General features: G+C 51.4%; 1 protein-coding gene across 1 annotated transcript; it reads left to right on the forward strand.

Moving 5' to 3' along the window:
• Positions 1 to 12,471: 12,471 nt before the first annotated feature.
• LOC140428618 (growth/differentiation factor 5-like) lies at positions 12,472 to 58,107 on the forward strand. Its single transcript, XM_072515281.1, has 2 exons — positions 12,472 to 13,481; positions 55,995 to 58,107. The coding sequence occupies exons 1-2, from the start codon at positions 13,055 to 13,057 to the stop codon at positions 56,864 to 56,866; spliced, it is 1,299 nt and encodes a 432-aa protein (XP_072371382.1). The 5' UTR covers positions 12,472 to 13,054; the 3' UTR covers positions 56,867 to 58,107.
• The last annotated feature ends 13,982 nt before the right edge of the window (positions 58,108 to 72,089 follow it).

A 72,089-nucleotide genomic window follows, 5' to 3' on the forward strand; every position in this document is an offset into this window, starting at 1 on the left:
CTCCCCTCACACTGCCTTCCCTCACACTGCCTCCCCTCACACTGCCTCCCCTCACACTGCCTTCCCTCACACTGCTTACCCTCACACTGCCTTCCCTCGCACTGCCTCCCCTCACACTGCCTCCCCTCACACTGCCTTCCCTCACACTGCCTCCCCTCATACTGCCTTCCCCTCACACTGCCTCCCCTCATACTGCCTTCCCCTCACACTGCCTTCCCCTCACACTACCTCAGCTCACACTGCCTCCCCTCACACTGCCTCCCCTCACACTGCCTCCCCTCATACTGCCTTCCCCTCACACTGCCTTCCCCTCACACTGCCTCCCCTCACACTGCCTCCCCTCACACTGCCTCCATTCACACTGCCTCCCCTCACACTGCCTTCCCCTGACACCCCCTTCCCTCACACTGCCTCCGCTCACACTGCCTCACCTCACACTGCGACCATTCACACTGCTTCCCCTCACCATGCCTCCCCTCCCACTGCCGCCCCTCACACTGTCTCCCTTCACACTGCTTCCCCTCCCACTGCCTCCCCTCCCACTACCTCCCCTCACACTGCCTCCCCTCCCACTGCCTCCCCTCACACTGCCTCCCCTCACACTGCCTTCCCTCGCACTGCCTCCCCTCACACTGCCTCCCCTCCCACTGCCTCCCCTCCCACTGCCTCCCCTCACACTGCCTCCCCTCACACTCCCTCCCCTCACACTGCCTACCCTCACACTGCCTTCCCTCGCACTGCCTCCCCTCACACTGCCTCCCCTCACACTGCCTTCCCTCACACTGCCTCCCCTCACACTGCCTCCCCTCACACTACCTCAGCTCACACTGCCTCCCCTCACACTGCCTCCCCTCACACTGCCTCCCCTCATACTGCCTTCCCCTCACACTGCCTTCCCCTCACACTGCCTCCCCTCACACTGCCTCCCCTCACACTGCCTCCATTCACACTGCCTCCCCTCACACTGCCTTCCCCTGACACCCCCTTCCCTCACACTGCCTCCCCTCACACTGCCTCACCTCACACTGCGACCATTCACACTGCTTCCCCTCACCATGCCTCCCCTCCCACTGCCGCCCCTCACACTGTCTCCCTTCACACTGCTTCCCCTCCCACTGCCTCCCCTCCCACTACCTCCACTCACACTGCCTCCCCTCCCACTGCCTCCCCTCACACTGCCTCCCCTCACACTGCCTTCCCTCTTACTGCCTCCCTTCACACTGCCTCCCCCCACACTGCCTCCCCACACAATGCCTCCCCTCACACTGCCTCCCCTCACACTGCCTTCCCTCACACTGCCTCCCCTCCCACTGCCTCCCCTCACACTGCCTCCCCTCACACTGCGTTCCCTCTTACTGCCGCCCCTCACACTGCCTCCCCTCCTCACACTGCCTCCCCTCACACTGCCTCGCCACACAATGCCTCCCCTCACACTGCCTCCCCTCACACTGCCTTCCCTCACACTGCCTCCCCTCCCACTGCCTCCCCTCACACTGCCTCCCCTCACACTGCCTTCCCTCTTACTGCCGCCCCTCACACTGCCTCCCCTCCTCACACTGCCTCCCCACACACTGCCTCCCCTCACACTGCCTTCCCTCAGACTACTTCCCCTCACAGTGCCTGCCCTCACACTACCTCAGCTCACATTGCTTCCCCTAACACTGCCTCCCCTCACACTGCCTCCCCTCACACTGCCTCCCCTCACACTGCCTCCATTCACACTGCCTCCCCTCACACTGCCTTCCCCTCACACCCCCTTCCCTCACACCGCCTCGCCTCACACTGCCTCGCCTCACACTGCCTCCATTCACACTGCTTCCCCTCATACTGCCTCCCCTCACCCTGCCTCCCCTCACACTGCCTCCATTCACACTGCCTCCCCTCACACTGCCTCCCCTCACACTGCCTCCCCTCACACCCCCTTCCCTCAAACTGCCTCCCCTCGCACTGCCTCCCCTCACACTGCCTCCCCTCACACCCCCTTCCCTCAAACTGCCTCCCCTCGCACTGCCTCCACTCACACCGCCTCCACTCACACTGCCTCCCCTCACACCCCCTTCCCTCAAACTGCCTCCCACTCGCACTGCCTCCATTCACACTGCCTCCCCTCACACTGCCTCCCCTCACACTGCCTCCCCTCACACTGCCTCCCCTCACACTGCCTCCATTCACACTACTTCCCCTCACACTGCCTTCCCCTCACACCCCCTTCCCTCACACTGCCTCCACTCGCACTGACTTCCCTCTTACTGCCTCCCCTCACACCCCCTCCCCTCAGACTGCCTCCCCTCACACTGCCTCCCCTCACACTGACTTCCCTCTTACTGCCTCCCCTCACACCCCCTCCCCTCAGACTGCCTCCCCTCACACTGCCCACCTCACACTGCCTCCCCTCAGACTGCCTCCCCTCACACTACCTCAGCTCACACTGCCTCCCCTCACACTGCCTCCCCTCACACTGCCTCCACTCACACTGCCTCCCCTCACACTGCCTCCCCTCACACTGCCTCCCCTCACACTGCCTCCCCTCACACTGCCTCCCCTCACACTGCCTCCCATCAGACTGCCTCCCCTCACACTGCCTTCCCTCGCACTGTCTCCCCTCGCACTGCCTCCCCTCCCACTGCCTCCCCTCCCACTGCCTCCCCTCAACACTGCCTCCCCTCACACTGCCTCCCTTCACACTGCCTCCCCTCACACTGCCTCCCCTCACACTGCCTTCCCTCACACTGCCTCCCCTCACACTGCCTCCCCTCACACTGCCTTCCCTCACACTGCCTCCCCTCACACTACCTCAGCTCACACTGCCTCCCCTCACACTGCCTCCCCTCAGACTGCCTCCCCTCACACTACCTCAGCTCACACTGCTTCCCCTCACACTGCCTCCCCTCACACTTCCTCCCCTCACACTGCCTCCACTCACACTGCCTCCATTCACACGGCCTCCCCTCACACTGCCTCCCCTCCCACTGTCTCCCCTCACAACCCATCCCCTCACACTGCCTCCCCTCACACTGCCTCCCCTCACACTGCCTCCCCTCACACTGCCTCCCCTCACACTGCCTCCCCTCACACTGCCTCCCATCACACTGCCTCCCCTCACACTGCCTTCCCTCGCACTGTCTCCCCTCGCACTGCCTCCCCTCCCACTGCCTCCCCTCCCACTGCCTCCCCTCAACACTGCCTCCCCTCACACTGCCTCCCTTCACACTGCCTCCCCTCACACTGCCTCCCCTCACACTGCCTTCCCTCACACTGCCTCCCCTCACACTGCCTCCCCTCACACTGCCTTCCCTCACACTGCTTACCCTCACACTGCCTTCCCTCGCACTGCCTCCCCTCACACTGCCTCCCCTCACACTGCCTTCCCTCACACTGCCTCCCCTCATACTGCCTTCCCCTCACACTGCCTCCCCTCATACTGCCTTCCCCTCACACTGCCTTCCCCTCACACTACCTCAGCTCACACTGCCTCCCCTCACACTGCCTCCCCTCACACTGCCTCCCCTCATACTGCCTTCCCCTCACACTGCCTTCCCCTCACACTGCCTCCCCTCACACTGCCTCCCCTCACACTGCCTCCATTCACACTGCCTCCCCTCACACTGCCTTCCCCTGACACCCCCTTCCCTCACACTGCCTCCGCTCACACTGCCTCACCTCACACTGCGACCATTCACACTGCTTCCCCTCACCATGCCTCCCCTCCCACTGCCGCCCCTCACACTGTCTCCCTTCACACTGCTTCCCCTCCCACTGCCTCCCCTCCCACTACCTCCCCTCACACTGCCTCCCCTCCCACTGCCTCCCCTCACACTGCCTCCCCTCACACTGCCTTCCCTCTTACTGCCTCCCTTCACACTGCCTCCCCTCACACTGCCTCCCCACACAATGCCTCCCCTCACACTGCCTCCCCTCACACTGCCTTCCCTCACACTGCCTCCCCTCCCACTGCCTCCCCTCACACTGCCTCCCCTCACACTGCGTTCCCTCTTACTGCCGCCCCTCACACTGCCTCCCCTCCTCACACTGCCTCCCCTCACACTGCCTCGCCACACAATGCCTCCCCTCACACTGCCTCCCCTCACACTGCCTTCCCTCACACTGCCTCCCCTCCCACTGCCTCCCCTCACACTGCCTCCCCTCACACTGCCTTCCCTCTTACTGCCGCCCCTCACACTGCCTCCCCTCCTCACACTGCCTCCCCACACACTGCCTCCCCTCACACTGCCTTCCCTCAGACTACTTCCCCTCACAGTGCCTGCCCTCACACTACCTCAGCTCACATTGCTTCCCCTAACACTGCCTCCCCTCACACTGCCTCCCCTCACACTGCCTCCCCTCACACTGCCTCCATTCACACTGCCTCCCCTCACACTGCCTTCCCCTCACACCCCCTTCCCTCACACCGCCTCGCCTCACACTGCCTCGCCTCACACTGCCTCCCCTCACCCTGCCTCCCCTCACACTGCCTCCATTCACGCTGCCTCCCCTCACACAGCCTTCCCCTCACACCCCCTTCCCTCAAACTGCCTCCCCTCGCACTGCCTCCCCTCACACTGCCTCCCCTCACACTGCCTCCATTCACACTGCCTCCCCGCACACTGCCTCCCCTCACACCCCCTCCCCTCACTCTGCCTCCCCTCACACTGCCTCCCCTCACACTGACTTCCCTCTTACTGCCTCCACTCGCACTGCCTCCCCACACACTGCCTTCCCTTCACACCCCCTCCCCTTACACTGCCCACCTCACACTGCCTCCCCTCAGACTGCCTCCCCTCACACTACCTCAGCTCACACTGCTTCCCCTCACACTGCCTCCCCTCACACTTCCTCCCCTCACACGGCCTCCCCTCACACTGTCTCCATTCACAACCCATCCCCTCACACTGCCTCCCCTCACACTGCCTCCCCTCACACTGCCTCCCCTCACACTGCCTCCCCTCACACTGCCTCCCCTCACACTGCCTCCCCTCACACTGCCTCCCATCACACTGCCTCCCCTCACACTGCCTCCCATCACACTGCCTCCCCTCACACTGCATCCCCTCGCACTGCCTCCCCTCACACTGCCTTCCCTCGCACTGTCTCCCCTCGCACTGCCTCCCCTCCCACTGCCTCCCCTCCCACTGCCTCCCCTCAACACTGCATCCCCTCGCACTGCCTCCCCTCACACTGCCTCCCCTCGCACTGCCTCCCCTCACACTGCCTCCCCTCACACTGCCTTCCCTCACACTGCCTCCCCTCACACTGCCTCCCCTCACACTGCCTTCCCTCACACTGCCTCCCCTCACACTGCCTCCCCTCGCACTGCCTCCCCTCACACTGCCTCCCCTCACACTGCCTTCCCTCACACTGCCTCTCCTCACACTGCCTCCCCTCACACTGCCTTCCCTCACTCTGCCTCCCATCACACTGCCTCCCCTCACACTGCATCCCCTCGCACTGCCTCCCCTCACACTGCCTTCCCTCGCACTGTCTCCCCTCGCACTGCCTCCCCTCCCACTGCCTCCCCTCCCACTGCCTCCCCTCAACACTGCATCCCCTCGCACTGCCTCCCCTCACACTGCCTCCCCTCGCACTGCCTCCCCTCACACTACCTCAGCTCACACTGCCTCCCCTCACACTGCCTCCCCTCAGACTGCCTCCCCTCACACTACCTCAGCTCACACTGCTTCCCCTCACACTGCCTCCCCTCACACTTCCTCCCCTCACACTGCCTCCCCTCCCACTGTCTCCCCTCACAACCCATCCCATCACACTGCCTCCCCTCACACTGCCTCCCCTCACACTGCCTCCCCTCACACTGCCTCCCCTCACACTGCCTCCCCTCACACTGCCTCCCCTCACACTGCCTCCCATCACACTGCCTCCCCTCACACTGCCTTCCCTCGCACTGTCTCCCCTCGCACTGCCTCCCCTCCCACTGCCTCCCCTCCCACTGCCTCCCCTCAACACTGCCTCCCCTCACACTGCCTCCCTTCACACTGCCTCCCCTCACACTGCCTCCCCTCACACTGCCTTCCCTCACACTGCCTCCCCTCACACTGCCTCCCCTCACACTGCCTTCCCTCACACTGCCTCCCCTCACACTGCCTCCCCTCACACTACCTCAGCTCACACTGCCTCCCCTCACACTGCCTCCCCTCACACTGCCTCCCCTCACACTGCCTTCCCCTCACACTGCCTCCCCTCACACTGCCTCTCCTCACACTGCCTCCATTCACACTGCCTCCCCTCACAATGCCTCCCCTCCCACTGCCGCCCCTCACACTGTCTCCCTTCACACTGCTTCCCCTCCCACTGCCTCCCCTCCCACTACCACCCCTCACACTGCCTCCCCTCCCACTGCCTCCCCTCACACTGTCTCCCCTCACACTGCCTTCCCTCTTACTGCCTCCCTTCACACTGCCTCCCCTCACACTGCCTCCCCACACAATGCCTCCCCTCACACTGCCTCCCCTCACACTGCCTTCCCTCACACTGCCTCCCCTCCCACTGCCTCCCCTCACACTGCCTCCCCTCACACTGCCTCCCCTCACACTGCCTCCCCTCACACTGCCTTCCCACACACTGCCTCCCCTCACACTGCCTCCCCTCACACTGCCTCCCCTCACACTGCCTCCCATCACACTGCCTCCCCTCACACTGCCTTCCCTCAGACTACTTCCCCTTACACTGCCTCCCCTCCTCACACTGCCTCCCCACACACTGCCTCCCCTCACACTGCCTTCCCTCAGACTACTTCCCCTTACACTGCCTCCCCTCACACTACCTCTGCTCACATTGCTGCCCCTCACGCTGCCTCCCCTCACACTGCCTCCCCTCACATTGACTTCCCCTCACACTGCCTCCCCTCACACAGCCTCCATTCACACTGCCTCCATTCACACTGCCTCCCCTCATACTGCCTCCCCTGGCACTGCCTCCCCTCACACCGCCTGCCTCGCCTCACACTGCCTCCATTCACACTGCCTCCCCTCACACTGCCTCCCCTCACGCTGCCTCCCCTCACACTGCGTCCATTCACACTGCCTTCCCCTCACACTGCCTTCCCCTCACACTGCCTCCCCTCACACTGCCTCCCCTCACACTGCCTCCCCTCACACTGCCTCCACTCACACTGCCTCCCCTCACACTGCCTCCCCTCACACTGCCTCCACTCACACTGCCTCCATTCACACTGCTTCCCCTCATACGGCCTCCCTCGCTTTGCCTCCCCTCGCACTGCCTCCCTCACACGTCCTCGCCTCACACTGCCTCCCTCACACTGCCTCCCTCACACTGCCTACCCTCACACTCCCTACCCTCGCACTGCCTCCCTCGCATTGCCTCGCCTCGCACTGCCTCTCTCACACTGCCTCCCTCACATTGCCTACCCTCACACTGCCTACCCTCGCACTGCCTTCCCCTCACACTGCCTCCCCTCGCACTGCCTCCCCTCGCACTGCCTCCTCTCACACTGCCTCCCTTCACACTGCCTCCATTCATACTGCATCCCCTTACACTGCCTCCCCTCACACTGTCTCCGTCACACTGCCTCCCCTCGCACTGCCTCCCTCACACTGCCTCCCTCACACTGCCTACCCTCACACTACCTACCCTCACACCGCCTTCCCTCACACTGCCTCCATTCACACTGGCTCCCTTCACACTGCCTCCCCTCACACTGCCTCCCCTCACACTGCCTCCCCTCACACTGACACCCCTCACACTGCCTCCCCTCACACGGCCTCGCCTCACACTGCGTCCCTCACACTGCCTCCCTCACATTGCCTCGCCTCGCACTGCCTCCCTCACACTGCCTCCCTCACATTGCCTACCCTCACACTGCCTACCCTTGCACTGCCTTCCTCTCACACTGCCTCCCCTCACACTGCCTCCCTTCACACTGCCTCCATTCATACTGCATCCCCTCACACTGCCTCCCCTCACACTGTCTCCGTCACACTGCCTCCCCTCGCACTGCCTCCCTCACACTGCCTCCCTCACACTGCCTACCCTGACACTACCTACCCTCACACCGCCTTCCCTCACACTGCCTCCATTCACACTGGCTCCCTTCACACTGCCTCCCCTCACACTGCCTCCCCTCACACTGCCTCCCCTCACACTGACTCCCCTCACACTGCCTCCCCTCACACGGCCTCGCCTCACACTGGCTCCCTTCACACTGACTCCCCTCGCACTGCCTCCCCTCACACTGCCTCCCCTCACACTGCCTCCCCTCACACTGCCTCCCCCGCTCTGCCTTACCGCACACTGTCTCCCTCACTTTGCCTTCCCTCACACTGCCACCCTCGCTTTGACTCCCCTCGCACTGCCTCCCGCACACTGCCTTCACTCACACTGCCTCCCCTCACACTGCCTCCCCTCACACTGCCTCCCTCGCTTTGCCTCCCCTCGCACTGCATCCCTCACACTGCCTCCCCTCACACTGCCTCCCTTGCTTTGCCTCCCCTCGCACTGCATCCCTCACACTGCCTCCCCTCACACTGCCTCCCTCACACTGCCTCCCTCACACTGCCTCCCCTGGCACTGCCTTCACTCACACTGCCTCCCCTCACACTGCCTCCCTCACACTGCCTTCACTCACACTGCATCCCCTCACACTGCCTCCCCTCGCACTGCCTCCCTCACACTGCCTCCCTCACACTGCCTCCATTCACACTGTCTCCCTTCACACTGCCTCCCCTCACACTGCCTCCCCTCACACTGCCTCCCCTCACACTGACTCCCCTCACACTGCCTCCCCTCACACGGCCTTGCCTCACACTGCGTCCCTCACACTGCCTACCCTCACACGGCCTCACCTCACACTGGCTCCCTTCACACTGACTCCCCTCGCACTGCCTCCCCTCACGCTGCCTCCCCCGCTCTGCCTTCCCGCACACTGCCTCCCTCACTTTGCCTTCCCTCACACTGCCTTCCCTCGCCCTGCCTCCCTCACGTTGCCTCCCCTCACACTGCCACCCTCGCTTTGCCTCCCCTCGCACTGCCTCCCTCACACTCCCTCACCTCACACTGCCTCCCCTCACACTGCCTCCCTCGCTTTGCCTCCCCTCGCACTGCCTCCCTCACACTGCCTTCACTCACACTGCCTCCCCTCACACTGCCTCCCCTCACACTGCCTCACTCGCTTTGCCTCCCCTCACACTGCATCCCTCACACTGCCTCCCCTCACACTGCCTCCCTCGCTTTGCCTCCCCTCGCACTGCATCCCTCACACTGCCTCCCCTCCACACTGCCTCCCCTCACACTGCCTCCCTCACACTGCCTCCCCTGGCACTGCCTTCACTCACTCTGCCTCCCCTCACACTGCCTCCCTCACACTGCCTTCACTCACACTGCCTCCCCTCACACTACCTCCTCTCACACTGCCTCCCTCGCTTTGCCTCCCCTCACACTTCCTCCCTCACACTGCCTCCCCTCACAATGCCTCCCCTCACACTGCCTCCCTCACACTGCCTCCCCTGGCACTGCCTTCCCTCACACTGCCTCCCCTCACACTGCCTCCCTCACACTGCCTTCACTCACACTGCCTCCCCTCACACTGCCTCCTCTCACACTGCCTCCCTCGCTTTGCCTCCCCTCACACTGCCTCCCTCACACTGCGTCCCCTGGCACTGCCTCCCCTCACACTGCCTCCCTCACACTGCCCCCTCACACTGCCTCCCCTGGCACTGCCTCCTCTCACACTGCCTCCCCTCACACTGCCTCCCTCACACTGCCTTCACTCACACTGCCTCCCCTCACACTGCCTCCTCTCACACTGCCTCCCTCGCTTTGCCTCCCCTCACACTGCCTCCCTCACACTGCGTCCCCTGGCACTGCCTCCCCTCACACTGCCTCCCTCACACTGCCCCCTCACACTGCCTCCCCTGGCACTGCCTCCTCTCACACTGCCTCCCTCACACTGCCTCCCCTGGCACTGCCTCCCCTCACACTGCCTCCCTCACAGTGCCTCCCTTCACACTGCCTCCCTCGCTTTGCCTCCCCTCACACTGCCTCCCTCACACTGCCTCCCCTCATACTGCCTCCCCTCACACTGCCTCCCTCACACTGCCTCCCCTGGCACTGCCTCCCCTCACACTCGGGCTTACTAACATTGTTAATGACCGATTAACAAAGACATTCTGGCGGCCATCTGCAACATTACTCTCTCGATAAAGTCCTCCCTTCCTCTCAAGCTTTCTCTGAAAACCTTCTCGAAGAAGGAATTTTCATTTATATCGCATCTCTACCTTAGAATATCCCAAAGCAGTTCACATCCAATGAATCACTTTTGAGTTCTAGTCACTGATGCAATGTAGGAAATGCAACAGCCAATGTGTACACAGCAAGCTCCCACAAACAGCGATGCAATAATGGCTACATCATCTCTTTTGGCTGAATCATACATTTAAAAAAATAAATCAAGAGTACCCAATTATTTATTTTCTTATTAATGAGCAATTTAGTGTGGCCAATCCACCTACACTGCACATCTTTGGGTTGTGGGGATGAGATCCATGCAGACACGGGGAGAATGTGCAAACTCCACACGGACACTGACCCAGGGCCGGGATTCGAACCCGGGTCCTCAGCGCCGTGAAGCAGCAGTGCTAACCACTGCGCCGCTGTGCCGCCCTTTGAGTCATACATTTTGACCCTGGGATCTTTCACATTCATTTGAGAAGACAGATGGGGGTCTCAATGTTAACATCTCATTAGATTAGGATCTGGAATGCACTGCCGGAGAGTGTGGGGCAGGCAAATTCAATCGTGGCTTTCAAAAAGGAATTGGATCATTGTCTGGGAGGAAGATTTACAGGGGCTATGGGGAAAAGGTGGGGACTGGCACCAGGCAAGTTGCTCTTGCAGAGAGCCACCGCGGGCATGGCAGGCTGGCTGGCATCCTCCTGTGATAAGAGCCCAGTGGTTTGTCTGTGTCCCGCCTCCATCGGGTACCCTGCCCTCAGTTGCATTGGTGATCATGGACTTCCATTGGGTTGGTCCATGGTTACACTTGGTAAGGTACTGCTGTGTTTACCATTGCCTTCTGCAATATGGCTGACCAGGAAACCCTCCCTGGAAATTACATCTGGTTACGATGTCAATTTCTTGCTGATAAACCCAGGAATGTGATTTCCAGTCACACCGAGTTTCCCACTTGCCATCAGCTGTATTTGGAAGAATTTACAGGCTGATACTCAACCTGTTTGGCCCCGTTATTTACGCACCTGCCATCAAACCCTGCAGTGCGCCTTGAAGCCAGAGACACCACTCATTCTGCCACAAAGCCGCCCTCGGCTGCCTTACCCAATTACACCTCATAGATTTTGTAGAATTTACAGTGCAGAAGGAGGCCATTTGGCCCATCGAGTCTGCACCGGCCCTTGGAAAGAGCATTCTATTTTTAAAAACGATTTAGAGTGCCCAATTCATTTTTTTCCAATTAAGGGGCAATTTAGCGTGGCCAATCCACCTACCCTGCACATCTTTGGGTTGTGGGGGCGAAACCCACACAGACACGGGGAGAATGTGCAAACTCCACACGGACAGTGACCCGGGGCCGGGATCGAACCTGGGACCTCGGCGCCGTGAGGCAGCAGTGCTAACCCACTGCGCCACCGTGCTGCCTGAAAAAAGAGTACCCTACTAGGGTGGAAGTGAGGGCTTAAGTGGGTCGGTGCATACTCGATGGGCCGAATGGTTTCCTTCTGCACCATATGTTCTATGTTCTCTGTACTTCAGCCCAGACCTGCACCCTATCCCTGTAGCACAGTGACCCCACCTAACCTTTTTGGACACTAAGGAGTAATTTAGCAAATCCAATCCACCTTAACCTGCACATCTTTGGACTGTGGGAGGAAACCGGAGCACCCGGAGGAAACCCACGCAGACACGGGGAGAACGTGCAGACTCCGCACAGACAGTGACCCAAGCCGGAATCGAACCCAGGAGCCTGGCGCTGCGAAGCAACAGTGCTAACCATGCTGCTACCGTGCCGCCACAACCCTGTCCCTCTCCCCGGTGTCCGCCCAGTCACAGCACCAAGCCCACCTGGGTGAAAGTCATCAACAGTATCTTTAACTGTGACTGCACTGGGACACCGGGTAGGACCAGAGGCTCTAACCGGGTCCCAGGGGACAGGGCAGGTACCCAGTGGAATAGCAGTGGAATAGCTGCTGGTTTGCTGGGAATTGTATGAAGCTGCCCAAAGCTGCCCTCTTCCCCAGGAACCTTCCTGGGCTGTTCCAGTGTAAAGATTCCCTTGCAACTGGGGCGGGAGGGCTCCTTATTATTGCTTTTGTTAACCAAAAATGTGAAAGGAAATTACGTCTGGTTACGATGTCAATTTCTTGCTGATAAACCCAGGAATGTGATTTCCAGTCACACCGAGTTTCTCAGTGGCTGGAGTAAGTGACAGTCTCTCTCTCTCTCTCCCCCCAGCACCACACTGCTGTCAGATCGGAGTGGAGAGGTTGAACCCAGATATATTATTTCACAGAAATATATTGCACCCAAACCGCCTTGGACAGGCCGAGTGCTCAACATCAGCAAGTAATTAAAGAGACTTCTCTTTCTCTCTCTCTCACACAGAGTGTTGTCGGAACTCTCTCGCCGATTGCTGGGAGCAGCGACTGCGGGCACCTGTCCCTGGTTGCAATATTTTTGAGTGTGAAATATTTTTATTGGAAATGATTCAAAATTTGAAAGTTTTTAAGAGAGAGGGCGCTGGGCAGGATTACGCATTCCTTGCTCCTGGAAAGAGGGATTGAGACAAGACTCGAAACATTTGCTCTGCCTGGGAAAAGAAGGACAAGGGACTCCACCAGAAGAGAAGTGGATTTTTTTTCTCCCTCTCTCACCTTCTGTCTCTCATTCCCTGGTTTCTCCTTCACTGGCTGAAAGGGTCCGGGATTAATTTGCAGTCAGCCGAGTCCACTATGGGACAGATTCCTAAAGTGCGGAGGAAAGTGTTGGAGAAATTTGTCTGGAAGTTTTGGGAGTCGGTACATTCTCAGCTTGGTGCCACCCTGCAGGAATTCGCCCCCAGTGAGCTCGGAGCATGGAATTACTGAGAAATCTCCCCCTCCTCTTCTGCTGCCTCAGCTGGATCTGCCTCCTGCCCCGTCCCCACTCGGCGGCCGTCCTCAGCCCCTCCGGGAAGAGTGATGCCCCCCTCCGCCAGGGGCTGCCCGGCCCGGGCAGATGGGGGGTGCCCGGGACTGGCAGAGCTGTGTCCGGCCTCAGGAAAGGGAATAGGAGGACTGGCGAAGGGACGGTCAAGGCCGAGAAGGCGAAGGTGCAGGGGGGAGCGGCCGGCACTCCCAGAAGGTCCAAGAAGCCGGCCAGCCCCCAGGTGACCCCTCACGACTACATGCTGTTCCTGTACAGGAGCCTGTCAGTGGCAGAGCGCAGTGGCTCCAACAGCAGCCTGCAGCCGGCGGCGGGACGGGCGAATACCATCACCAGCTTCGTGGACAGGGGAGAAGGTGAGAGGGTTAAACTGGACTGTGTACGCTGGGGGTGGGGAGGGAGGGGGGGGGGGGGGGGAACAGGACACCCAGGGACCCGCTAATCGGGGCTAATCCACAGGCTCTTTAGCTATTGGCACACACTTTCAAATTCAAACCCATCCCGGAAGATTTGTCCAGTAATTTCCCCAAATTTCCCTTTTAATCCCCGAGCTCCTCAATTTCACATTGGGACTGAGTGAAAGTTTCCTTAGGAGGGAATGGAGGGATTTGCGATTAACACAGACAGGCACACAGAGACAGACAAACACTCAGAGACACAGACACACACAGACAAACACTCAGAGACACAGACACACACAGACAGGCACACAGAGACAGACAAACACTCAGAGACACAGACACACACAGACAGGCACACAGACAGACAAACACTTAGAGACACAGACACACACAGACAGGCACGCAGAGACAGACAAACACTCAGAGACACAGACACAGACACACACTCAGAGACACACAGAGACAGACAAACACTCAGAGACACAGACACAGACACACACTCAGAGACACACAGAGACAGACAAACACTCAGAGACACAGACACAGACACACACTCAGAGACACACAGAGACAGACAAACACTCAGAGACACAGACACAGACACACACTCAGAGACACACAGAGACAGACAAACACTCAGGGACACAGTCACACACACAGACAAACACTCAGAGACACGTACACTGGCACAAGGACGCACACAGCCAAACACAAACACACACACACACAGCCACATACAAATACAGACACACACAGGGACATAGACAAATACACACACACGCAGACAAACAAACACACAGAGACTAACAGACACAGGGACACACAAACAGGCACAGAAACAAACACAGACACACAGGCACAGAGAGAAACAAACAGACAGGGACACGCACACAGACACACACATATATAGAAACACGGATGCTGTTAGCTCGGTCCCAGTTAGACCCCAGTCGCTGTCAGTGAAGCCTCTGTGGGTAAAGTGTAAATTGGGGACTGTCTAAAGCAATGAGGTGATTGGTCATTCAGGGCTGCCTCTGGGCAGTTCAGGCTGTTGATTATTGATCTCTGGGTTCCAGTTCTGATCGGGTTGTGTGGGAAAGGCATTGATAGGAACAATATCCTTCCAACAATCCCAATTTGTGAGAATACTGAGGGTGCGGGAAATGTGACAGCCGGGAGTCTTGGGGCAGCTACACCGCGGGATGTGAGCAGAGAGAAAGAGGGAAAGTTGCAGCTCCACCGGGTCATGGGCATTGAACCTGGGTTCTCCCTCCACAGACCGAGCCTGACCCGCCCACGGTTCCCAGCAACTTCTCTCTTAGACCATCAGTGATACATTCTGCTGATTTGCAACCTAACCCGTGGAGGGGATTGGGGTGGGGGTGGGGCGTGAGGAGTGGGGGAGGGGATAGGGGGGAGGGGGTGGGGGATGGGGAGGAGCGGGTGGCGGGGAGGGGGTGGGGGAGGGTACTGGGGGTGTGTGGATGGGGATTGGAGGGAGAGGGGGAGGGGTTTGGGGGGGGGGAGGGTGTGGGGACTGGGGGGGATTGGGGGAGGAGGGGGCGGAGGGGGATGGGAGGAGGGGTGGGGATTGGGGGGAGGGGATGGGGATTGGGGGAGGGGGGATTGGGGGTGTGTGGATGGGGATTGGAGGGAGGGGGACAGCGGGAGGGGAAGGGATGGGGATTGGGGTGTGTGGATGGGGATTGGAGGGAGAGGGGGGATGGGGAGCAGGGGATTGGGGGGGGAGGGGATGGGGATTGGGGGTGTGTGGATGGGGATTGGAGGGAGGGGGATTGGGGGAGAGGATAGGGAGGAGGAGATTGGGGGGAGGGGATGGGGATTGGGGGAGGGGGGATTGGGGGTGTGTGGATGGGGAATGGAGGGAGGGGGAGAGGGGGAGGGGAGGGGGAGAGGGATGGGGAGGAGGGGGTGGGGATTGGGGGGAGGGGGCAGAGGGGATGGGGATTGGGGCGATTGGGAGTGTGTGGATGGGGATTGGAGGGAGGGGGAGTGGGGGTGGGGAGGGGAGGGGGATTGGGGTGTGTGGATGGGGATTGGAGGGAGGTGGTGGGGGGATTGGGGAGGGGATGGGAATGGGGATTGAGGAGTGTGGATGGGGATTGGAGGGGGGAGGAGGGGATTGGGGGGGTAAGGATGGGGATTGGGGAGAGGGGATGGGGGATGGGGATTGGGGGTGTGTGGATGGGGATTGAGGGTGTGTGGATGGGGATAGGGAGGGATTTTGGGGGGGTGGGGTGATGTCTGTCGCACTAATTCCAGGTTGGAGGTGATTTATTAACCCTGGTATCCAACTCCACGCCTGCCTCGAGTCTCGACCCAGTGACAGAGATTGAAGGCTTGTGGTGACTCTTCCAACCCCATTAGCACTGCCTCCTGGTGGAAGGAACCCCGAATGGGTCATGTTGCAGCAACAAATTCCATGTCCCTGTTTCCTAAAACCTCCCTGACCAACCTGTTCACCAGCTGTGGCCGAAAAGACCGAATTTGGTGTGGTTTGCATGTCAAACCTTCTTGGAAAGGGGACCGGGGACGTGTTAGCGGCGCTGTATAAATGCAGGTTGGTCGGTGCCTGAAACGATGTGGCCGAGTTTCTGAGGGGTCCCTGGGGGGGGTGGGGGGGGCGTGGTTACATTCACCCCAGTCTGCCTAGTGTCTTACTGGGTGTAATAGCTCCCCCTTCCCAATAACAAAGCCACCCAGTTGCCAGGGCCATTGGGTCAGTCAGTCAGTCCCAGGGCCCAAGGCCACTGGACAGATTCACACTCTGCTCTCTCCCCTCTGCAAATTCTTGAACTGATCATTTGGGGAATGCAGGTTATTGGCTTCGCAGTCAAGGGGGAAGAGCCCCTGCTGTCTCAGCTGCGTCTGTGAAAACTGAAAGGAACCCCAGAGGTTAGAGAGAGGCTTTCCTCGCGGGAAATGTTCTTAATCAGGCTGGAGTTGCTTTCTCGCGGGCATTAGTCTAAATCCACCCAGACTGACCTATCCTGCCATTTCCACATGTTCTCTATCGACTTAAAAATCCCCCCAGGGTGAGGTGTGACTGTGCAATAAACTGTGTCTCTCTATGCCACGACCAAGGGAGAGCTGAAAACGCTCGGGAATAGCATCAGGGGATTCTTCAAGCCCACCACTTGGCCCATCCTGACTGTGCTAGCTCCCCGAGTGAGCAACTCAACCAGTGCTCTTCCCTCACCTTCCCCCCCACCCATCACCCTGCACAGATTCCGTTTCTGATGACAATTTAATTCCATCTTAAATGCCTCAGTTGGATCTCCCTAACCAAATTTCCAAAAATAGTAGTATATTTAAAAAAATATATATGTTAAATTATATTTGAAAGCCAGCCTGCAAGCTATATGTACATATATCTGCTCTGCTATGTGGTTTTTGCTTTGACTTTCAGTGGTTATTTTTGAGGGTCGGGGAAGCAGGGAGGTGGACCTCACTGGGGGGGGGGATGTGAGGGACAGGGATTCTCTGTCAGGGTGCCTTACCCTGTGGGTGAGAAGCAGGGATGTAGGTGGGAGAGAATTAAGGAAGAGGTGGGGTGAGGGTCAGCATGGTAGTGGGATGAGGGTGGAGCAAGGAAGGGAGTGAGGTGCTGAAGAGAAAGGGAATGGGAGAGAGTGGGGGGGTGGGGTGGTAGGGAGGGTGAGAATCCCTGTGAGAGTGGGGGGTGAAGGTCAGGGTAGAGGTCAGGGTGCAGATGGGTTCCGGGTCGGCGTGAGGATCAGGTGAGGGTCAGGCTAGGGGTGGGTGTGAGGGCCAGAATGGAAGTAGGCATCAGAGTGAGGTAGGGGTGGGGATAGGGACCAGGGTGAGTGTGGGAGCCAGCACGGACTGAGGGTCAGGGTACAGTTAAGGTGGGCATCGGGGGACATGTTAGGGGTGAGAATCAGGGTGGGGTTAAATTGAGGGTGGGGATGGGGTCAGGGTAGGGGTGCGGATCAGGATAAGGGTGAGGGTCTGCGTAGGGGTGAGGGTCAGGGTGAGGGTGGGCATCAGGATGGGGTAAGGGTCTGGGTGGGGGGTGGTCAGGGTGGGGTGAGGCTCAGGGTGGGCATCAGGGTGGGGGTAAGGGTCTGGGTGAGGGTGGGGGGGTTGGTCAAGGTGGGGGTGAGGGTCATGGTTGGTGTCAGGGTTGGGCTGCGGATCAGGGTTAGGGTGGGGGTGAAGTTGGGGGACAGGGTAGGGGTTGGGGGTCAGGGTGTGGGTGGGCATCAGGGTGGGGTCAGGGCCATGGTGGGGGGGGAGGTTAGGGTAGGGTGAGGGTCAGGGTGGCCATCAGGCTGGGGGTAAGGGTCTGGATGGGGGTGGTCAGGGTGGGGGTTAGTGTGGGGGCAGGGGGCAAGGTGAAGATGTTTTTGAGCATAATGGTGTGGGTGAAAAGGGGGTGGGTGAGAATGGGGAATGCCATGAGTGGGTGGAGATGTGGGTGGGGCTGGAGGTGATGTGAGGATGGGGAGTGTGAGTGAGGGTGATGCTGTGGTAAGGCGGGGGGGGGGTAGGATTGTGGATGGGGGTGGGCCTGGCATGGGTGAGAGTGAGGTTGGGGGTAGGGCTGGGGAAATGGCAGAATGAGCTGAAAATGTAAAGCTTCCTTTGGCAAACTAAGGAACTCGCTTTCTCACTCTCTCTTTCTCACTCTCTCTTTCTCACTCTCTTTCTCACTCTCCTTCCATTTGTCCACTTGTTTGCATCCTTTCCTAACCCTCACTGTCTTCTGATAACAAAAGGTAGGGGAATGGACAAGGAGATGGATGGAGCGTGAAGGGTCCTATTTCCATGATAACCCTTTGGCTTGTTTAGGCATTAGTACCGGTGCCTGATCAGGTCACCAGGCACCACATGGTTTGAATGGAGATGTGGGCTGGATCAAACCCAATATTGGACATCTCAGGTCACTGACCGGGAAACACGCTGTATCTCTCTCTCCTGCTATAAGATGCTCCTAAAACCTACCTCTTTGATCAAGCTTTTGGCCACCTTATCTCCGGATGTGGCTCAGTGTTAATTTTGTCTAGCAATGCTCCTGTTAAGAGCTTTGGGGCATATAATTATATTAAAGATGTGCAAAAATGCCAGTTCTTTTCTGTTGTTGAATATCATCCCACACTAGGGTCAGAAATCCATGTCATAGGAATTTGGTTGGCCCTGTGAATACTTTGGCCCTGTGAATAAATGGTCTCCGTTTTTGGTATTGCCGGTCCAATCATAGGCAAGGCCACTGGGTTTTGGTGTAAAACTAGGCCACATCAGGAATGTCACCTCCAAAACACCAGCAGGAATCTGGAATCTTGTGTTAGGGATTTAAAGCTTGTAGGGTCAGATTAGAGGTCAAAGAAAAGAGCCAGCGAGGTTTGGGTATTTTCCTTGGGCTATTTCTTTTTTTTAAGTGTAAATTTAGAGTGCCCAATTATTTTTTCCAATTAAGGGGCAATTTAGCGTGGCCAATCCACCTACACCTACACCCCCACAACCACGCAGACACGGCGGTGGGCGGTGGGGGGGGGGGGGGGGCTATCTCACTCGGCCTGGGCACAGCAGGGGGCAGTGGAGAGTGATCGCACCGCCAGATAGCAAAGGTGGCGAGTGAGGGCACACTCCACATGCTTGCTCTTTGGCCCTTTCTGTTCGGCCCACACGCTGAGGAATGGCCATTTGGGGTGCAGGGCGGAGAGCTGCTGATGTGTCGGAAACCCCACCCCAGCACAGGCCGGCTTCCTCCGAGGGAGCAGAGGGGACGTCAAAAACATTTGCAAACTGGAACTAAAATGAATATTAAGAAAAGAAGCGACTAAAAATATTACCCTGAGCCACACTTTTCAACCAAATGTACCTTCAAGTGAACTATTGTGGGGTGTCTGGGCTTTCTCTCCTTCAAAGCTGAGCTTTTGTGCATTATGATAAATCTGCACATTCTCATTTAATCTTCAACATATTATTCACCATTGAGGCCACCTTTCTAACGACTGGAGTGCTGTGAATTCCTCATGTACTCAATGCATTTAACATTTTTCTTCAGTGCTTTTCCTGTCCAACATTCTCCTCTTCTTTCCTGAACATACCTACTTACCTTGGAGCACAGCTCCCTGAGTGTCTGCAACCGTCTGTGTGTATGTATATGTGCATGTGCGTCCATGTGTCGCACACTCATATATACACATACTCTGTGTGTGTATTTGTGTGTGTGTATTTGTGAGTGTGTATGAGTGAGTGTACAAGCGTGTCTGTGCATGTGAGGGGGTGTATCTATGTGTGTGAGTTTGTATGTGTGTATCTGTGTGTATGCATGTGTGAGTGTGCAAGTCTGTGTGCATGTGAGGGAGTGTGTGTATGTGAGAGAGGGAGTGTGTGTGGGTATGAGAGGGAGCGCGTGTGAGAGGGAGTGTGTGTTTGTGTGTGAATGTCTGCAAGTCTGTCTGCATGTGAGAGTGTCTGTGCATGTGAGTTCACATGTGTGTATGTGAAAAATTCTAAAACCATACAGTACTTTGGTCACCCCCCTGCACCTTACTTATTCTCAACTGTTTAGATAAAATATCCCAATTAACCTTGGCGGTTGTATATAACCAAATGCAAATAATAACACAGGAAACCTCAGAAAAAACCTGTCGTAACCTCTGTATGGACACTAACTGATTTGCTGTGTATTCTATTTACAATTGTAAATATCAAGGCATAATGAAGTCAAGGGTGTGCAGTTCACCCACCTTTTAGTCCATCAGGATCTGTTTCAATGCTAGTGATATCACTGGCCTTTCTTTCATTATTACCAAATTGTAGCTCTTTCCTTATCAAAAGGAAATGCGTCAGGAGGATAACGTTTCAATTGCTGGTAAAATGCCTTGTCGTCTGCATCACCCGTCCTAAAAGAGGCAGCTGCGGAGATAACAGATGTGCCGGCTATGATTTTCCAAAATTCCCTAGATTCTCGAAAGGTCCCAGCAGATTGGAAGTTTGCAGATGTTAACCTGCCATTCAGGAAAGGAGGGGGAGAAAAGAAGGAACGATAGGCCAGTTAGCCCGACATCAGCCTTCGAGAAAATGCTGCAACCTATTCTTCAGCAATTCTTAACAATGCACTTAGAAAGGCATAGTGCGGACAACGTTTTATGAAAGGGAAATGGTGTTTGACATATTTATTGGCGTTTATTATGAGGATGTAACCAGTAGAGTAGATAGAAGGGAAACCTGTAGATGTACTATACTTATTTAATAAGATGCCACACTAATGTTTAATATGGAATATAAGGGCTCATCGAGTTGTGGTAACATATTAGCACGAGTAGAGGATTGGTTAATGGACAGGGAGCGAAGAATAGGGCATTTTCCAGTTGGCAGGTTGTAACTAGGGGAGTGCGGCAAGCATCAAGGCTGAGGCCTCAGTTATTTACAGTCCATATTAATGACTTAGATGAAGGGACTGAAGATAATATATCCAAGTTTGCTGATGATACAAAGTTAGGTGAGAATGTAAGTTTTTCTTTTCCTTTTTAAAAAAAAAAAGTGCCCAATTCTTTTTTTTCCCAATTAAGGGCCAATCCACCTACCCTGCACATCTTTGGGTTGCGGGGGTGAGACCCACGCAGACACGGGGAGAATGTGTAAACTCCACACGGACAGTGACCTGGGACCGGGATCGAACCCGTGTCCTCGGCGCCGGGAGGGCGGTGAGAATGTAAGTTGTGACACATAGAGGCTGCAATGCGGTGTAGACAGGTGAGTCGGCAGCAAGGTGGCAGATGGAGTATAATGTGGGGAAGTGTGAGGTACTATAACCAGAAAAGCAGAATCATTAAAAAAAAATAAACTTGTACAGGTTCGTTTTCAGAGGGGATCGAGTGTACTTGTACAAGAAGCACAGAAAGTTAACATGCAGGCACAAGCGATTAGGAAAGTAAGTGGTGTGCTGGCCTTTATTGCTTTGGAGTACAAGAATGATATAGTGTTGCTACCATTGTACACGTTTGGTGAGACCACACTGGAGTGCTCTGCCAGTTTCGGCTCCATATTCAAGGGAGGATATACTCGCATCAGAGGTGATACAGCGAAGGTTCACTAGATTGGTTCCTGGGGTGAGGGGGTTGTCCTATGATGAGAGGCGGAGTCCATTATGCCTATAATCGCTGACGTTCAGAGGAATGAGAGGCAATCTCATTCAAACATAAAAGATTTTGAAGGGGCTTGTTTCCCATAGCCGGGGAATCGAGAACATGGGTGCATAATCTCAGGATAAGAGGCTGACTATTTAGGACTGGGATGAGAAGAAAGCTCTTCACTGAAAGAGTTATGAATCGTTGGAATTCTCTACCCCAGGGAGTTATGGGTGCTCCCATCATTTAGGAGAGACAGATTTTTGATCTCTTACATGGGGGGAGGGTGGAGCGTGGAGTTGAAGTCAAAGGTCAGCCATGATGGTATTGAACGGCAGAGCTGGTTCGAGCGGCTGCACGACCTACTTCAGTTCCTATTCCGTCTGTTCTTACGCATTGTTTCCCCTCTCTGTCTGGTTGGCACTGTGCATTCGCTGCAAACCTGCCCTTAGACGTCTGTCGCTGTTGTGCTCCATCACGGCCACTAGAAGGAGCTCACGATCCTTCACCTGCTTCATAGACACAGAAGGATGCGATGATGCAGTTCATAGGGTGCATCCATCATGGATTAGCCATTTAGCACTGGACGCTCTCCGCTCCGTACCGGCGACCCAGGAAGAAGATTTTCCAAGCCTGGCCTTCTGGAAACTGAGCAAGTTTCGCCCGACTCAAGCCGTCCTCCAGGAGCTCAGTTTAGAAAGTGTTCTGAATGTGGAAGACCGGCAGGCGCCCCAGGGCGGTGGCCCCACCTCTCACAGCTGAGACATCACCGCAAAGCAGTACTGGCGCATCGGTATCCGTCTGCAAATGAAGGAATAAAGAAGTAGAGAATGAGGAACGACTGATAAACCCAGCCACAATTCAGAGGAAATTTGTTCCGTCATTCATTCGATTTCCCGGGGGAAATCCTGCAAAATTTCTCCCTGAGCCCAGCGACAGTCAAACAAAACAACTAAATGTCTATCTAAACCCCAACTGATATTATGCAGACCTGGCTATTTGCTTTGGATGGATAGATTCTGGCCGGATTTATCACCCCCCCCCCGGGTTTCCCAAGGGCTTTCGGTGGTTTTAATGGGAAATCCCATTGACGTGCGACGGGAATATAGAATCCCGCCACCAGTGAACTGCGCACCATCGAGAAACACATGGGGGGCATTGGAAAGTCCCGCCCCACATCGCCCTGGTCCCAAGACGGACGTGAACCAGCATTGCTTCATCATTTGCTTATCTTAGCCCAGAGCTCTTCATTATTCTATGCACAATAAGACCATCAGAGATAGGAGCAGAATTGGGCCCATCGAGTCTGCTCCATCATTCAATCATGGCTTATTTGTTTCTCATCCCCATTCTCCTGCCTTCTCCCCATAACCCCTGATCCCCTTGTTTTTTTGTTTTTGTTTAAATTTTAGAGTACCCAATTCATTTTTTCAAAATTAAGGGGCAATTTAGCGTGGCCAATCCACCTACTCCTGCACATTTTATTTTTGGGTTGTGGGGGCGAAACCCACGCAGACACGGGGAGAAAGTGCAAACTCCACACAGCCAGTGACCCAGAGTCGGGATCGAACTGGGACCTCGGCGCCGTGAGGCTACAGTGCTAACCACTAGCGCCACCGTGCTGCCCCTGATCCCCTTGTTAATGTATTAATGTATACTAATGTACATTAAACTCTCAACTCCCTTTGACTGTTTTTCAGAATAATGTTGTGATGCGTTGAATTTTACAGAGGTGCTGTGGTGCGGTGGATAGTGTCTCTGCCTCTGAGTCAGCAGCTCCGGGTTTGAGTCCCACCCCAGGGCTTAATGGCTCAGGAAGGTGTGTTCATAACACGGACAAACAGGATGGGCATCAACCTGCAATATCCTCCCAGCACCCACTAATGGCAGGCGGTAAGAGTGGGAGAGATTCCTGGTCAGCCACGCGATGGAAAGAATTTTGAAGCCTCCATCCTCACTATCCATAACTCCTGAATACAACATGTGTGTAAAAGTGTATGTTGCCACAGCAACATGGAGTGATGGGTAGACATCACCACCACATAAGAACATAAGAACTAGGAGCAGGAGTAGGCCATCTGGCCCCTCGAGCCTGCTCCACCATTCAATGAGATCATGGCTGATCTTTCGTGGACTCAGCTCCACTTTCCGGCCCGAACACCATAACCCTTAATCCCTTTATTCTTCAAAAAACTATCTATCTTTATCTTAAAAACATTTAATGAAGGAGCCGCTACTGCTTCACTGGGCAAGGAATTCCATAGATTCACAACCCTTTGGGTGAAGATGTTCCTCCTAAACTCAGTCCTAAATCTACTTCCCCATTTTGAGGCTATGCCCCCTAGTTCTGCTTTCACCCGCCAGTGGAAACAACCTGCCCGCATCTATCCTAGCTATTCCCTTCATAATTTTATATGTTTCTATAAGATCCTCCCCGCATCCTTCTAAATTCCAACGAGTACAGTCCCAGTCTACTCAACCTCTCCTCGTAATCCAACCCCTTCAGCTCTGGGATTAACCTAGTGAATCTCCTCTGCACACCCTCCAGCACCAGTGCGTCCTTTCTCAAGTAAGGAGACCAAAACTGAACACAATACTCCAGGTGTGGCCTCACTAACACCTTATACAATTGTAGCATAACCTCCCTAGTTTTAAGCTCCATCCCTCTATCAATAAAGGACAAAACTCCATTTGCCTTCTTAATCATCTGCAAAACAACTTTTTGCGGCTCATGCACTAGGATGCCCAGGTCCCTCTGCACAGCAGCATGTTTTCATATTTGATCATTTAAATAATAATCCCTTTTGCTGTTATTCCTACCAAAATGAATAACCTCACATTTGTCAACATTGTATTCCATCTGCCAGACCCTAGCCCATTCACTTAGCCTATCCAAATGCCTCTGCAGACTTCCAGTATTCTCTACACTTCTTGCTTTACCAGTCATCTTTGTGTCGTCTGCAAACGTGGACACATTGCACTTGGTCCCCAACTCCAAATAATCTATGTAAATTGTGAACAATTGTGGGCCCAACACTGATCCCTGAGGGACACCACTAGCTACTGATTGCCAGCCAGAGAAATACCCATTCATCGCCACTCTTTGCTTTCTATTAATTAACCAATCCTCTATCCATGCTACTACTTTACCCTTAACGCCAGCGATATTTATCTTATGCAGCAACCTTTTGTGTGGCACCTTGTCAAAAGCTTTCTGGAAATCCAGATATACTATATCCAATGGCTCCCTGTTATCTACCGCACTGGTAATGTCCTCATAAGATTGCACTAAATTAGTTAGGCACGACCTGCCCTTTATGAACCCATGCTGCGTCTGTCCAATGGGACAATTTCGATCCAGATGCCTCGCTATTTCTTCCTTGATGATAGATTCCAGCATCTTCCCTACTACTGAAGTTAAGCTAACTGGCCTATAATTACCCGCTTTCTGCCTACCTCCTTTTTTAAACAGTGGTGTCACGTTTTCTAATTTGCAATCCTCTAGTCTCCCACTAACCTTTGCCACTTCATATGCTTTTTCCTTCAATTTGATACCCTTCCTTATTTCCTTAGATATCCAAGGTTGATTTTCCCTCTTTCTACCGTCCTTCCTTTTTGTTGGTATAAACCTTTGCTGAGCACTGTGAAAAATCACTTGGAAGGTTCTCCACTGTTCCTCAACTGTTTCACCATAAAGTCTTTGCTCCCAGTCTATCTTAGGCAGCTCTTTTCTCATCCCATTCTAATCTCCTTTGTTTAAGCGCAAAACACTAGTGTTTGATTTTACCTTCTCACCCTCCATCTGTATTTTAAATTCCACCATTGTGATCACTCCTTCCGAGAGGATCCCTAACTGTGAGATCGTTAATCAATCCTGTCTCATTACACAGGACCAGATCTAGGACTGCTTGTTCCCTCGTAGGTTCCATTACATACTGTTCTAGGAAACTATCACGGATACAGTCTATAAACACCTTCTCAAGGTTGCCTTCACTGACCTGGTTAAACCAATCGACATATAGATTACAATCCCCCATGATAACTGCTGTACCATTTCTATATGCATCAGTTATTTCTTTGTTTATTACCTGCCCCACCATAATGTTACTATTTGGTGGCCTATAGACTACTCCTATCAGTGACTTTTTCGCCTTACTATTCCTGATTTCCACCCAAATGGATTCAACCTTATCCTCCATAGCACCGATGTCAACCCTCACTACTGCCTGGATGTCATCCTTAAATAACAGAGCTACACCACCTCCCTTACCATCCACTCTATCCTTCCGAATAGTTTGATACACTTGGATATTTAACTCCCAGTCATGACCATCCTTTAACCATGTTTCAGTAGTGGCCACAAAATCATAGTCATTCACAATGATTTGTGCCATCAACTCATTTACCTTATTCCGAATAATACGAGCATTCAGATAAAGTACCCTTATGTCGGCTTTTATACCTCCGTTTTGAATCTTAACACCTCGACCAGTAACCTCTCCTAAGTTATTTTTCCTTTCAACTTTTCTTCTAATTTTCTTTATGGTTGAACCCATATCTTAATCTAATAACCTGCTGCTTCACTTTCACTTCCCGTTTTATTCCTTTTAGTATTACTGGGCCTATTCACTGAGCTCTCCTCAGTCACTGTACCCTGTACTGTGGCCCTTTTTGATTTTTGAGTATGCCTTCTCTGCCTTACACTTTCCCCCTGACCGCCTTTTGTTTCTGTCCCGGTTTTACTTCCCTCCAACTCCCTGCATCGGTTCCCATCCCCCTGCCACATTAGTTTAGACCCTCCCCAACCACGCTGAATACCCTGTTCCAGTGGCCCTCCAATATCTTGCTCTGTCTCCATAACACTATCATTCCAATTCATCTCCACTCTTTGTCCATAGGGTGCTCCCTCAGAGCTGTCAATGCTTCATGTGTACAGTGAGAGGGTGAGAGTTACCGAGTTCACATTGCTGAATGTGTCTGTCTGATGGGTTTTCATACATATACACTTCCCAGTTTAAGTAATCAAGGGGTCAGAAACAGAGGTCATTTGTGGTTGCCATTAACTCTAGTAAGTAAGCAAGTAACAAACTGGGGCTGTGGTTAGTAACTGGGTTAGCTCTAACTACCACACCCTATCTTAACATTGCACAGCTGAACGTGACGCCAGACAGGAAGAGCTGCACCTCCAACACCATCAGCACCATTAATGGCACTATGAACAGCTTGCAGGTTCTCTGTTTGATCATCTTTTCAGGACGCTGGTACATTTTTGGGGTTTCCTTTTGCTTTCCCCAGTGCTCAGCTGTGGGCGGATAGCTCCGAAAAGCTGGTGAATGATCCTGCGATAGAAGAAGGCCACTCAACCCATCAACCCTGTGCTGGTTCCTTTGACGGGCCACATAGTTAGTGCGGCTCCCTTGCTCTTTCCCAGCGACCTTGGGCAATATTTTTCTCTTTCAAGTATTCAGCAATTCATTCTCTTTCGAAAGCTACGATTGGATCGGCATCTGTCACCCGAGCAGGCTTTCCATTTCCAAATGACTGAACAGTCATTCCAGAGAAGTCGTTTTCCTTGGACCACCTCTGGGTCCTTTGCCAGGGGTTCGCTAGCTATGACCCTTCTGCCATGGGAACCTGAGCTCCCAATGTTGATCTGTCCAAAGAAAGGTGTGATGGGGAACATTAGAATGACGTTGGTTCCTCTGACCTCAGTCAGAGCTTGATTATTGGGATGGTGCATCAGGGGATTTACCTGATTGTGTTTGACAGCCTCTTTGCTTGGCACTGACTGTATTTTAAATGCTGCGAACAATGATTTATTTTACAAAGCCATGGATGTAGATTGGAATAATAATGAATGGCTAGATTGAATAATGAGGTTACCATGGTTCAGACAGCTTCTCGAAGGTTCCTCCTCATGGTTTATGAATCATTTGAACCCAAGGATAAATTGACAGCTCCATTACTCACTCTCCCCCATCCAGAATGCTTTGTATATTTATATTTTGGCACAAAGCTGGGACTCATTTGCTTCTTCAGGAAATGCATTCATCTTTTCTTTTGTGTAATGTTCCTTAAAAAATAAAAAATAAAATCCTTGTCGATCGATGATCGACCTGGTGAAATAGGGATGGATCTGTAAAACCCCATGCGCCCAGTTCAGGAAAGGCTTCCTCACTGTCAGATATTGCTCTGAACCCTACACATTTACTTTAATGCACGGAATTACTATTTTTTAATTCATCCATGGGATGTGGGCGTCGCTGGCTAGTCCAGCATTCATTGCCCATCCCGAATTGCCCTTGAGAAGGTGGTGGTGAATTGCCCTCTTGAACCCTTGCAGTCCATTGTGGGAAGGTACATCCACAGTGCTGTTGGGGAGGGAGTGCCAGGGGTTTTACCCAGTGCTGGTGAAGGAAAGGTGATATCTCTCCAAGTCAGGATGGTGTGTGACTTGGAGGGGAACTTCCAGGTGGTGAGGTTCCCATGAGTCTGCTGTTTTTGTCCTTCTAGGAGATAGTGGGCGTGGGTTTGGAGGGTTCTGCCTAAGAAGGCTTGGTGAGTCCCTGAAGTGCATCTTGTAAATGGTACACACAGTTGTTACTGTGCGTCGATGGGGGAGGGAGTGAATGTTTGTAGATGGGATGCCAATCAAGGTGGTGATTTTTCCTGGATGGTGTTGAGCTTCTTGAGTGTTGCTGGAGCTGCTCTCATCCACGAAAGTGGAGAGTATTCCATTACTCATCTGACTTGTGCCTTGTAGATGGTGGACAGGCTTTGGAGGGCCAGGAGGTGAGTTATTTGCCACAGGATTCAAGCCTCTGACCTGCTCTAGTCGCCACAGTATTAATATGGCAAATCCAGTTCAGTTTCTGATCCATGGTAATCCCCAGGATGTTGAATGTGGGGTTACAGCGATGGTAATACCATTGAAAGTCAAAGGGTGGGGGTTAGATTCTCTTTTAGTGGAGATAGTCATTGCCTGGCATTTGTGTGGCACAAATGTAACTTGCCACTTATCAGTCCAAGCCTGGTTATTGTCCAGGTCTTGCTGCATTTGGGCACGGACTGCTTCATTATCTGAGGAGTCGTGAATGGTGCTGAACATGGTGCAGTCATCAGCGAATATCCCCACTTCTGACCTTATGATGGAAGGGAGGTCATCGATGAAGCAGCTGAAGATAGTTGGGCCTCGGACACTACCCTGAGGAACTCCTGCAGTGGTGCCCTGGAGCTGAGATGATTGGCCTCCATCAACCACAACCATCCTCCTTTGTTCCAGGTATGATTCCAACCAGCTGTTTCTCATTTCCTCCAGTTTTGCTCATGCTCCTTGATACCACTCTCAGTCAAATGCTTTGATGTCACAGGCAGTCAGTCTCACCTCACCTCTGGAGTTTCAGCTCTTTTGTCCATGTTTGAACCAAGGCTGTAGTGAGGCCAGGAGCTGAGTGGCCCCTGAGGAACCCAAACTGAGCATCAGTGACCAAGTGATTCTATTCTTTTTAAAATAAATTTAGAGTACCCAATTATTTTTTTTCCAATTAAGGGGCAATTTAGCGCGGCCAATCCATCGACCCTGCACATCTTTGGGTTGTGGGGGCGAAACCCACGCAGACACGGGGAGAACTCCACACGGACAGTGACCCAGAGCTGGGATCGAATCTGGGACCTCGTCATCGTGAGGCAGCAATGCTACCCTCTACGCCACTGTGCTGCCTGACCAAGTGTTGCTAGTTAGCATCGTTGATGACTCCTTCCATCGCCTGATTGATGATCGAGAGTTCACCGATGGGACGACAATTGGCCAAGTTTCGTTTTTCCTGTTTTTTTGTGTACAGGACCTGGCTGGACAACCTTTCTCATTGTTGGATAGATGCCAGTGTTGTAGCTGTACTGGAAAAGTTTGGCTAAGGGCGGTGCAAGTTCTGGAGCACAAGTCTTCAGTACTATTATCGGGATATTGTCAGGGCCCAGAGCCTTTGCAGTATCCAGTGCCTCCAGCCGTTTCTTGCTATCATGTGGAGTGAATCGTGTTGGCTGATGACTGACATCTGTGATGCTGGGGACCTCCTGAGGAGACCGAGATGGATCATTCACTCGGCACTTCTGACCGATGATTGTTGCCAATCGTTCAACCTTATCTTTTGCACAGATGTGCTGGGCTCCTCCATCATTGAGGATGGGGATATTTGTGGAGCCTCCTCCTCCAGTGAGTTGTTTAATTGTCCACCACCATTTACTACTGGGTGTGGCAGGACTACAGAGCTCGGATCTGACGTGTTTGTTGTGGAATTGCTGAGCTCTGTCTATCACTTGCTGCTTATGCTGTTTGGGACACAAGTCGTCCTGTGTTGCAGCTTCTCCAGGTTGACACCTCGTTTTTCGGTAAGCCTGATGTTGCTCCTGACACGCTCTCCTGCACTCTTCATTGAACCGGGGTTGAACCCCTGGTTGGGTGGTAATGGTGGAGTGGGGGATGTGCCAGGCCATGAGGTTACAGATTGTGATTGATACAATTCTGCTGCTGCTGATGGCAGCCGAGTCTTGGGTTGCTGGATCTGTTCGAAGTCTACCCCATTTAGCACGGTGGTAGTGCCACACAGATCATTACAATGAAATGTGTCAGAAGAACTTCTTCCAACCACCCCTGTCTTCTCCGGCCAGCACAGATTCACTACTTCATTACTTCGACCAAGGGATTATTTCTTTCCTGTGACATTAGACAGTCGGCCGTTCAATTCTGGAACTCTTCACAACTAATCTCTCCTGTGTCCCTGGTTGATATTCCCTCTTTCTGGCTTTCTCAAGCCGTTTGGTCGTGGTGGGGATGGGAGGTCCTGGGAGTTTTTTGTGTACCTGCCCTAAGCAAATGTTGGATTTTCCTGAGGACGGGACAAATCCAGGGGGCCGGATTTTCAAAAGCTGGGTCAGGAACTCACGCCTGGATGAATTTTCGGTTCCAACCCAGTGCCCTGGCTGCACCAGTCTCGTGACATGACGTTCCTTATTGGCCAGGAGTCTAGTTCAGCACTCAGGAGGCAGGAGCTGCCTGTGTGGTATCAGTGGAGGAGAAAGGCAGCAACCATGTTGGGGACTGCCGCTGCCTTGCCAATTTGAGCAGGCAGTTCCTGGGAGATTCCTGGGGATGGTGAACTGCCACCTTCAAAGACATGTGTACATATCTTGTCATGTTTCTGTTCCTGAACCCCCTTTAAAATTACACCATTTAGTTCATAGTGCCTCTCCTAATTCTTCCAACCAACTGGTATCACTTCACACTTTCCTGCCTTAAATTTCATCTGCCGTATGTTGGGCCGTTTCACGAGCCTGTGTTGTCCTGAAGTCTGGAATGTGTTCTTCACTGTTTAATACATTTCAGATCTTTGTCTGATCTGCAAACTTTGAAATTATGCCCCTCTCTGTCCAGATCATGGGCGAGATTCTCCGAACCCCGCCGGGTCGGAGAATTGCCGGGGGCTGGCGTGAATCCTGCCCCCGCCGGTTGCCGAATTCTCCGGCACCGGAGATTCGGCGGGGACGGGAATCGCGCCGCGCCGGTTGGCGGCCCCCCCCCCCCCCCCCCCCCGGCGATTCTCCGGCCCGCGATGGGCCGAAGTCCCGCTGCTGGAATGCCTGTCCCGCCGGCGAGAATCAAACCACCTTTCTTACCGACGGGACAAGGCGGCGCGGGCGGGCCCCGGGATCCTGGGGGGGGAGCGCGGGGCGATCTGGCCCCGGGGGGTGCCCCCACGGTGGCCTGGCCCGCGATCGGGGCCCACCGGCCCGCGGGCGGGCCTGGGCCGTGGGGGCACTCTTTTCCTTCCGCCTTTGCCACGGTCTCCACTATGGCGGAGGCGGAAGAGACCCCCTCCACTGCGCATGCACGGGGATGCCGTGAGCGGCCGCTGATGCTCCCGCGCATGCCCCGCCCGGCAAAGTCAGTTTCGCGCCAGCTGCCGGGGCACTAAAGGCCTTTCCCGCCAGCTGACGGGGCGGAAATCAGTCCGGCGCGTGCCTAGCCCCTCACGGTTAGGGCTCGGCCGCTCAAGATGCGGAGACTTCCGCACCTTTGCCGCGGCGCGATGCCGGACTGATTTGCGCCGTTTTTGGAGAATCCCGCCCATAATCTATCAAAAGAAGCAGTGATGCTAATACCAACTCCCAGGAACACCAGCGTTAACCTCTTTCTGATCTCAAAAACAACCATTCTGCTTCCAGTCTCTTGACCAATTTTGTATCCAAGCTGCCCGTGTCTCTTTATTCCCGTGGTCTTTAACTTTGTGAACAAGTCTATTATGTGGCACTTTGTCAAATGCTTTCCATCAACTGCACCACCCTCTTCACCCATCTCCATTACTCTATCGAGGAACTCAAACAGGTTAGTCATTATTTGCCATTACCAAATCCATTCTGACTTTCATTTGTTAACCCTCACTTTACCAAAGATCAATTAATTTTGTTTCTGATTATTGCCTCCAAAAGTTTCCCGACCACTGGGTTTATGCTGAAGCCTGTAGTTGCCAGATTTATCCCTCTCCCCTGTCGTTTAAGCAGAGTGGTTAGTTTACAATCCTCTAGACCTCTGGCATCATCCCCATATCCAAGGAGGCTTGGAATATTGCGACTGCAGCTGAGCAATTTCTGCCCAGACTTCCCTCAGTGATTTAGGATGGATCCCAAGTGGACCGGGTAATGTTTCCACTTCAACACCTGCCAACACTTTCAGTAAATCTTCCTATTTTTATCCTTTCTAATATCCCGACCGCCTCATCCTTTTACTGCTAGATTGGTCTGATCCTCTTCCCTAGTGAAGACAGATGTAAAGCATTCATTCAGCAATACCCTCAACCTCCACCAGAAAATCACCTTTTTCTACTTATTCAGCGTGGGTCCTTTAATTATTTTCTTTGCATCTCATCCATAGTTACAAGCATGCTTAGAAAAACAGAACAGAACAGGGTCAGCTAATCCCTCAAACCTGCTGTCAAGTATTTAACCTATCTCTCTAAACCCACTCCTCACATCATTCCCCACCCGAATCCAGCTCCCAGTGATGGGAAGTAGGAACTTGCTGGCACATCACCTAACTCTGTGCTTCTGTGGTTTACACAGATTCTGCCTCCTGCTCCTCTGTTATCTAACTTCTCGACTGTACCAACATGTAAATGATCTATTTTCCTTCTGAGAGAATCTGACGCAAACACTGGATGCTCAGATGCAATGTTAACATGAGGCCCTGCCCGCATGGCTGAATGTTAAGAATTCCATCAAACTATGTACGAAGTCTTACAACACCAGGTTAAAGTCCAACAGGTTTGTTTCGATGTCACTAGCTTTCGGAGCGCTGCTCCTTCCTCAGGTTAAAGAAGTGTGAATTGTACCAAGCCAGGACAGTTGGTAGGATTTCGCAGGCCAGATGGTGGGGGATGAATGTAATGCGACATGAATCCCAGGTCCCGGTTGAGGCCGCACTCATGTGTGCGGAACTTGGCTATAAGTTTCTGCTCGGCGATTCTGCGTTGTCGCGGGTCCTGAAGGCCGCCTTAAGGCCGTCCTGAAGACCCGCTTGGTACAATTCACACCTCTTTAACCTGGGGTTACCCCATCTCTGGATCTGTAAAGATTTAATCACCTGCTAATGCTCGCATTCCAAGCATTGTCTGGCATCTTTGAATTTGTCTATATATATGTTTCTGGAACAGACCTCTTCATTCACCTGAGGAAGGAGCAGCGCTCCGAAAGCTAGTGACATCGAAACAAACCTGTTGGACTTTAACCTGGTGTTGTAAGACTTCGTACTGTGCTCACCCCAGTCCAACGCCGGCATCTCCACATCAAACTATGTGGGAGAGGAGCAGGGGAATTATCTCTGGTGTCCGGGGAATATTTAACCCATAATCAGCAACACTAAAGAAAGCAGGCAATCTGCTCATAATCACATTGATGTTTTGTGGGAGCTTGCTGTGCACAGATTGGATGCTGTTTTCCCTAAATTCTAATAATGACTCCACTTATATGCTTCACTGGTTTTAAAGAACTTTGAAACATATTGAGGAACAGAGGGCGAGGCCAATTAGCCAATCAATCCTATTCTGCCGCTTGAGTCCATGTACTCCCGCCAGAGCTGAATCACTTTAGGTTCCCACTATCGCTGGGAGCGGCTCCCAAAAGCGACTCACTCTCCCAGCCATGTGAACCTAGAGCATGGCGGGGACGGAGGGGATTCCATTCTGAATCCTGCTATCGTGCCGCCATTTTGAGTGGGTGACCCAATAGCGAGGACCGGCGGCTGCACCCCCCCCATCGCCACCCAATGCAAAATCCTGCCCCCACACCGACCACAGGAATTGCTGGGTCACTGTCACCCCCCCCCCCCCCACAGCACGCAAGCATGAGGGTGACCCAACCCCCCACCAGAGACATCACCACAGACCCCCACCAGAGAACGCCACCAGACCTCCCCAACCAGAGACCCCCACCACCGATCCACACTAGAGACCCCCGCCAGAGGCATCTACCAGAGGCTCCTATATCAGAGAAACCCCATATCAGAGACCCCCATAACAGAGAACCCCCCCATTTCAGTGACCCCCCGTAACAGAGAACCCACATAAGAGAGAACCCCCCTCTATATCAGATAACCTCTCATATCAGGCATCACCCCCATAACAGAGAATACCCCCCCCCCCACACACACACACATATGAGAGAACCTTGTGACATGATTTTGGTTTTCTATGAAGTTACAGCTGCTACTCTCTAGACATATGTCTGAGGCAGGAGGTGTAAGGGACAGGTAGGTGAAAAAGCAAGGATTTTTTTCACTGTTTCTGCCTGGACTGCACTTTAGCTTCCAGGCAAGGATGACTGATGTTGGTGAGGGGGGTCTCTATTAAGCGTGGGGGGGGGGGCGGGTTCTCTGTTATGGGGTGTCTGATGGGGGTATCTAATTGTGGATCTGGTGGGATTCTCTGATGGGGGCTTGGTGGGGTCTCTGATAGGGGGTCTCATGGGGGATCTGATGGGGGGGGAGTCTGATTGGGGGATGGGGAGCATTTGGGAGGAGCGGTCCCTCCAATGGACTTTGGGGCACCTACCTTAAATAACTACCCCCTTGGCCCACCACAAGGTCCACCACACCAGGGCCACGCTGGTAGAGGCCACAAATGATCCCCATTCACGTGATTCCCACGTGTGGGGACCAGAGAATCATGGAAGGCTGGAGCATAGGGCACCGGGTCATTAAGACACATTTGCATTTATTAACATGCTCCCGCTGGCGTGCAGCGTGGACCTCGTTCATCTGAGTTGGCACCGGACGTCGATCCGGATTTTGCCTTGATGTCCGATTCTCCGTCCCATCAGGGATTGCGATCCGGGTGTCCCAGGAAGGAGAATCCCGCCCATAACCTTCCAAACCTGTGACCTCTATCATCCAGAAGGACAAGAGCAGCAGATACCTGGGAACACCACCACTTGGAGTTCCCCTCCACGTCACTCACCATCCCGACTTAGAAATATATCACCGTTCCTTCACTGTCGCTGGGTCAAAATCCCACCCTAACAGCACTGTGGGTGTACCTACACCACATGGACGGCAGCAGTTGAAGAAGGCAACTCACCATCACCTTCTCAAGGGCTGGACACAGAACAATATACTTTTCACTGTACCTCAATACACGTGACAATAAATCCAATCCGATCCAAATAAATGCTGACCCACATCCCAAGAAAATAATTGAAATAAGGAAGGCGTTGAAAGGCAGCAGCAGCCATGAGGGCTGTTCAACAAACCTTTACAGGGTTATCATAAACAGGAGCAAATAATGTCATCATCTCTAAGAGCACTTACATCATGAGTAAAGCTAATGGGGAAGGAAGGATGAACTGATTGACAGGAACAAGACATTTTCCCTGTTTAAATAATAGTCAGGATTGATTTCCAGAGTGGTAGCATTCACGGCACTTTTAACAAAAACATTTGTATTCAGTCTGGAAGGGGGCAGAAACACAGCTAAATCTGAAACTCAACCCCACCTCCCCCAAGTCTTGCCCCTGCCTAGCGGGCACTGGCAGGACTGTGCAACCCCCCGAAATCGAACGCAGCCAGGGGTCAGTTGGAACACCGCAAAGAAGGCAGATTGAAAGGTCCCACGCAACGGTGATCCCCTGGTCATTTGACCAAATATTTTTATATTACCTGTCACAAAAATACCTTGTTTACAATTGTGCGTGCGTGGATTTGACTCCACATTAAGTTGGTGTTAGCCAGTATCATCGTCTAATAAAATGTGGTTGCCCCAAACTGAACCTTTGCTCTCAGGTTCTTGTCAGGCAAATGCCACTCCTGCTAACCTCAATCTTCTCATGATCTAACAGATTATATTGAGGTGGCTAAGAGGGGATTGAATGCAACGACAATGACAATTTGCATCATACAGTATCTCTGATGTAGTGAAATATACCTAGGCACTTTGGAGGACCATTATCCTACCAAAAACTAATTGATACCGGGCCATATAAGGGAACTTTAGGTCAGGTGACCAAAAGCTTCGTCAATGCGTTGAGGTTCAAGGGGTGTCAAAGGAAGAGCAAGAAGCACAGAGGTTCAGGGAGCGAATTCCAGAGCTTAGGAAGGGAAATCTAGATGAGCTTAGGGAGGGAATTCCAGATCTCAGGGAGGGAATTATAGAACTTAAGGAGGGAATTCCAGAGTTTATGGTCGGAATTCCAGATCTTGGCATCTCGGCAGTGGTAGGTGTGGTTGCCAATGTTGGAGCAACACAAATTGATATGTTGCAGAAACCAGGATTGGAGGAACACAGAGTTATTTACCGCCTTGGACTGAATGAGAGGGGGCCCTTGCTCACGCCTTTCGTGTTCTTTGCCTAACAGCATGTTGCAGTGTACCGCCTGGCATTCACAGGTGTAGATAGTGGCAGTGATGTAGGAGGGGGCTTCCTGACCTCAGGTCTCGTTGGATTGCTGCATGGCTGGTTTATTTTTTCAAGAGCGAATTTCAGGAAATTTTAGTACCTTGTGTATAATATTTATTTATATTACGTGCTGACTGTTATTTCCTGGCAATCAACCACAAATTTATCATCCGATAAACTTGGAGCAATTATGTTGCAATCATTAATCCTTTAGTGCGACACCACCGGTTAATGGCCGCAGCACTGTTGGCCCCTTCACCTGACCATCCGGCCCCGAGGGGCAGTGTAATCAAGGGTAGCATCTCAATTTCCAAGGACCTCACCTCCGAGGCAAAGCAAGGCATCAGTCACCGGCAGCGCTGCTGCCGTGGGGACTTGTGTACGAACACACAAGTTAAGCTTTCAACTTGGCCATACGAGTCAGCGTGCAGAGTTTGCATTGAGCGACTGTGAGGTGGTGTACCCAACAGTCATATTCCAGATGGAATTACGTCATCACGATTTCCAATGACTGCACGCTCATGAATTTTGTGGCTCCACGTCTGTGTTGAGCCACTGGCCCTGGCAAACATGCCTTCACCCTGCACGGGCAGAACTCCAGCCAATGATTGTAAGGCATGAGGTCACCTTTTGGTCACCGACCATCTCTTACGTGGTTCGGTGTCAAATTCTGTTTTAAAATGCACGTTGGAACATTTTATTACATTAGAAGTGCTATCTGAATGTCAGTGATTGTAATTGCATTGAACAAAATGCAATCAAATTACAGCATCCTTGCCGAATATCTGCAGTGTCCCTGTCAAAGAGATAGGTCTGAAGTAGAATTTTAAAGAAGGGGAGAGAGAGAAAGTTAGAGAGGTTGAGCGAGGGAATTCTTAATTTTGGGACCCAGCCAGCTAAAGGCATGGCCACTAACAGTGGCCTTGTGGCACTTTGGCAGTGGCACTAACAGATTTACGTACGGAATACTCAAGAAGCCAGAATCAGAAATGTGTAGGGATCTCAAAGGGTTGTGGGTTTGGAACAGTTTACAGAGATAGGGAGGGTCAAGGCCATGGAGGGATTTGAAAACAAAAACAAATATTTTAAAATCAAAGAGCTTCTTAACAGCGAGAACAATGAGGAGTCATTATATCCATCACAACCAAATATTGCCCACAATCACAGGCTCCCATGCACAGATGTAACATGCCTCTGAATTGTAAACTGCTGGCTTTGAATCTGTTGATGGTCACTTCCCAACTTACCCTCCAGGTCCTGTTATGGACCTATCCTTCCGTTTCTTCACAATCACTGATTTGAAACCCAGCTATGCCCCAACGAACACCATCACCACACTGACAGTATCGGTTCAAGTCGAGGCGGGGGAGACGGTCCATTGTGGCATTGTCCCTGGACTAGTAAACCAGAAACCCAGGGTAAGGCTCTGGGGACACGGGGTTGAATCCCGCCAGTGCAGATGGTGACATTTGAATTCAATAAAAATCTGGAATTAAAAGTCTAATGATGACCATGAAACCATTGTCGATTGTTGTAAAAACCCATCTGCTGCACTAGTATCCTTTAGGGAAGGAAATCTGCCATCCTTACCTGGTCTGGCCTACATGTGACTCCAAACCCACAGCAATGTGGTTGGCTCTTTTAAAAAAATTTTTTTTACAGTACCCAATTATTTTTTCCAATTAAGGGGCAATTTAGCGTGGCCAATCCACCTACCCAGCACATCTTTGAGTTGTGGGGGTGAAACCCATGCAGACATGGGGAGAATGTGCAAACTCCACACGGATAGTGACCCGGGGCCGGGTCCTCAGTGCCGAAGGCAGCAATGCTAACCACTGTGTCACCGTGCTGCCCTGGTGGTTGGCTCTTAACTGCCCCCTCAAGGAATATTAAGGATGGGCAATAAATGCTGGCCCAGCAATAAAAAAGAATCACCACTACCTTCTAAAATCAACCAACAGTCGACAATATAAGCGACCTTGCCAATGACACCTACATTCTGACACAAACACACAAAATGGGGAAAGCTTTATTTCATTATTAATGAAATCAAAAATGGGTTAATCTAAAAATAGACGGTGATGTCAATAGGGACTATTCCCCCCTGTAAATGCTCCTGAACACCAATGGTACATGATTTACTGATAACTCTGAGCAAGTGAATGGCACCCCCATGTTCTTAATAACTCCGCAGTCTGAGAAGCCTCACATTCCATTTTCCTTCTCTGGTTTCCAATCCCATCTTTTAAAAAGAAAATCAAAGCACTGAGGCAGAATTTCTGAGGATGTTTGCCCGATTTCCCACTGTAATTTGTCTGTCAAAGTTACAGCGAGACATTTATATATTTATCAAGCTGGTCCTCGTACTCATTCTTCATGTGTGATCCAAGGCGGTGAGTGTTAATAGGGAATTTTCCCATGGGAAAGACAGCAGTAAATTTGCTAACAACAGTCTGGAAATTACACTGAGCAATGTTATCATTTCCCCGTGCTATTTTTATGGAGGTATTAAACTGTTCCTTATAAATGGATAAGTGTTGAAATAGCAGAGAGAGGGGAATGTGATCCTGATATGTTTAGACACTAACGTTGCTCGCAAGAATCCACATTTCTGTTGTTACCCACAGCAAAGTGTCAATCAAAAGTTTGGATGTTCCTGGGACTGATGCGTTCAGACCACTCGTGTTACAGACTTCGCCATTCATCTGCAGTGGGTTAACTTACATGAGTTGGAGTAAGGGGATGAGGAATAGAATCGACCCTCATGTCCCTGAATTTGGGAACAAAAAGGAACCAGAGCAGAACCGATTGTCCACAACTGCAGTGAATCCCATTGAAAATACCATGGAGGAGACATTGGGCTCAGTTGTGGTATCATCCCCAGGACAGTTACAATTATCGCTGGTCACGCTAATGGTCCAGACCATGAGTGGACAAGTTTGGTGTCCATCACACAAATTCTGACTCCTGGGCAGCACGGTAGCACAGTGGTTAGCACTGTTGCTTCACAGCGCCAGGGTCCCAGGTTCGACTCCAAGCTTGGGCCACTGTCTGTGTGGAGTCTGCATGTTCTTCCCGTGTCTGCGTGGGTTTCCTCCGGGTGCTCCGGTTTCATAGATTATCATAGAATTTACAGTGCAGAAGGAGGCCATTCGGCCCATCGAGTCTGCACCGGCTCTTGGAAAGAGCACCCTACCCAAGGTCATCACCTCCGCCCTATCCCCATAACCCAGTAACCCCACCCAACACTAAGGGCAATTTTGGACACTAAGGGCAATTTATCATGGCCAATCCACCTAACCCGCACATCTTTGGACTGTGGGAGTAAACCGGAGCACCCGGAGGAAACCACGCACACACGGGGAGGATGTGCAGACTCCGCACAGACAGTGACCCAAGCCGGAATCGAACCTGGGACCCTGGAGCTGTGAAGCAATTGTGCTACCCACAACGCTACCGTGCTGCCCACCTCCACAAGTTCTGAAAGACGTGCTTGTTAGGTGAATTGGAAACTCTGAATTCTCCCTCTGTGTACCCAAACAGGCGCCAGAAGGTGGTGACTAGGGGATTTTGACAGTAACTTCATTGCAGTGTTAATGTAAGCCTACTTGTGACAATAAAGATTATTATGGTTTGGCAATGCCTCCATTTTAAAATACTCCACCATGTTTTGCGGTCCCACCCTGGCCTCACTCCTCTCGATCTGTGTAACCTCTTCACAACCTTCCATGTTCCTGACGCTGGCCCCTTCAGCATCCTCGATTTTAATCAGTCTATCAGGAGTGGCAATGCTTTCAGTTGCCAAGCCCCTGAGCTCGGGGATTTCCCCAATAAACCTCTCCACCAGGCAAGGTCACTTTCCAGTAAAACCCACCTCTGTGAACAAGCTTTTTAATCATCTGTCCTAATCGTTCTTTATGTGGATTAGTGTCAACTTTTCTATGATAGTTCCTGGAAGGCACCATATAACTACAAAATGTTGGAGTTATTTATTTCCTCTCTGGTCCAGCAGTGTACCACTAACACTGCAGTCAAACAGCAGACCTGTTCCTCAAGCGAACCAGCGTCTCTCCTAAAGCTACTTGCAAGTGGTCAGTCTGATGCCCTCCAACTCTCTGCATTACTCAGAATGCCAGTGAATGCTGCAGAAAGTTTCATGTTTGTAAGCTGGAGAATGAACCTAACAACCAGGCAGCAAAGAAAAAAACCCATATGATATGGAAAGAGGTTACATTTTTGTTCAGTGATATTCTTTAGCGTGTTTGCAAAGTGTTCATTTCAATCCCTAATTGCCTTTGAGAAAGTGCTGATGAATTGCCTTCCGCAACCCCTGCAGTCTGTGGGTGAGATTTTCTAGCCCTTCCTGTCAGCGGGGTCTTCCAGCCCTGCCCCGGGGCGGGCTCCCCCACTGTGGGAGATGTGAGCCATGCAAAATGGCATAGACATGGACGGGCCCGGAAAATCCTGCCGCCAACCAATGGGGTCAGGTGAGAGTACCTTTAAGAAATGGGTGTTTATAAATGGGCATGTATATAAATATCTGTAGTGAGAGTACCTTTAGGAAATGGATGTTTACTACTGCAGTGATGTCAGAGAGTGGATGGAGCTGGGCTGTCTGTCAGCTTTTTACTTTCGTTTTTGAGCAGGCTGCAGGGTGTGTTTTAGTTTCGTTTTCAGTGTTGGAGCTGAAGCCAGACCAAGCAGGTGGGCTGCTGTTCTCTCTGCCATCAAAAGACTATCTCTTGACCATTTGGTAAATTCAGAATTATAAATGTTTTCAGTAGTGACTTTAACCTGATGTGCTTCTGATAAAGGTTTTGTTTTTAAGTCGTATGGATGTTAAAAAGGAAAGCTTAAAGGTTTACTTAGTGTTGTAGTCTTTGGGGGTTGTATTTGAATTAATGGTTGCTAAGACGTTCACGGTATGTTTTAAAAAGGTTAACTTGAGTTCATAGACTAAACATTGTTTTGCTTTAAAAAATACTTTTCCACTTCTGCTCTACCACACCTGTAGAGTGGGCCGTGTGCTCCCCATACCACAATCTATTGAAAGTTGTGGGTCAGGTGAACTCCATGATACACTTTGGGGTTCTCTAATCCCTGGCCCACAACAATGGCGAGCTGCCATGGAGGCTGGAAAATATGCCGTGGTGCGGGGTAGGCACGCCCACTGTGCTGGTAGGAGGGGGTTCCTGGATTTTTACCTCTTTTCGCATCAAAAATCCTCAACGATCTCCATTGCGTGTGTTGACTGAACTGCCTGTTGCAATGTCTTGTCCTCTGTATATTTTACCCAATGCACTCCCTGTCATCTCACTCTTCCGTCCCCTGGTGGAATATCTGAGGGCTGTTGATTGGAAAGGAGATTGTGAATGAGGAAGTATAGCTAAGGCGCTGGATTAAAGAATAATTTTCTACTCTGCTTCTCCCTGTGTCCATCTAGAGAAGAAAAGGTGCTAGGTTGGAGTGTGTTACAGCAAAGCAGTGATGTTACATCTATTATGAGATCAGTAACATTGTGATTCACTCTCCCTCCAACCTTTACTTCTCTATCCATAGCCTTGCTCCCCCCACACCCCCAGGATAATTTTTTAAACGTTATTCCTTCACAGTATGTGGACATCGCCGGCTAGGCCAACATTTATCACCCAATCCTAATTGCCCTCAAGAAGGTGATGGTGCATCGCCTTCTTGAACTGCTGCAATGCCTCCTGCTGTAGGGGGTGAGGGGGAAATATTGGGGCCAACACCTCTCATTGCAATTGTGGTCACGTCCCCTCTAAACAGAATGCAAAGGAGTGGAGGTAGCTATTGGTTACGACCAGTTGCAGTCAAACCCATGTATCAATTTGTGGGCCTTAAATGGTACCAGGGTCTAGGACTTAGATAGTACGTCAAAAGGTTCATGAAACAGGGCAGCACGGTGACGCAGTGGTAGCACTACAGTCTCACGGCGCCGAGGTCTCAGGTTCGATCCCGGCTCTGGGTCACTGTCCGTGTGGAGTTTGCACATTCTCCCCACAACCCAAATGATGTGCGGGGCAGGTGGATTGGCCACGCTAAATTGCCCCTTAATTGGAAAAAATGAATTGGGTACTCTAAATTTATTTTTAAAAAGGCTCATGAAACAAATCATTACATTACATGAGAGTTGATGTGTGGAGTCAATGTAATAAAGATGTGAATGGAAGTTTGGGGCTACAAAGGATATCATGCTTCTTTATGGATATTGATCGTAAGCAAAGGAACCATTTGCATGAATGAGAGAATGTGCATTTATGTAGCACCGTCCACCATTCACTCCTCGGGGCATCAAGTACTTTACAGCAATAGATTCCAACGGAAGTGTAGTCAATGTTGCTACGTAGGAAAACATGGCACCAATCTGCACAAAGCAATGGGGTAACGAATCAGTTAACCTTTTTATGATGGTCATTGGTTGAGGATGAACATTGGGCAGGACATGAGGAAAGCTATCCTGCTCTTCTCTGAAGGCTGCCATTGGATCAGGATGGGAATAGGCAGATTGGGGGCGGGATTCTCCTGACCCCCAGCAATGTGTTTCTCGGTGGTAGGATTCTGTCCCCCCGCCGTTGTCATGGGAATTCCCATTGACGTCACCCCGCACCGCCGGGATGCCTGTGGGCAGGGGGTGTGAATCCGGCGGGAAAAGAGAATCCCAACAGTCGGAGAATTCCAGCAGGATCTCAGAAAGCAGCACTCCCTTTAACTGCAATGCATTGTGACTCCACATCACATGCTTAAAACCTTGATCAAGATTGAATCCACACTTCTACAGCTCAGAGGGAAGAATTCAAGTTGACGCTTTAACGTAGTGAGGGTGGAGTTGGTTGCAAGTGGCAGATATGTTTGGCACATTGAGTGCATTATTGAGAGGCCGGGAATCTCCGAAACGGCGGCTAACTGTCGACGCCGGCGTAAACTCCGGAGCGTTTCACGCCGGCGTTAACGGGTCCCTTGGTCCAGCGGTTCACTTACCTGAAGGGGCCAGCAGGGCGCCTGAGTGCTCCGCGCAGCTCCGACTGCCGATATGGGGCCCTGCACTTCCGGCCGCCGGTCCACACAACAAGCTGGCCCCCACAAAATAGACCCCCCCCCCCACAAATCGCCCGCACCCGCCAATCGGTGGCCCCGGATCGGAACCCTTGCCGCCTTGGCGAACCCCTCCAGGTGACGGATATCCCCCCACCCCCACGAGGGCGGCCGCAGCAGGCGCCACTCCGAGCTCCCGCCGGGTGGAACCATGTTAGAACCACGCCGGCGGGAACTCGGCCAGCTGCCAGCGGAGAATCGCCGCGGGTGCCTCTTTCAATGGCCCACGACCAGCGCCGCATTGACCGTGCTCGCGCGACTGGCGGTCATTGTCTGGTCCGCGGAGATTGCGGGTCTGATGCCCCACTCTCCGCCCCCGTGCCGAGTGCGATTTCGGCGGGGAGGCTCGAAAAATCCCGGCCATGGTTTTTTTCTCTTACCGTGCCTGACCTGGTAGGGCCTTTAAACATTCTGAGGCTGGCCCTGCACTGAATTGGCATGGGGGGGGGTGAACTGCTGCTCAACTTTCATTCATCCATCATGGAACTTTTGTCAATTAAAGAGGGCGTCTCCGCCGGAAATTGTGTCGAACAAATATTTCCAAATAGCAGCCAAATGTCTTCTCTTGTTGCCCATCCCTGCAGCCCATTCGAAGCACTGACAATGGCAATATTCAAATTGAACTGACCCTATGGTACAGTCAGCAGAAGCACAGCCAGATGTCATTGCAACAATTCTGATAACAATCCCATCACACAGGAAAATCCAATCTAGTGTGTCCAACCAGGCAGACCATCAATACAATTAACACACACAACTGTGTACCCTGCCTGCAGATGTCACCAGCACAACCAGTAAAATTGGGGTATTTAAAATAATTAAACAGAGGACCTATTTGTTCTGGTGGGGTATTCCAGAACAAGATGGGGTGTAGAACCTTAAAAGTAATGTCTGACCATCAAAGGCATCAGTTAGCATTTCCTTCGCACAAAGCTCAGTGGAAACCTGTACTTCTATGTTCTATAAGGACATTCAAATGGTCATTGGATAGACATATGGACGATAAGGGAATAGTGTAGATGGGCTTTAGAGTGGTTTCACAGGTCGGCGCAACATCGAGGGCCGAAGGGCCTGTACTGTGCTGTAATGTTCTATGTTCTATGTTCCTCCTCCAAACAGCTGTTGAAGCTTTTTTAATGCATTTGACACTTTTCTCTCTGCCAGCATTTATTGCCCATTCCTAGTTGTTCTGGAGAAGTGGTAGTGAGCTGCCTTCTTAAACCACTGCAGTCCATGTGGTGTAGGTACACCTTCTCTGCTGTTATGGAGGCAATTCCACGATTTTCACCCAGCGGCAGTCCAAGTCCGGATAGTGAATGGCTCAGAGGGAAATTTCCAAGTGGTCATGTTTCCATGTGTCTGCTGGCCTTGCCCTTCTAGATGGCGGTAGTCTTGAATTTGGAAAAGTGCTGTCCAGGGAGCATTGGCAAGTTCTTGCGGTGCATCTTGTAGATGGTACACACGACCGCGTCAATGTTGGAGGGAGTGAATGTTTGCTGAAGGGGGAGCAATCAAGCAGGGTTGCTTTGTCCTGGATGGTGCTGACCTTCTTGTGTGTTGTTGGAGCTGCACTCATCCAGGCAAGTATGGAGTATTCCATCACACCCTTGACTTGTGCCTTGTAGATGGTGAACAGGCTTTGGGGAGTCAGAAGGTGAGTTACTCACCCCAGGATTCCTAGCCTCTGACCTGCTCTTGTAGCCACAGTATTAATATAGCTGGTCCAGCTCAGGGTCTGGTCAATGGGAACCCCCAGGATGTTTTAAAATTAAAAAAAATAAAATTTAGAGTACCCAATTCATTTTTTCCGTTTAAGGGGCAATTTAGCGTGGCCAATCCACCTACCCTCGCACATCTTTGGATTGTGGGGGCGAAACCCACGCAAACACGGGGAGAATGTGCAAACTCCACATGGACAGTGACCCAGAGCCAGGATCGAACCTGGGACCTCAGTGCCGTGAGGCAGCAGTGCTAACCACTGTGCCACCGTGTTGCCCCAACCCCCGGGATGTTGATTGCTGGGAGACAATTGGAAATGACAGAACCGAGATTGATAGATTTTTTGTTGGGTAAGTGTATTAAGGGCAATGCAACCAAAGTGGGGGGAGAGAGTCAAAATACAAATCAGCCATGGTCTAACTGAAAAGCAGAAATGGCTGATGGGACTGAATGACCTTTCCTGCACTCCCGCCAAACTGCGTCAGATTGCAAAGGAACATATTATTGCATTGAGAAACTGGGGTGAAGGGTCAAGACACAGCACAAGACAACATGAAGACTGAAAACAGTCAGGGAGAAGCTGAGGAAATTAAAAAGCATTGATTAAGTTGCTGCCAAAGCTGTAGCTCAGGAGAGACAGGAGTTAAAGGAAGGACAGAAATCCACAATGTTGAGGTTCTGGGAAAGAATGTTAGGTTTCAGTGACTCATTCAACCGTAAGACAGTGAGGACGAGAGCTGAGGAAGCGAGTGGACGAGGTTGAGTTGCTGAATTGAACAAGAGAACCCGATATTGGAGATGGACGTCTGAATGGTTTCAGAATCCGTGCCCCACCACGAACACTGCCAGTGAAGGAAAGAAAAGTAATGGTACAACCACAATAAATGCCTGGTATTCCCATGGTAACAGATGTATGAGTTGTGGTTTACCACATGTGGTAAATGTCTTAATGGGGACATTTTGGGGGGAGAAGGAAAATCCAAAGAGCAGAAAACAAAAACTGGCCTGGTGTCAACACTCAGTTAATGGGCCACACAGTGCGACGTGGTCTATAATGTTCCCATGGTTTGTTCCTGTGGTTGGTGACATCTTCAGACTGTGGTATGGTCTGTCTGATTCTCTCGCACTTATCTATTACTCCAGAATGATGGAATGTGTGCAGATTGCATCAGTGCTACTTCCACAGCCAGTGGGGTAGAGGTCGCAGGTTGCGGGCCTGCCTGTGAGCTCGGGAGCTCCGGCATTAAGACCCACTCCAGGACGAGTTGGCCGCAAAAGCAGTGTTCATGACCTTGTTCAACAGATTGGTAATCAGCCTGCTAACCCCTCCAACCCTTCCCCACTATTCCCCAAAGGGAAGACATGCGCGTCTGACGATACGCAACAAACAAACACGCCAGTGGTCTCCAGCCAAGACTCTCTGATGTCGCCCCTGAGAATTGCAGCCTTGTTACCAAGGGCTGACTGCAGCTTTTTGTCAAACGAACATCAGCTTGTTTTACTAGTGAACAGAGTCTCCTCAATTAGAAGGTAAAATATAACACATCACCACAGGGAGTGCTAGCTTCCTGTAAAAATCAAACCACTGAGCATCATTTCACCTAGATGCGCAATACAGAAGTGTTTGTAAGGTTTCGTTGACCACTTTAATGATGGTTTTAAATCATAACTCTCCTCAGATTCCCTAATAACTCAGCACTGATTAATTCAAGGGAGGACAACAAGATCAAGTGACAACTTCACACTTACGATTACAGCTTATGACCTTAGAATTCCTACAGTGCAGAGGGAGACCATTTGGCCCATCGAGTCAGCACCGCCCCCCTTAAAGAGCACCCTAACCAGGCCCACCCCCACATCCTATCCCCATAACCCCACCAAACCTACATCTCCTTGGACACTAAGGTACACTTCAGCGCGGCCAATCCGCCTAACCTGCACATCTTTGGACTGTGGGAGGAAACACGGGGAGAAGGTGCAAACTCCACACAATCTCCCAAGGCCAGAATTGAACCCGGGTCTCTGTGAGGCAGCAGTGCTAACCCCTGTGCCACCGTGCCGCCCACATTTATGTTCCCAACCATTGTTGTTCAGGGAATGCTGCTTAAAGAACTTGTTGAAGCCGATGCTGAGGAAGGAGCGTTTATCAAAGCCGATACTGAACTCTTTGGGCAAATACTTTGTGACTATACTCCAGGAGACATGTTTTTTGGCAGGAGTGCTAGCCGATTAAGTGAGTGAGGGTGTAGGCCCTCCCAGAATCATAGAATCTTTAAGGAAAAGAGCAGCTCTTTCCCTGGCCTCCTTCCATGCTTATGTGATTCTATGATATACACCCAGGGAGCAATTCCCTGAGCAGTTATACACCAAGTAGAGGCAGCCATGTATGTGAGAGGGGATAAATGGGGCTTTGGTCTCACGTTCCTGCATATTTCCTGCTTATCTCTCCCTGGTAAAGATCACAGAGAAGCTGGAGGCATCAGATCTTGTACCTGGACACCCCCAGGCTGGAGAAGCTGAGAGGCAGTGAAGCCATAAAAGACCAGAAAATGGAAGTAATGTTTTGAAAAAGAATTTGGCAGGCACTCCTGGGATTTTAAACCCTAAGGCCTTTTCTAGACAGGACCCACAAAATTCCAAAGCCATTACTTGGATCAACCCATGTGTGAGCCCTCGAACTATTGAGCCCACCAAAGCTGCTCCAGCATTCTATTAGATTGTGGCCAACCTGAGGCTGAGCTCCATCCACCTGCCTTGACACCTCATCCTTTATTACTCTTGCCAAGATTTTCAGTTGTTCACCAGCCTCAGCAGCCTTCCGGAAGAGAGAGTTCCAGATTGTGGACTGGATTCTCTGCAGCCCGAGGCTGGCAGAGAGATCCACGATCGGAGAGCGAATCCAGCCTCGTCCAAAAAAACGGGATGGGTGCCAGGCGCTGATCCTCTCCGATGCTCCAGTCCCCCGCTGGCAGCGGCGTAGAGGCTCGTGCCAGTGGGAGGATGCAAATAGGCTAAATGGACCCATTTGCATCCTACTAACAGGCTGAACACCTAAATCCTCACGTCTCTGTGATTCTCCGGCCCTCTGGGCTTGGATTTACGTGGGCGTGGATTGGGGCAGGTATTTGTCAGCATAGCCCTGGAGCGGTGGACCTCGCTGTGGGCTAAAGGGGTAAGTCTTTAAGGTAGGAGCTGCCAAAGTCCATTGGAGGGTTGCCCTCCCCAGCAGTGCAAATTCTGTCCACCCCACCCCCACCAGATCCCCCCCCTCCACCGGACCCCCACCAGACCCCATCAGAGTCCCCCAGTAGAGACCCCCAGAGAAGAGGAAGTGACACCACTTAGCATTGTGAAGTGGACAGCAGTTGTCAATCATTTTTACTTGTTTTTAAAATAAATTTAGAGTACCCAATTCATTTTTTCCAGTTAAGGGGCAATTTAGCGTGGCCAATCCGCCTACCCTGCACATCTTTGGGTTGTGGGGGTGAAACCCACGCAAACACGGGGAGAATGGGCAAACTCCACATGGACAGAGACCCAGAGCCGGGATCGAACCTGGGACCTCGGCGCCGTGAGGCAGCAGTGCTAACCACTGCGCCACTGTGCTGCCCCTGCAGTTGTCAATCGTAACAAGAATGTTTCTAAACATTGTGGTCCCCAGCACCACAGATGTCAGTCTTCAAACAATTCCATTCACTCCACAGTAATAATAAGAAGGCATTGAATACTGCAAAGGCTATGGACACTGACATTATTCCGAAAATAGTCCACAAGACTTGTGTTCCAGAACTAGTTGCGCCGCTAGCCAATCTGTTCCAGAACAAATACAAAACTGGCATATACCCAGAAATGTGGAATCTTGAACAGGTGTGTCCTGCTCAAAAGAAGCAGGACAAATCCAACCCAGCCAATTACCGCCCTATCAGTCTACTCTCAATCATCAGCAAAGTGATGGAAGGAGTCATCAACAGTGCTATCAGACAGCCCTTACTCAGCAATAACCTGCTCACGGACGCTCAGTTTGGGTTCCTCCTGGACCACTCAGTTCCTGGCCTCATTACAGCCTTGGTTCAAATATGGGCAAAAGAGCTGAACTCAGGAGGTGAGAGAGACCTGCCGTTGACATCAAGACCACATTTCACCGAGCATAGAATCAAGGATCCCTAACAAAACTGGAGTCAATGGGAAAACTCCCCACTGGTTTGAATCATGCCTGGCACAAAGGAAGGGGGTTGTGGTTGTTGGAGGTCAATCATCTCAGTCCCAGGGCATTGCAACAAGAGTTCCTCAAGCTAGTATCCTCAGACTGGCCACCTTCAGCTGCTTCAGTAATGACCTTCCCACCATCATAAGGTCAGGGGGTTACCATTGACCAGCTACTGATCATGACCAGCCATAAAAACTCTGTGGCTGCAAGATCAGGTCAGAGGCTGTGAATTCTCCTCCAAGCCTGTCCATCTACAAGTCACAAGTCAGGAGTGAGATGGAATACTCTCCACTTGCCTGGATGGGTACAGTGCCAACACACTCACGAAGCTCAACAGCACCCAGGGCAAGTCAGCTCGCTTGATTGGCACCCCATTCACAAACATTCACTCCCTCCAACATTGACACAGCCGTGTGTACCATCTACAAGGTGCACTGCAGGAGCCCACCAACGCTCCATAGACAGCACTCTTCCAAACCCACGACCACTACCATCTAGAAGGGCAAGGGTAGTAGACACCTGGGAACTGTACCACCTGGAAATTCCCCTCGGAGCCATTCACCTTCCTGACTTGGGAATATATCGCCATTCCTTCAATGCCGCTGGGTCAAAATCCTGCAATTCCCTCCCTAGCAGCACAGTGGATGTACCTCGCCACATGGACTGCAGTGGTTCATTTATAAAAATAAATTTAGAATACCCAATTCTTTTTTTTTCCAATTAAGGGACAATTTAGCGCGGCCAATCTACCTACCCTGCACATATTTGGGTTGTGGGGGTGAAACCCACGCAGACACGGGAAGAATGTACAGACTCCACACGGACAGTGACCCGGGACGGAAATCGAACCCGGGTCCTCGGCTCCGTGAGGCAGCAGTGCTAACCACTGTGCCACCGTGCGACTGCAGTTGTTCCTGAAGGCGGCTCAGTACCACCTTCTCAAGGGTAATTAGGGATGGGAAATAAATGTTGGCCGAGCCAGAAGTGCCCACACCCCAAGATTGCATTAAAAATATCTTCAACAGCACTTTGGAGAAGAAATTACAGATTTCCACTAAACTTACATAGAAACTTACATAGAAAATAGAAGCAGGAGGAGGCTATCCAGCCCTTTGACCCTGCTCTACCATTCATTATGCTCATGGCTGATCATCAAGTTCAATACCCTGATCCCACCTTCCCCCCCACATCCCTTATCCTTTTAGCTGCAAGAACTATATCTCACTCAAATTGCATTTGTGTGAAGGAAGTGCTAACTGACGCACTTAATGGTCAATCCTTAATTTTAAGATCATGGGCGAGATTCTCCGACCCCCCGCTGGGTCGGAGAATCGTCGGGAGCTGGTGTGAATCCCGCCCCCGCTGGTTGCCGAATTCTCCACCACCGGATATTCGGCAGGGGCGGGAATCGCGCCGCGCCGGTTGGCAGCCCCCCCCCACCCCCGCGATTCTCCGGCCCGGATGGGCCGAAGTCCCGCCGCTAAAATGCCTGACCCGCCGGCGTGGATTAAACCACCTACCTTACCGGCGGGACAAGGCGGCGCGGGCGGGCTCCGGGGGGGGTGCGCGGGGCGATCTGGCCCCGGGGGGTGCCCCCACGGTGGCCTGGCCCGCGATCGGGTCCCACCGATCCGCGGGCGGGCCTGTGCCGTGGGGGCACTCTTTCCCTTCCGCCTTCGCCACGGTCTCCACCATGACGGAGGCGGAAGAGACTCCCTCCACTGCGCATGCGCGGGAATGCCGTCAGTGGCCGCTGACGCTCCCGCGCATGCGCCGCCCGGAGATGTCATTTCCGCGCCAGCTGGCGGGGCACCAAAAGCCTTTTCCGCCAGCTGGCGGGGCGGAAATTCGTCCGACGCCGGCCTAGCCCCTCAAGGTTGGGGCTCGGCCCCCAAAGATGCGGAGCATTCCGCACCTTTGGGGCGGCGCGATGCCCGACTGATTTGCGCCGTTTTGGGCGCCAGTCGGCGGACATCCCGCCATTTCCGGAGAATTTCGCCCCATATATCCCATCTTGTTCTGGAATCCCCCAACAGAAGAAATAGGTCCTCTCTTTAATTATTTTAAATACCTCAATTTTACTGGTTACTGAAAGTTGGCTTCGTAACAGGAAACAAAGGGAATGGTTGATGGCTGCCTTGTGAATGGAAAGCTGTTTAAAGTGGTTTTCCGCAAGTGGTGGGACCCCTGCAGTTTGTTATATATGTCAACGAATTGGACTTGAATGTGGGGGCCACGATTGGGGAAGTTTCAGACGAAACTGGCCGTGTAGTGGATGGTGTGGAGGATAGCTGTACGCTCCAAAATGATATAGATGGGTTGCTGGAAAGTGGCAGATGGAGCTGAACTCTGATAAGTGTGAGATGATAGATTTAGGGAGGTCAAGCAGTAAAAGAGAATATACAATAAATGGGAATATGCTGAAAGGGGGAGATGAAATGAGAGATCTTCGGCGGGATTCTCCGCCAGCGGGATTCTCCGTTTTGACGGCGTGGGGCTGCCCACAACGGGAACCCCCCCCCCCCCCCCCCCCCATAGGGGCTGTTTAGCACAGGGCTAAATCGCTGGCTTTGAAAGCAGACCAAGGCAGGCCAGCAGCACGGTTCGATTCCCGTAACAGCCTCCCCGAACAGGCGCCGGAATGTGGCGACTAGGGGGCTTTTCACAGTAACTTCATTTGAAGCCTACTCGTGACAATAAGCGATTTTCATTTTTTCATTTCATTGACCGGCCGGCGTAACGGAGCATCCCGCCGCCGGGGTGAGGCAGAAATGTGGCGCAGCGGGTGGAGAATCCCGCCACTTGTCGTGCAAGTGCACAGGCCCCTAAAGGCGGCAATACAGGTAGATAAGGTCGTAGCAAAGGCACATGGAATGCACTCTTTCATTGGCAAATGTATAGAGTACAAAAGTTGGGATATAATGATGGAACTATATAAGACACTGATGGGACCATGACTGGAGTATTGTGTGTAGTTCTGGTCACCACATTACAGGAAGGACGTTATTGCTCTGGAGAGAGTGCAGAGGAGGTTTACAAGAATGCTGCCAGGGCTGGAGAATTGTAGCTCCGAGGAGAGGTTGGGGTTGTTTTCCTTGGAAGAGAGAAGGCTGACGGGTGACGTGATTGAGGTTCACACAATGTGAGGGGTAGAGGTGGAGTAGACAGGAGGAACCTGGGGCGGGATTCTCCCAGCCCTGTGCCAGGCCGGAGCAACCCCGTGAACGGGCCACCCCGCCGCATCGCCGGCACCTAGTTCTCTGCAGAGCGGAGAATCGGCGCCGTTGGTGCCGGCGTGGTTGGCGCGGCGCCGGTCGCGGGCCGCTTTATGCGGCCGACCCGCCGATTCTCCGGCCCGGATGGGCCGAGCAGCCGTAAGAAAAGAGCCGAGTCCCGCCGGCGCCGTTCTAACCTGCTCTGGGCCGGCGGGACCTCGGCGTGGAAGGGTCGGGTGGCGCATGGGGGGGGGCCTCCGATGTGGCCAGGCCCGTGATCGGGGCGGGCCGGCCTCTGTGGCTGGGGGGGCCTCCTTACCTCCGCGCCGGCCCCTGTAGTCCTGCGCCATGTTGCGTTGGAGCCAGCGCGTTGAAGGAGGCCACTGCGCATGCGCGCGTTGGCACCGGCGTAACTGTCCATGTGTGCATCCTGCGGCGCACAGTTCGTGCCGGGATCGGCAGCTGGAAGATGGGATTAGAAAGGACACCTGGATGTTTTTGGGTCGGCATGGACAAGGTGGGCCGAACAGCCCCCTTCTGTGCCATTTCATTTCTATGCTGCTAGCGACATCTACTGGCAGAGTACACAGTCGCGTGTGTTAATTGCACTGATGGTCTGTCTGGATGGACACACTAGATCCTGTGTGATGGGATTGTTATCAGGATTATTACAAAGACGTCTGACTGTGCTACTGCTGACTATACTTTAGGGTTAGTGTTATACCGTCAATTCACTGTGAGACCATGAGAACGAGCGAACATTAGGCTTTAATATCCATGAACTCGCCTGCCAGAGTCGGCTGTACAAAATGAGTGCCACCCACAGGTGGCCGGACTATATATGGCCCCGGTGAGGGCGGAGCCAGAGGCAGAGCCCACCGGGGTTCCAGTGCAGTACCTGGAAGTAGTCCGTATCATCACTTCCAGGTCACATCATTATACAGACAGTACAGACAGCTCATGCATTAGGTGAAATACATTCACCACAGTCAGTTCAACTTGAATATTGTCATTGTCAGAGCTTCTAATGAGAGCTTGGCTGTGGCAGCTTTGAATGGGCTGCGGGGATGGGCATCAAGGGAAGACATTTGGCTGCTATTTGGCAATATTTGTTCAACACAATGTCTGGTGAAGATACCCCACCACAGCCTCCGGACCCTCCCAACACCCCAACTTACCTGATAAGGGGTCCCTCGAGCCTCCCCTTAACACACCTCATAAGGACGGGGCACCTCTGGGCCCGATCCCTGGTGTGGGCAACTGGTACTTGGGCACCTTGGCACTGCTAACCTGGCACCCTGGCAGTGTCCCTGGTAGCCTGGCAGTGCTGCTGGCACCCTGGTAGCTCTCCTGGCGGGTGGTTACTCTGTGGAATTGGCTTCCCTGCATAGAGGTGGCGGGCCCAGCCATAGAAAATGTTCAAGGATGAGTTAGGCAGATTTTGATGTACAAGGGAGTCAAGAGTTGACAGGGATGTGGAGCTATGGCCGCAATCAGATCAGCCATGATCTTATTGAATGGCGGAGCAGGTTTGAGGGGCCGAATGATCTGCTTTTGGTCCTAATTCTTGTGCTCATGTGTCCACGTGTTTGTGCAAACCATCTATATTCACCATGCCCTTGTGTTTTAAGTCAAGTTTACTCATAAACACACGGCTGTGTAATCATTTCTTTGCATCAAAACCTTTTGCAGATGTTGATTTGGGGGAGCTACATATGGTGTTCGGACCTCTGTGGGTTAGTGGCTTGAATCATTATTCGAGACTTTTCACTGCCTTTTTTCTCCTTCTCTGTTTCTCCTCAGTGCTGTTTGTCTTTGCTTTGCTCTCCTACATATTTTATTCATGAGCCGCTTGATAAGGCAGCCTCAGTGTTGGTGGTCAGAGATAGGAACAGACCCAAAAAAGCTTTCATGTGAATTATAGATGTCATTTTTTGCCTTTTAGATGTTTATTTCTTAAGCGTTAAAAGGTCTCGAAATGAAAGACTCACATTCCCATGGCAGCTTATACATGCTCAACACGTCGCAAACCACTTTCCCGGCAACTAAGTACTTCTGAAATGTAGCCTCTGTTGTCATTGAGGAAGATGCGGCAACCAATTTGCATACGCCAAGATCTCAATCAGATAATGACAGACTATCTGCTGGCGCAGCAAAAGAGAAATTCCTGCTCTCCCAATTGTGGCATGGGAACTTTCACACCCATTCCAAAGGGAGTGGGTGGGATTCTCCGCTACCCCAGCCGTGTGTTTCTTGGAGGTGCGGTGTTCACTTCCAGCAGCATTCCACACTCCCGACCCTTCCCAATGGGATTTCGCATTGAAGCTACTACCCCACTCGGCCGGGAATCCTGCTGGCAGTAGTGCCCTGCCAGCGGGAAAATTGAATCGCAACAGCCAGAGAATTCAGGCACGTGCCTCTGATTCTGCCGCACTCCATCAAGTGCTGCATGGAAGTGTCAGTGCAGGTATCAAATTTCTGGAGTAGGTCATGAGCCTTCAAACATTTGAGGTGACAGGTCCTTCCACAGAAAACCAAAGCCGACACCCCCGCCCATGGGTTTCCTGGCAGTGCTGGGGTGGTTTCAATGGGAAATCCCATTGACAAGCGACGGGAGGAGAGAATGCCGCCACCAGCAAACGGCGTGCCACCAAGAAGCACGCGGCTAGGGGAGCGGAGAATCCAGCCCTCGATATCTGCTCTCCTTTACATCATGGATTTTGGTACGAACACAATTAAAATGCATTCCTTTGGCTTCACAAATGGGTGGTGTTCGGATGGATCATACAGCACACACAAGAATGCCATTCAGCCCCTCGAGCCAATGCCAGCTCTATGACAAAACTATTCCATTAGCCCCACTACAAGGCCCTTTCCCCAAAGTCCAGCAAACCAGTTTCCTTTGCAATTATTTATCCAATTTCTTTAATGATGGTTAATAGTTTTTTTTAATTTCTAGGTGTTCTTAAACTGAAGCATTCAACTCCTCAAAATGTCTTGGTGGAAATTGAGCTCACTTTTCTTATCTTTAGTTTACCAGCCCATTAGCCTAACCTATATAACTACTTACTTTAGTATGTCTTATTCTTTATGATATTTTTTCTTGGTTATTAATTCCTTTCGAATATCTTATTCATTTCCTCTTTTCTCAGATGATCGCCACACGTATGTGAGGAAGCAGAAGTATATTTTCAACATCAGTGCTATGGAGAAGGAAGGGTTATTGGGAGCAGAACTACGGATCCTGCGGACCCGGCCAGTTGATCCGAGGAGGGCAAGGCTTCCAGGAAGTGTGTACAATCTCAGAATATCCAAGTGCCCCGCCGACAGACAGAAACCAATCATACTTGACTCTCGCTCTGTTGACGTTTTGGATGCGCCCAAATGGGAAGTCTTCAACATTTGGAAGCTCTTCAAAATGTCCAGAAAGGAGCAGCAGTTGACTCAACTTTGCTTTGAACTGGAGGCCTTGGACAGGGGAAGGACAGTGGATTTAAGAAGCTTGGGTTTCGGCAGAGCAGGTCGCCAAACCAAAGAGAAAGCTCTTCTGCTGGTGTCTGGTAGGACCAAAAAACGGGACCTGTTCTTCAACGAAGTCAAAGCCAGATCTGGGCAGGATGACAAGACTGTTTATGAATTCCTGTTCAACCAGAGGAGGAAGAGAAGAGCCCCTCACTCATCCCGCCAAGCGAAAGGCAAGAAGGCCAAGCCAAGGTGCACTAGAAGACCTCTCCATGTGAACTTCAAGGAGATGGGCTGGGATGACTGGATTATTGCTCCATTGGACTATGAGGCTTATCACTGTGAGGGGGTTTGTGACTTTCCCCTTCGGTCTCACTTAGAACCCACAAACCATGCCATTATCCAGACATTGATGAACTCCATGGACCCAGAGTCAACTCCGCCTAGTTGTTGTGTACCCACAAAACTAAGCCCCATTAGTATTTTGTACATAGACTCTGCTAATAATGTGGTGTATAAACAGTATGAAGATATGGTAGTAGAGTCCTGTGGTTGCAGGTAGCATTGGACCGAATTACTGGGCAATCAGTGATAGGTACAAATGGGACTTGTGCCATATTCAGTGTTGCAGGTACAGTTGGCTTTCTGGTGGTGCCAATGGCTGAAAATGCACCACAGAACTTTGGTAATAAATAAACATGAATATTCAATGGTGCAGGAACTAAATTACTGTTGAAGCCCAAGTAAGAGTCAGCATTGGCTCCACATTAACTCAAGCAACCAAACTGGTTCCAAAGTGTTTTCCTCTGGATGACATGCCCTTTCACGGCAGTGACTTGGCGCCAAGAATCCAACTGATGACTCAAACAGTCCATGCTGCGGGTAGCTCACGCTTCCACCATAACCCACTCACCCATCACTGCCACGCTTAACTGAAACAGAGACGGTGCGAGGGGATGAGTAATCCTTGCGGGAAGGGCGTGGGTTGAAGGGGGTCAGGGAGGGTAATTAAGCCGAGACATGGCTTCAGAAAGATTCTCTTCGCGAACTTGGGGCAAACTGTAATCCTTGCTCTACATTCAACGGCTGATGTTGCAGCCGATTCATTAATTTCAGAGCAGTCCCATGAAATATCATCTCTTGATCAACACATACAGGCACGTTAGCTCTTTTCTCTCCCTACAGATGTTGCCAGACCTGCTGAGATTTTCCAGCATTTTCTCTTTGGTTTCAGATTCCAGCACCTGCAGTAATTTGCTTTTTTACATACAGGCATTATCCAGAATATCATCCTGGTGTCTCCTGTACCATCGAGAAAATGCGTAGAGAGAAATTGAGGCCAATGTTAACATCTTCCACTGTACTGGCGGTCAATCTGATGGCACCATTCACTCATGACCCATCAGGGCGTGGGACAACATGTGATGTTGCAGGGAACCTTCTCCAGATTGTCAGGGCCATCAGCGCTAACCCAAAGGCGACTGTGCCACAAATCCATGCAGTTGATGGGCACAAGGCTTGTCAGAAAAAATTGACCCTTAACCCATTCACATACTACTTGCACTCTCCAATCTGTGATCCCAGTGTTGCTGTCTGATATTCTCACCTTCCTTTTGTTATGTGAGGGAGCAAGTTCAGCAGGTAGCAGCCGAGATCTGCTCAATATCTCGTTCTATCAGAACCGTCGCCAAATTCTTGTCAATAGCAATGCATTAAACAGCTGCTTCCCTGTTAAAGTCAAATTATAAATCATGTAGCTTTCAAACTTTTGTCAGGAAACGAGCGATCTTATTTAAACCAACATGGTCCAGAGACTTGAACTCCAAATAAATGGATTTCTAATCTTTGTCCTGTTAGAAATATTTAAAAAAATGTTCTCCTAAGATGAAAAAGGGGGAGGGATAAACACTCCGAGACAGAGGCAGGCAGACCACACATCCACTTTCCTAATCCTGCAGAGCACTATATCATCAAACTCACTCAGAAAACATTCATTTACACTGTAAATATCAGACCCGATAAGTGACAAAAGCAGAGGCCTGAAAATCAGCCAGTTCTGAGTTTGGCAATGCTCTATGTACATTGTGATTCAAAACATAAAAAGGGAGAAAATATAAAAGCCCCCCAAAAACCTTGAAAAGTCTGTCACTTTGACTCCTCAATCGGGCTGTCTTCAGTTGAGGTTCAGTGGGAAAGAGCAATACAATTGATTTGAGGTATATATCCATTTAATATTAATTAGAATATGCTTACAGGCCAGCAGTGCCAAATCTCTGAATGGGGTGGAGTGGGATGGGGGGCGTGATTCACCATTCACTGGAATGCATCCATACCTTGGCCCACAGAAGCACAGCTGTGCACCCGCACATCTTATTGCCATTTATGTTGCTTGCTTTGCCGCTCAATTAGGGCTCCCAGTATCTAATGGGTTCAAATCACATTGGTCAGTTTTCTGATAGCCAACTAGACACTAGTTTCTGTGGAGGCAATCAAACATTCTCCTTGTAGATAGCTGGAGGTTCCTAGTCCACCTGTTGTGCCTGAACTCTCCTCTCAAAACAAATACGAAACACGCTCCAGTACATTTTCTGTTGGGTGTGGCTTTGGCCTTGGCCATTGCTACCTATCTGTCCATTGCATGGCTCTATCAGAGCCATGCCTTGTATTGTATCCCTGCACCTAGTGACACCATCAGGCAGGCAATCCCAAAGTGAATGTTAGGCTCAACTATTTCAAAAACTTTCACTACGCTCATTGCACAGTGATTGATGCAATTATCCAGTCCATCCTCTGCTTCAATGGGGTCGGTTTAGCTCGGTTAGCTAGACAGCTGATTCGTGATGCGGAGCGAGGCCAGCAGCGTGGGTTCAATTCCTGTACCGGCTGAGGTTATTCATGAAGGCCTCACCTTTTCAATCCTGCCCCCTCACCTGAGGTGAGGTGATCCTCAGGTTAAATCATCACCAGCCAGAAAGCAGCCTATGGTCACCTGGGACGATGGCGATTTTACCTTCAAGCCCTTTTCAAACATTTTGCAATATGCTGTGATTTAACTGGCAACAGATTAGCTGCACCAACTGGACTCTACAATCAAACTATCTCCCCTCTAGTAACTGTCAATTCATGAACTTTAATCACTCCTCTTATGAGTACTGAAAAACGTCATTGGCTTTCAAAACCCTATTTGCAAATCATCTGCAAAATTACTTTTGTGATAATGAGAAACTATGTAAAGTCTGAGGACTGTGCAAAGGCACACACTAGTGTGTGGCAATAATATTCTGGGTAACAAGAGATAAAGATGTAATTTCCTTCTGTTTTTGCACATGGTGTTCAGATGTTCCCAGTTCTCACAGGGTTAAGGAGCATGATTTTAAACATTCGCAATGAGGCGACTGTCAGAATGTGAAGTATGTCCCTCGTCTCCCCTTCCCCTAATGCAATAATCCAAGTACTGATCAGTATGCGAATCAAGAGGCAGAACGCTGAGGATTGAGGCACACTTTGGGCAGCACGGTAGCATTGTGGTTAGCACAATTGCTTCACAGCTCCAGGGTCCCAGGTTCGATTCCGGCTTGGGTCATTGTCTGTGCGGAGACTGCACATCCTCCCCGTGTCTGCGTGGGTTTCCTCCGGGTGCTCCGGTTTCCTCCGACAGTCCAAAGTTGTGCAGGTTAGGTGGATTGGCCATGATAAATTGCCCTTAGTGTCCAAAATTGTCCTTAGTGTTGGGTGGGGTTACTGGGTTATGGGGATAGGGTGGATGTGGTGACCTTGGGTAGGGTGCTCTTTCCAAGAGCCGGTGCAGACTCAATGGGCCGAATGGCCTCCTTTTGCACTGTAAATTCTATGATAATCTATGACTTCCTTAATGGTGAGAAACTAGGGATTGTGGATGAACAAAGGGATTTGGATATCAATGTACAAAACTCACTGAAAGCCAGCACATGAGTACAAAAAATAATTTAACAAATCTGACGAAAGGTTGACCTTTTTTCCGAGGGGATTAGAGCACAAAAGCGAGGAAGTGATACTTCAGTTGTACAGGGACTTGGGCACACCCCAGCTGATGAAGCACTGTGTTCAGTTTTGTACACCTCAGGAATGTTAAAATGTCCTTGGAGCGCATGCAGCGCAGATTCACCAGAGTGGTATCGGGGATTAAACGGTCAAATTAAGAGGACATGTATCATTATTGTTGGTATTGTCTTGCATTTGGAGGGCTGACGGGCGGTCTAATTGAGTTACTTAAAATGATTAAGGGGTTTGATAGGGCAGATACAAAGAGTCTATTTCCTGGGACAGTCCAGAACACGAGAGCAGAATGTTCACCTTGGCGCTACGTTAGGAGCGGGATCTGAATGTTTCTTACACAGAAATCATAAACGCTCTCCCTCAAATGGCTGTGGATACTGAGGCTGAATTAATAATTTCTTGACTGTTATCAATAGAGTTTTGGTCAGGTTGTGTGCCGAGGGGCTTGGAGCAAATGTGGATTAAATGGAATCGAAGCTTCCAACGATGAAACAGGCCTGAGGAGCTGAATATTCTTCCCACTCCTTTGCATCCATATTCCATTGTGTCCGACTGTAGCATTACACATCAGTATTTGGGGCACGACATTGGTAACTGATGCCCATGTGCCGAGCGATCCCACGTGAGCGATCCCAGACATTTAGCTCTCAGTGGCAGCTGTCCAGATGTTTCATCCGCCAAAAGCTCAGGAAGGCTGAAGCAGGCAAAGAAAACGCAGAGGTACCAATGGAAAATCTTGTGCCTCCCAACCCAGTAGGTTGATAGGAAACCATTTGGTTGCCTCGCATTAAAAGTGTTCGGCCATCATTTCCTTCCCCATGCCAACCAGAGGGCAGCATCTTCCCGTTATGTGTTGCCACTGCCTTGGTACGCTTCCCAACTCTCTGCTGGTGCCAAGCTATCAGCATGGGGAGGGAGAGTGGGGGTGAGAGCGGACCAGGGAAGACATCACGACTCAAACCTGTGTCTTGTGTATGCACGATGGTACGCTTCACACTTAGTGGTGGCATTCATCGCATTGGCATCAATGGGTATGTGCTCAATATGCCAGTCTGCCCTGTAAGGCAGAGTCTAATACAGAATTTTCTTGGGGAGGGAGGGGGCATTCACTATAACTTTCAGCAACAGCCATGGATGTAATCACCCGCATGTCGGAATGAAGTCAGATATGTGAACTCTTTAATGTGTATGAAGAGGAACTTGTTATCAGTGTATAAACATTACTGTAAATTAGCCGTTGTTGCAATTTTCCTGAACGCATGTACCATAGAAAAAAAAATGAACAAATGAGATGTGCTTGAGATAAAAAGAATCTTGAAGGCTGAAATTCTGAAATAAAAACAGAAAATATCGGAAATGTGCAGAATTACATCAAGTTTACTGACCAGCAACAGGTCATCCAGATCAACTGGCCTGTCTCAGTTTATGCTTCACATGAACCTCCTTCCACCCATCTGCACCTCACCCTGCCTTTCAATTGCTTTCACCGCCATATACCTAGCTAGTTTCACTTAAATACATAATATTATTCCTCCACATGTTTGTGAGTTCCACATATTAACCTCTGGGTAAAGAGGATTCTCCTGAATACCCTATAGGATTTTAGTGGCTAGCTTATATTTATGACCACAAGTGGAATTGGATTTGCAAAGCACATTTCCTCAACTTTGGAGAGAGAAAAGAGAAACTGAAGTTTTAATCATTCCCCAGTGGTGTCAATGCCTTCAGCTGCTTCAACCGTGAGTGCTGGTATTCCCCCTAAATCTCTCCGTTTCTCCCTTCTCATTTAATTCGCTCTTTAAAATCTACTTCTTGATCATGCCATAGGGCAGCTGTTCTAATATCTGCACCTACGCAGTTTGGGGTCAACTACCTTAAGGGTGCTATGTGAATGCACCATCATTGCTTCTGCTGTGAGTCCACATGGATCATTCCTTTTTTAAAAATAAATTTAGGGTACCCAATTCATTTTTTCCAATTAAGCGGCAATTTATCGTGACCAATCCACCTACCCTGCACATCTTTGGGTTTGTGGGGGCGAAACCCACGCAAACACGGGGAGAATGTGCAAACTCCACACCGACAGTGACCCAGGGCCGGGATCGAACCTGGGACCTCAGCGCCGTGGGACTGCAGTGCCATCCCACTGTGCCACCGTGCTGCCCAACATGGATCATTCCTAACTTGTGCTGTCAGCATTGGAGACATCCCAGGTTTGAGATTTTCGGTTTTGACAGGTCACCCTCATCCTGAATTGCGAACGTAAGTGTGAGGGTCGCAGGGTAGCAGGGTGAGGCTGGGGGTAGGAGGAAGAGAAATCCTTCCACGGGCTCTATGGGAGACCTAGGGTGCGATTCACCGTGCGTTCAAATACACATTCAAATTGGCATGATAATAAGTAGCTGCTTTTATTCCCAGACCCCCCCAGGATCTTCCATCAGAGAATAAGAACCGTTACACAGGAGAGAGTTTGTCGTGAAATGAAATGAAAATCGCTCATTGTCACAAGTAGGCTTCAAATGAAGTTACTGTGAAAAGCCCCTAGTCGCCACATTCCGGCGCCTGTTCGGGGAGGCTGGTATGGGAATTGAACCGTGCTGCTGGCCTGCCTTGGTCTGCTTTCAAAGCCAGCGATTTAGCCCTGTGCTAAACAGCCCCTAAACAGCTAAACAGTGGGGTTGCTGCCCTCACAGAGTTAACGGGTGTTAATTAACAATATATAATTATTGCGCATAATCGGGTGTGAGGAACTACTCCATATCCGGGGGAGACGGAGGTGGGATGTGAACCATTGATATCAAGGGAAGATCCATACAGACTTTTATTTCTCACCTTCCCTCCACCTCCTCCTCCTCCTCCTCCTCCGCCTCCCAACCCCATACAAATATCGCCTGTCGTCAACCTCCACTCGTGGATTTACTTCTTTCCACAGTCACACAGAACTATATCTGAGTGACCTTGTCCAGATATAAGATACAGTCCTCCTGTAGCACCGTCAATATGACGTGAGGCAGGTTGAGGTAATGTCAATTGTTTTTTCTACCAAAGTGGATAGCCTCACATTTATCCACATTATGCTGCACGTGCCATGCATTTGTCCACTCACTCAGCCTGCCCAATTTACACTGAAGGACCTCTGCATCCTCCTCACAGCTCATCCTCCCAACCAGCTATTACATTTAGTTCCCTCATCTAAACCATTTATATATTGTGAATATCTGGGGTTTACCACTGATCCCTGCTAGTTACACCCTCGAAGAATTCCAGCAGATTTGTCAAGCATGATTTCCCTCTTGTAAATCCATGCTGACTCTGTCTGATCCTGCCACTGTTTTCAAAGAGCTCTGCCATGAAATCATTTATTATGGACTTTAGCATTTCCCCCATTACTGACGCCAGGCTGACTGGTCTATAATTCCCAGGTTTCTCTCTATCTCCCTTTTTAAATAATGGGGTTACATTACCTACCCTCCAATCCAGGCATTGTCAAACTCGGGGGCGCGACCCGCGGGTGGGTGTCGGGAAGGCCACCGAGCCATCCATTGCGGCGCTCCCGATCGCGCAAATCCGCGCGCAACAGCCGCAGCAGCCGGTTGTTAATAACGGCGGCTGCAAGCGGCTTTCAAAATGGCCGCGAACATGTAAAAGAAATGCGGCCGCACTGCGCATGTATGCCAGATCATCGGTGAGCATGCGCAAAACTATGTGCATGCGTGCCGATGATCGGGCCACGCATGCGCAGTGCGGACGCTTTTTTTAAAACGGTCGCAACTTTTTTTTTACAAGTTTGGGGGGAGTTTTATTCATTTTACTTTATTCATTTATTTTGTTCATTTTATTTTTATTTTTTTCCATTTATTTTGTTCATTTTATTTTAATTTTATTTTACAAGTTCGAGGGGGGGTTTATTTGATACAATTTTACAGGGAAAAAATTCAGAGCTTTGGACAGATGGAGACTCCATACTTTCTGACACCGGAAGGCTTCACCTTCATCCAACAGGGTCCATTGGAGGAGTGTGGACGAGGGCCAAAGGGACCCAAAACCATTTCCTCCATTTTTGTCAGCAGCAAACAAGGTAAGAGAAAATGGTGGCTTGCGCAGGTCGGCCGGCGTAGGCCACGAAGGTCGGCCGGCGTGGGTCGCAAAGGTCGGCCGGGTTGGATCCCGAAGGTTGGCAAAAATGGGTCCCCGGAAAAAAAGTTTGAAAAACACTGCTCCAATCTCTAGGTATTGTTCAAGAGTTTATAGAAAATTGGAAGATGCCTGCCAATGCATCTATTATTTCCAGGGCCACTTCCTTAAGTACTCTGGGACATAGATTATCAGGCCCTGGGGATTTGTTGGCCTTCAGTTCCATCAGTTTCCAAAACACCATTTCCCTACTAATACTGATTTCCTTCAGTTCCCCCACCCCATCCCGCTCTAAACCCTGTGTTCCCCAACATTTCTAGTACGTTACTTGTGTCCTCCTTTGTGAAGATAAAACTAAAGTATAGAATCAGAGAATTTACAGTGCAGAAGGAGGCCATTCAGCCCATCGAGTCTGCGCCGGCCCTTGGAAAGAGCACCCCACTTAAGTCCACGCCTCCACCCTATCCCCACAACTCAGTAACCCCATCCAACCTTTTTAGGCACTAAGGCCAATTTAGCATGGCCAATCCACCTAACCTTCACATCTTTGGACTGTGGGAGGAAACCGGAGCACCCGGAGGAAACACACGCAGACATGGGGAGAATGTGCAGACACCGCACAGACAGTGACCCAAGCTGGGAATCGAACCTGGGACCCTGGAGCTGTGAAGCAACTGTGCTAACCACTGTGCTACCGTGCTGCCCATGTATTTAGTTGCTTAGCCTTTTCTTTGTTCTCCATTTTAAATTCCCCTGTTTCTGACACCTACATTTGGCTTCACCAATCTGTTTCTCTTCACCTACCTATAGTATCTTTTACCGTCAGTTTTTATGCTCCCTGCAAAATTACTCTCGTACTCTATTTTCCCTTTCTTAATCAATCCCTTTGTCTTCCTTTAGACCATAAGACCATAAGTCATTGGAGCAGAATTAGGCCATTTGGCCCATCGAGTCTGCTCCGCCATTCAATCATGGCGGCGGCATGGTAGCATTGTGGTTAGCACAATTGCTTCACAGCTCCAGGGTCCCAGGTTCGATTCCCGGCTTGGGTCACTGTCTGTGCGGAGTTTGCACATCCTCCCCGTGTGTGCGTGGGTTTCCTCCGGGTGCTCCGGTTTCCTCCCACAGTCCAAAGATGTGCAGGTTAGGTGGATTGGCCATGCTAAATTGCCCTTAGTGTCCAAAATTGCCCTTAGTGTTGGGTGGGGTTACTGGGTTATGGAGTGGAGTGTGGGCTTGGGTAGGGTGCTCTTTCCAAGAGCCGGTGCAGACTCGATGGGCTGAATGGCCTCCTTCTGCACTGTAAATTCTATGAAATTCTATGGCTGATATTTTCTCATCCCCATTCTCCTGCCTTCCCCCCATAACCCCTGATCCCCTTTGCTGAATTCTAAACTGTTTCCAATCCCCAGATCGGCTATTATTTCTGGCCAATTTGTATGCTTCTTCCTTGGAACTAATACTATCTCTGATTTGCCTTATAAACCACGGCTTGGCCATCTTTCCTGGTTTACTTTTGCACCAAACACGAATGAACAATTGTTGCAGTTCCCCCGTGCTCTCCTTGAATGTTTACCACTGCCTACCCACTGTCATCCCTTTAAGTAAACTTCTCCAATCCATCATAGCCAACACGCACCTCATACCATCATTGTTCCCTTGTCTTAGAACTACTTCACTCTCCATCTTGTAGAAGAATTGTATCATATTATGGTCACTCATCCCCAAAGGACCTCGCACAACTAGATTGCCAATGATTCCGTTCTCATTACACAATACCCAGTGTCAGATGGCCTGTTCTCTAGTTGGCTCCTCAGTTTACTGGTGAAAGCCATTCCGCACACACTCCAGAACTTCCTCCTCCACGATATTGTTGCTAATTTGATTGACCAATCTGGATGTAGATTAAAGTCACCCATAATTACAGATGTACCTTTATCACAAGTGCCTCCAATTTCCTACTTAATGCCATTTCCAACATCACCACTACAGTTTGGGGGTCTGTTCATAATGGCCACTAATGTTTTTTGCCCCTTGGTATTTCTCAGCTCCACCCATATAGATTCCATATTGTCAGAGCTCCTATCCTTCCTCACTATTGCATTAATTTCCTCTTTAACCAACAATGCATAATTTTGTCTCTCCTTTCTAAATACTGAATACCCCTGGATATTCAATCCCATTCCTGGGGCGAAATTCTCCTGTATCGGGGCGATGTCCGCCGACCAGCGCCCAAAACGGCTCAAATCAGTCGGGCATCGCGCCGCCCCAAAGGTGCGGAATCCTCCGCATCTTGGGGGGGGCCGAGCCCCAACCTTAAGGGGCTAGGCCCGCCTGGACTAATTTCCGCCCCGCCAGCTGGCGGAAAAGGCCTCTGGTGCCCCGCCAGCTGGCGCGGAAATGACATCTCCGGGCGACGCATGCGCGGGAGCGTTAGCGGCCACTCACGGCATCCCCGCGCATGCGCAGTGGAGGGGGTCTCTTCCGCCTCCGCCATGGTGGAGACCGTGGCGAAGGTGGAAGGAAAAGAGTGCCCCCACGGCACAGGCCCGGGCCCCGATCGCGGGCCAGGACACCGTGGGGGCACCCCCCGGGGCCAGATTGCCCCGCGCCGCCTTGTCCCGCCGGTAAGGTAGGTGGTTTAATCTACGCCGGCGGGACAGGCATTCTAGCAGCGGGACTTCGGCCCATCCGGGCCGGAGAATCGCGGGGGGGCCCGCCAACCGGCGCGGCGCGATTCCCGCCCCCGCCGAATATCCAGTGCCGGAGAATTCGGCAACCAGCGGGGGCGGGATTCACGCCAGCCCCCGCCGATTGTCCGACCCGGCGGGGGGTCGGAGAATCTCACCCCTGGTCTCCCTGAGCCAAGTCTCCGAAATCCTGATTATAGCATGCTTGTTTACATCTATGTGCGTGATTAATTCCTCCACTTTATTGTGAATGCTCCGCACATTCAGGCACAAAGTCTTGAGGCATTTCTTTTTAACATTCCTTGCCCTGTTCCCACTATTTCTCACTGTGGCCTTGTTTGATTCTGGCCCTTGATGTCACTGTCTATCACTTTTCTTATTCCCCGCTCTGTCTTTTATCTTGTTTGTGTTTCCCACTCCTCTCACACCTTGCATAGGTCCCTGCCATTTTAATATAAACTCCCCAACTCTCCCTCCCCCCCCTTAAAAAGCCTCTTACAAAACCTGACTATTTAAAAAAAAATAAAACTTTAATTCGTATATCACCTTTCACAGTCTCAGGATGCACCGACGAGGCACTGTGCAGCCAATGAATACTTTCCGAAGCACGGTTTCCATTGGGAGAAATGGGACCACCAATTGTGCACTGAGCAAGGTCAGACAGCCAGCAAAGTGGTAATGACCAGGTATTCTGATCTTGGTGGAACGGTAACTACTGTTCAGAACAGTGGGAGAACTCTCCTGCTCTTCTTTAAAATAGTGCCAAAGGATCATTTACATCCTCTGGCGAGGGCACAATGTTTAACATTCCATTCAAAAGATGGTACCCCTGACAGTACAGCACTCCCTCCCTACTGCACAGGGTGGTGCCACCCTAGACTTTGTGATCTAGGGCGGGATTCTTCGGCCGCGCCCGCCCAGCGAGCGGAAACTCCCGCCCGAGGTCAGTGGACCTTTACATGGTGCCTGCCCCGTCCATGGAGATCTTGCAGCAGGTGCGGCTGAAGAATCCAGCCCCAAGTCTCCAGCACGGGATCAAACTCACAGTCTTCCAACTCAGAGGAGGGAGAGCGATACCCCCATGTGACCAAGTTCCCCTTCCCCCCCCAATCTTTCCTGATGTTCCTTTCCCCCCATTGTCTCGTTACCAAGTTAAGCGAAGCACTCTTCGATGTTTATGTGTCAGAGGGCATTGTATAAATGTAACTTGCTGCGTCTCGCTCCCCCCTGATATTTCCTCTCCAGTTCCTATCCCAAACTAACATCAAATCCCAAGAGAAAGAGGTCTATGGAACTAGGTATCTCCTGTTGATCCACAGAAAGGTTAGCTGGAAGACCATGCACAAATTGGATGTACTTAAAAAAAAAATTGAAGTACCAATTCTTTTTTTTTCCAATTAAGGGGCGATTAAGCGTAACCAATCCGCCCACCCTGCACATCTTTGGGATGTGGGGGTGAGACCCATGCAGATATGGGGAGAATGTGCAAACTCCACACGGACAGTGACCCGGGGCCAGGATCGAACCCGGGTCCTCAGCGCCGTGAGGCAGCAGTGCTAACCACTGCGCCACCATGCCACCCGTCAAATAGGATGTACCTGTTGAAAATCGTTATACACAGATCCTGCGATCTCTGGCGCAGCCTGATGCGCAGTGGCAAACAGTACCGAGGACTGTCGTTTGGCGTAAACAGTTCGAGAGGGTGGAAAAAGAACTATTGATTTCTCAGCCGGTCTGAGTGCTTAGCCCTACATCCTCAAACAGAAAAACTGCTGGGTTTGCATCGCAGGACAGTCAGCATCTGTAACAATGTGGACCTTATCTAGACAACCTGCTCCCATCTAGAATTCACTGTGTGTTTTTCCAGTTAAAAATCACACTACACAGCCACGAGAGGAAAGACTGCGCAAGGTTGGCCAAAAATATTAAACCTCACCGGTGAATATTTTTTTTCCCAAAAGGAATATTGTTAATAACCGCAGCAAAAATGGTGTTAATCTTCCCCTGCTCCCAGGTACCCTCCCGAATCGAAAGATTCTTTTTAACCACTTTCCTCTTCTCCCTGTGCAACAGCATTGCTTTAAAACTGAAATAGGTGCAGTTATTTTAGCCAATTTTTTTGTTTCACTTTTACATTCCTCCATGTGAGAAAACATTAAAAATACTCATTAAAAACACCGCGAAGTAGCTGGAGAGGAAGTAACACTATTTGCAGTTGGGGGGGGGGGGGGGGGAGGAGGAAAGGAAAAAGGAGCCAGGAATAATATCAAAAGATGCTGCGTGAAGGATTTACCCCTTAAAGTGACATACCAAACGCGATTGCTTTGGGATGATGCTTTCTGTCCTTAAAGGAGCAGTCCCACACCACGGCTACTTCTGACTGTCAAATAGTCGCAAAGAATTAAAGTAGTACAAAATATTAGCCACACCAAAACAGACTATTCAACTTAAACTTATCAATCATGGTGACTACACTCCAAACTAGCCCACTGATGCACTATCAATTACGACGAGACGAGAATAGAATGTAATCGAGGCTTTATTACACAGAGATGTGTGGCCTCCTACAGCAGCTGACGAAATAGCTGCTGTTCGGAGAGCACACACATTTATACTCCGCCTACTGGGTGGAGCCAGCAGGCAGGGATCTACCCCCGTACCTGTAGTACAGGGGCGTTACCGTAATACCCATATATATACAGTATAATACATCAGTGGTGACTACCACACCCACCTCCGACCCTTCTTCTTATTATTATTCATCCCACCCGAACAACATATCCGCCTATTCCTCTCTGTTTATCTAGCTTTACGTGAATGTGTCCATCTATTCACGTCAATTACTCCTTCTAGTAATGAGTTCCTCATTGTCACCGCTCTCTGGAAATCTCTCCTGAATTCACTAATGGATTTATTAACCTATTTGACTATTTCTTATTTATGACCCTGGTTCTGCTTTCGCACCTTCCACCCCATCAAACACTTTCGTGACACCTCTGTCAGGTCACTTTTTCAAGAGTATTACTTCTGCATCCCACTTTTGTCTGGGACGCAGTGTCTTCCTTGGAACAGAAATTGCTGCCTGGTGTAGCGTTACATCACAGTAGTTAAAAGATTCCAGATTGGGTTTCTGGTCAGTCTGTGTTGTGGGGATCCATCCCTGCATGGGAGCAGCTGTTGAGGTGACAGCAATTGAGCATGACACCGGTGACATTGGAAGGCGAAAATCAGTCAGGGTTCCTGCTGCTGCCCAACACCCACTCAGAACAGAAGTGTGTGCTTTGGATTAGGGCAGGACCATGAAAACCTCCAAAGTTGAATCACCTGGAGCTCATGCCTTTTCAAAAGAAGTGATTACTTGGCTGAAGCATCAGAGGACCTCTGCCCTTCGGGACAGCAGGGGAGAGACTAGGGGCAGGGGAACATTGACCCAAAGAATGGTACAGCAGCCATTGCGCCAGTATCGTCTCTTTGAGACAGTTACCAAATTAACTCCGCTTGCCCTGTTCGTTCCTCATCGCCCTGAAAATTTCCATCCTTGGAGCATTTATCCAATAATTTTTTGAAGGTCGTCAACAGGGAAGGCAGTGGCGGTGGCGTAGTGACATTGTCGCTAGACTAGTAAACCAGAGACACAGAGGAACCCAGGTTCAAATCCCGCCACTGCAGATGGTGAAATTTGAATTCAATAAAAATTTGGAATTAAAAGTCTAATGATGACCATGAAACTATTGTTGTAAAATCCCATCTGGTTCACTCATGTCCTTTAGGGAAGGAAATCTGCCATCTTTATCCGGTCTGGCCTACATGTGGGGCGAAATTCTCCGGTATCGGGGCGATGTCCGCCGACCGGCGCCACAAACGGCGCAAATCAGTCGGGCATCGCGCTGCCCCAAAGGTGCGGAATCCGCCGCATCTTGGGGGGCCGAGCCCTAACCTTGAGAGGCTAGACCCGCGCCGGACTGATTTCCGCCCCGCCAGCTGGCGGAAAAGGCCTTTGGTGCCCCGCCAGCTGGCACGGAAATGACATTGCCGGGCGGCGCATGCGCGGGAGCGTTAGCGGCCGCTCACGGCATCCCGGCGCATGCGCTGTGGAGGGAGTCTCTTCCGCCTCCGCCATGGTGGAGACCGTGGCGAAGGCGGAAGGAAAGGAGTGCCCCCACGGCACAGGCCCGCCCGCGGATCGGTGGGCCCCGATCGCAGGCCAGGCCACCGTGGGGGCACCCCCCGGGGCCAGATTGCCCTGCACCCCCCCCCCCCCCCAGGACCCCGGAGCCCGCCCGCGCCGCCTTGTCCCACCGTCCCTAAGGTGGCTCAATCCACGCCGGCTGGCGTGGGTTGACAGCGGCGGAACTTCAGCCCATCGCGGACTGGAGAATCGCCAGGGGATTCCCGCCGACCGGCACGGCGCGATTCCCCCTCCCGCCGAATCACCGGTGGTGGAGAGTTCGCGACACGGCGGGGGCGGGATTCACGCCGGCCCCCGGCGATTCTCCGACCCGGTGGGGGGGTCGGAGAATCGTGCCCCTGAATTGGACTAACCATATTAATACCGTGACTACCTTCTCCTGCGCAAGGCTCAACCACATGCAGTTCAAGGTGGTGCAGAGTGTGCACCTAACCAGAACACGTTCTTCACGGAAGTCGAAGATAAATGTGAACGGTGCGTGAGAGGCCAGGCCAACACACCCTCATGTTCTGTGCTTGTCCAAACTTGTAGGGTTCTGGACAGCCTTCTTCGAGGCAAAGTCCAAGGTTGTGGGGGTGAGGGTGGAGCCGTGCCCGAGAATGGCAATCTTCGGGGTATCAGAACAGCCAGATCTACACATGGGGAAGAGGGCCGACGTCCTGATCACACGACGGAGAATCCTGCTCGACTGGCGATCGGCGGCACCACCCACAGCTGCAGACGGGCTCACTGACCTG

This window comes from Scyliorhinus torazame, chromosome 8 (assembly GCF_047496885.1).
Source record: "Scyliorhinus torazame isolate Kashiwa2021f chromosome 8, sScyTor2.1, whole genome shotgun sequence".
In the NCBI taxonomy this organism is placed as follows: domain Eukaryota; kingdom Metazoa; phylum Chordata; class Chondrichthyes; order Carcharhiniformes; family Scyliorhinidae; genus Scyliorhinus; species Scyliorhinus torazame.

Bases quoted from the DNA above. Each gene is read 5' to 3' on its own strand.
- LOC140428618 (XM_072515281.1), top strand. From the start codon at position 13,055: ATGGAATTACTGAGAAATCTCCCCCTCCTCTTCTGCTGCCTCAGCTGG. The intron at 13,482-55,994 runs GTGAGAGGGTTA...CTCTTTTCTCAG, and splicing joins CTTCGTGGACAGGGGAGAAG to ATGATCGCCACACGTATGTG.